The sequence below is a fragment of the Mchenga conophoros genome, linkage group LG16 (genome assembly GCF_057382185.1).
Source record: "Mchenga conophoros isolate Kocher_MC1m ecotype Shallow Benthic linkage group LG16, M_conophoros_male_GT1.1, whole genome shotgun sequence".
Taxonomy (NCBI): domain Eukaryota; kingdom Metazoa; phylum Chordata; class Actinopteri; order Cichliformes; family Cichlidae; genus Mchenga; species Mchenga conophoros.
Window position 1 is genome coordinate 35,693,885 of NC_140541.1, and position 70,618 is coordinate 35,764,502.

Genomic DNA, 70,618 nt, shown 5'->3' on the forward strand with positions numbered 1-70,618 from the left:
AACAAAAAAATAATGTTTGGCTTGTTTTACCTAACATCAGTGCAGACAGACCATTTGTAAGCTTCTACGTACAAATTATCACTTATCTGACGACCTCCTGCTAGGCCAGGTATACATTAGAACTGAAGAAGCTTCTCGGATGAGAGGTGAAACGTCTTCAAGCAACTTAAAGAAGTCCAGACGCTTTTCTTTGCAAGCTCCTTAGACTACGATGAGCTGGATGACTGAGAACCTTCACAGACATATTAAGTAATGTTCTGGATTTATTTTCCACGCTGCCTGTTACAGGTGGTGAGAACTTTCAGTTAGCTCGTTTAAAACCTATTTGAGTTCCACTCGATCTTAGGACAGAGACGTATTTTAGTTGGCTATCCTTTGTTTGAAAATTGATATTCAAAGAGTGTTTTAAGTTATATTTCAGTACTGCCAATACTTAATATTAGAAATAAAAATGTTTAAGCATTAAAAAAATACCACAAATCTCACTTGTCTCATGTGTCTAATTTCGATATAGAAGTTACACATTAGGTCAAACCTGACAAATTTCTTTCACGGAGGTGGATAGTGGTTACTGACAAACAGGGCTTACATTTTAACTGTTATGAGATGCATTTATTATGATGAGAAATTAATTTCTGAAAATGTTATTTTATTTGTAATTTGGGCTACTGACAACTTGACAAAATTAAAAATCTGTCAACCCAGCATATAAGCAATTCTATACTTAATTCATGTTATACTAAAAGATGTGGGGGGTTTTCATACCTAGAAAATACACAAAATTTGTTATACAATTACCAGAAAATGTTTGTGTTCCTCTAACAGAAAGTGTTATTGATGTTATTTGTTTGAAAAGAATCACAGAATATGATGAACACTGTTATTGTCTTCCACAAGGAGACAGTATAGGGTGAAATTTAACTGAATGAATTTTTAAGTGAAACTACACGTATAAGAGTGTGCTGATGCTGTCATCCCAACCCTTATTTCACTAAAAACAACTTTCATCATGGTAAGGAAATGGGAAATGTATTACACTATCCATAGTTTGCACTAGATTTAATTTTAAAGATTAGTTTAGTTTTAGCATATAAGGCCTTTCCATCTCCCCTGAGCAGAACAGTTCATCTCCTCTTGTAGGATGGGCAAGCATTCAAATGTTTGTCCAGAAGAAATGTTATGACTGACTGTGATCCTAATAAGCATTTTGGTACAGAGTTAAGGCAAGCAAGACCAAAAAAGTAAGTTTAAAGACAGATTTAGGACAGAGTGATAAACCTTTCCATGGATTCAGATGGATACACAGCTACACTCACAACATGTGACAAGTTAAAGCTGGATTAGTTTAATTCAATTCAGTTTTATTTATATAGCACCACATGGCAGCAGCAGTCACCTCAAGTTGCTTTGGAAGGTAAAGATCCTCCAGTGATACAATACTGAAGAGGTAAAGACAGAAACAGAAGGTGTAGAGTTTAAAATAGGATTTTATTTCTTTTTAGTCTTTCTTTGATAACCTTAAACTGTATGTTTAATCAACACATACAAACACATAAAAAACACAAATCTTCTGTACTTAAAATAGAAGACAAAAAAAACCTGTGTAGGGTTTGCCTAGGAGGCGAAAGGAGTAAAATAAAGTTGGACTTTGGGTGGAGTCCTCCATGCTTTTGAGTTTTTGTGTCTCAAGATCAGGGGCATCTATCTCCTCCTGTGACCATCTTATGTTTTATTGTTTTCTCTATTTTTCCTGTATTCCTGTAAAGCACCTCTCTGACAGCCAAACCCATCTGTTCTCTGGCTGGATTGTTAAATTTGTGATTGACATGACATTGACCAATCAGCTGAAAGGAAGAATAATCAGGTCAAAATTCGTAGTTGCAAGTTGAAACACACACAGCCAGGGAACTCAAGTGCAGAGTTTTACATGTAATTTTTTGCTTTGTCTGTAAACAGACCTTAACAAAAAAAAAGTGTAACGTGTAAATATTTTTTTACAAGCACACAAACTATCATCTATAGATGCACAAACACAAGATTTTCAGATATTTTGGTTTACAAGGTTACAAAACTCTGATGACCACAATTTGAGCCAATAAAAGGCTCAAATGATTTTGAACTGTGGACCATGCAGAGCTAGTCTAATAGAGTCAAAGAATAAATACATAGAGTTAAAAAGTAGCATAATGGGCTCACTTTTATGATGTAAGTTGATTATGTCTCATAATCTTGTTCACTGGCTCGCCTCTGTCAGTGCGCCTCAGGGCGGCTGTGGCTACACTGTAGCTTGCCATCACAAATGTGTGTGTGAATGGGTGGATGATTGTGTATAGTGTGAAGCGCTTTGGGGTCCTTAGGACCAAGTAAAGCGCTATACAAATACAGACCATTTACCATTACTTGAATGTAATCAAATACTCAGGACAAGCCTGGGTGTCATGGAAGACAACAAACATGGTGGGATTGGCAATGTTGTCCACAACACTGTCGTACAGGTCAGTGGATCCGAGTTTTTTTGCTGGTGGTGTAACCATGCCTTTCTGTCCAAGAGTGAAGTCACCAGTCAGAACTCGGCAGACGTACATAAACTTTTCCCCGTTCTGATTTGGCTTGGAGTAGGTGTCACTGGCAGAATAACTAGCATTGACAGCAAAGTATGTGCCATTGCCATATAATGCAGCTGAAAATGAAGAGCAGCAGAAAGTCAACGGAAAAACGCTTTGACACGCTTTCTGTTATTCCTAGTAGTTGCACCAGTCTGAAAATCAAACACTAAATCCTCTCAAACTTCCATAACCTCACATTGAGGTTAACCTCACATTAAACTCACACTAACAGAGAGAGTAGAAAATATTAACATCCAGTCTTTTATGTCTGATACAAAAACAGAGTTTATTTCTGTGTGCTTCTGCTAATAGTAAATCAAATTAACTTGTAGTCAAAGACATAGAAATATGTTGCCAACCAATCATTATACATGATTCTGAATAAGAGAAATGGTATGAAGTGCTGTTGAATACACAACTGAAAGTTCATATGCGGTGTATTTATTGAAAAATTTTGTTAAGTATAATATGGAAAAGAAGAAGATGTAAGGAAATGCTTTCAACGAAATAACCACCGCCTTAGTTAAAAGAGACTGAAAGGTTGAAGATGGAGAGGATGATAGAGTGTGGCTGGATGTATGTAAATGACAGACAGGAGGAGAGAGAGAGAGGCAAATGGACAAAAGAGTATAAAGAAGGCGGCTCGGAAAATGCGGTAGTTTTTTCTCTCTCTGTCTTGTGATGAGCAGAAGACATCATCTGAAGATTCAGTCCTCGGTTTCCACAGATAGAAATTACAGCAAGTACACCGGAGGGGCAGCCACAACCCAAACACTGTGGACCCATATATTCGATTTTTGACTTTACTTGGTGGCCACAGCCATTTTCATCCTTTTAGCAAAACCCCCTTCCATCTGTTCTTCCAAATTTGACCTCTGTTCCTTTCACCTAGATCTCCACTGAAGGCTGTTCCAGTCACCACTTTCTCCCCCTGAAGACAATATCAACCCTTTGATTTCCAGCCTGAAACCCATGATTCTGTCTGACACTCTCTTCCCCTCCACAACACTATTCACATTCTCTCCCTTCAAGATTATCCATACTCTGTTTCATTTCCTTTCAATATCATTGTAGCACAGCTTGAATCCACCTCCGGTGCTCCTGACCTTGCTTCCCTTCCGCCTGGTATCCTACACACAATATATATCTACCTTCCTTTTTGCCCATCATATCAGCCAGCTCTTTCCTTTTACCAGCCACAATCCCAGTACTTATAATCCCTATTCTGATCTCCGCATTCCCACCTTTTATTGTCTCTCACTGTCTTCTAAAATATTTATTTTCAGCATTGTTCCTTGTGCAAGTTTTCTCCACATTCTGTGTATTCCATTCTTTCTGTAGTCTAAAGCTGATTTTGAAAAAGTGTGTTTATGGCCAACTCTGTAACTCTCGGTAGCGTTAAGATCAAACTGAAAACAATTGGCACACTGACACATCCCCCACCCACAAATATCTCACCATTCTTTCCTGCATAGCTCCTGTTGAACCCACGGTCATTAATATTTGACACAGCTCTGTTGCAGGTACCATGGAAAAGACGTCTCTCGTTATTCTGATGACCATTTCTCAACTCCATCTCACGCTTCTTAATCTCTAGACTCTTCCACAATCCAGGGTTCTGGATCCGCTCAATCTGAGAGGAAGAAAAGTGCTTTTTTGTGTAGTCTGATGTAGATTTATGTTAACTGCTTTTATTGGCTTTCTTGTGAAACAAACTTTTTAAAAGATTTAAAAAAAAATGTTTAACACTAACTTCATAATGGTTTGACTGCACAAAGACTTGAACAGATGCATGAAAATACATTTTCAATTTAAATCTAGAAATGATTAGTCAGTATCAATTTGATGATCCATTCACCAAAAACCTTTTGCTCTAATGATCTGAGTGATAAATAACAAATGTTACCTTTGTAACAAATCCACTGCATGAGGCCTGAAAATGTTTCAGGATTTCATCATATTCTGATGTCTTGGCTTGTACTGCAAAAGCCTGACATGTGGCCTCAGCTGGCATGCGTTCCCACTGCTCAGGAATACCCTCTCTTTTCCTGGTTAGCATCATATTGATCTCAGAGGTAGCTTTAAGCACATCATTGCTCAGTCCTTCAATAGTGAGCTTGACTTTACTGTTTTCTATTTTTATGCTTATACCCATGGTCTTCTCCATGTCATCAATTTTCTGGTGGTCTGCATCACAGAGTTTACCAATGGCTTCGTCCTCAATTGTGGTTGTCTCAGGCTCTTGAAACAATAGTTTCTTGGCTATATCTACATCAGCCTGAGTGACACCACAAATATGGAAGCAAGTGGCATCAGCTTCCTGACCTTCAGCTGTGCAGTCTTTCTCTTTCTTTGGTTTTTCAGTATTTCCATCAGTAAACATTCCTGAAAAACCACATTTCAAAACCCATTAGAAGTTAAGGTTCAACATTGACCGGAGACAGCAGAACAGTGCTGGATTTTTCTTCTACATATTTTTACCTTGGACTTTGCCAATGCCTCCCCAGGTTCCCTGTCCTTTATCCTTAGGATTAGGATCAGTAGCTTCTCTCTGTTCCAGGCTGCTGTGGAAATCTTTTAGCATAGCTTTCTGGAAAATAACTATGCGGATTGTGGTCAGGGGACCGGAAGAGTTTTGGCTCATCACATCAATCACTGCATCCAACATGGCATCTGCTACTAGGCTTGCGTTTACATTACCTTGACCTAAAAATATTATAATACTATTATTATAATTTGAAGAACTGATTTGTACATGCTATTTATGTGTAGTCTCAGGTTTTGTTAGTAAACTTTCCAGAGCATCAGTCTTCTGTAAGTTGATTCAAGTTACACAGAAGGAGGTTTAGTAGTTATGCAGTCTGATAATCATGAGGTGTACAGGGAGTGCAGAATTATTAGGCAACTTCCTTTCCTTTGGCAAAATGGGTCAAAAGAAGGACTTGACAGGCTCAGAAAAGTCAAAAATAGTGAGATATCTTGCAGAGGGATGCAGCAGTCTCAAAATTGCAAAGCTTCTGAAGCGTGATCATCGACCAATCAAGCATTTCATTCAAAATAGTCAACAGGGTCGCAAGAAGCGTGTGGAAAAACCAAGGCGCAAAATAACTGCCCATGAACTGAGAAAAGTCAAGCGTGCAGCTGCCAAGATGCCACTTGCCACCAGTTTGGCCATATTTCAGAGCTGCAACATCACTGGAGTGCCCAAAAGCACAAGGTGTGCAAAACTCAGAGACATGGCCAAGGTAAGAAAGGCTGAAAGACGACCACCACTGAACAAGACACACAAGCTGAAGTGTCAAGACTGGGCCAAGAAATATCTCAAGACTGGTTTTTCTAAGGTTTTATGGACTGATGAAATGAGAGTGAGTCTTGATGGGCCAGATGGATGGGCCCGTGGCTGGATTGGTAAAGGGCAGAGAGCTCCAGTCCGACTCAGACGCCAGCAAGGTGGAGGTGGAGTACTGGTTTGGGCTGGTATCATCAAAGATGAGCTTGTGGGGCCTTTTCGGGTTGAGGATGGAGTCAAGCTCAACTCCCAGTCCTACTGCCAGTTTCTGGAAGACACCTTCTTCAAGCAGTGGTACAGGAAGAAGTCTGCATCCTTCAAGAAAAACATGATTTTCATGCAGGACAATGCTCCATCACACGCGTCCAAGTACTCCACAGCGTGGCTGGCAAGAAAGGGTATAAAAGAAGAAAAACTAATGACATGGCCTCCTTGTTCACCTGATCTGAACCCCATTGAGAACCTGTGGTCCATCATCAAATGTGAGATTTACAAGGAGGGAAAACAGTACACCTCTCTGAACAGTGTCTGGGAGGCTGTGGTTGCTGCTGCACGCAATGTTGATGGTGAACAGATCAAAACACTGACAGGATCCATGGATGGCAGGCTTTTGAGTGTCCTTGCAAAGAAAGGTGGCTATATTGGTCGCTGATTTGTTTTTGTTTTGTTTTTGAATGTCAGAAATGTCTATTTGTGAATGTGGAGATGTTATATTGGTTTCACTGGTAAAAATAAATAATTGAAATGGGTATATATTTGTTTTTTGTTAAGTTGCCTAATAATTATGCACAGTAATAGTCACCTGCACACACAGATATCCCCCTAAAATAGCTAAAACTAAAAACAAACTAAAAACTACTTCCAAAAACATTCAGCTTTGATATTAATGAGTTTTTTGGGTTCATTGAGAACATGGTTGTTGTTCAATAATAAAATTATTCCTCAAAAATACAACTTGCCTAATAATTCTGCACTCCCTGTATAGGCCAGCAAGTGTCTCTTCTAAGAAGATTAGATGTCAGAATATTATTTTTACAGTAGAAGTTATTAGAGTTTAATTTAGCTAATCGAGTATTTTATTGAAACATTAATTTTATGTACACTGTTTTTGTTTGTTTGTTTTGTTTTTTAATGGAATTTTCCATAAATGGTGATGTTCAACTTATAAATCCCAAAATTCACTATGTGGTTAATAATAATTAAAAAATCTATTTAAAAAAATCAACACAGAAAATTGCCTCATTTCAAAAATGATAAGTTGCACTTTATGTCCATACTTTGTTTGTCATTATGGACCTAAGGCACTTGCGTACATAATGAGTCTCATTGTTTACTGGATGAACCAGAGTGACAAGTTCAGCTCTGTCAGAATGCTTTAGCTATTCTTACGGAAGCATAAAACCTGCCTTTGGATGTTTTACTTATTTTGCCAATGCCCAGCCTCATGCTCTCTACCTTAAAAGATAAACAATTCAGTTTGTAGTGCATTTTTTGTAAATCTGAGCACACTGCAAAACCTTTTAACTGGCCAAGGGGAGTTTTACACTTTTTTGTTTCATCAGAAAGGTTAAGAGGTGTTATGGGGGGGGGGGTCATGACCCAGGTCACCCGTCATGGAGGTGCTGTGTTTCAGGCAGAGAGGACCCAAATGCATACACTAAAATAACTAAAATGTACAAAGCTTAAACTTAAAAAATCTTCTTAATGCAGGGGTGGGGAACTCAAGGCCTCAAGGGCTGTTGTCCTGCAAGTTTTAGATATCACCCTGGGCCACCACACCTGAATCAAATGATTAGTTCATAACTAGGCCACTGGACAACTTGACTAATGGACTAATTTAGCCATTTAAATCAGCCGTGTTGGATCAAGGACACATCTAAAACCTGCAGGACACCGGCCCTCGAGGCCTGGAGCTACCCCACCCCTGTCTTAATGCAAAGGAAAGAATAATAATTCCACACAAAACTCAAAACACTGTGACATCACCCAATTAAAGTTTGTATGGTTCTGAAAAAGAAAGTCTAACAAGAATACCCACCACCACGACTACTACTATTGTTATCCATCATGAGCATACATCTGAGAAGGTGTCGAAACCAGAGACTGAGGCTACGTCCATACATACACGGGTATTTTTGAAAATTGAATTTTTCCATTTTTGTTTTTTTTTAAAAACCTGTCCAGATGTAAACGCCAAAAACACAGTCAAACACTGTCAAGAACATGTGAAATCCTAGCCGTGCAGAAATTTTGGCCAATCGGAATTCTAGAAGCCTGGGAAGGAAAGAGTAAACACAGTTTATACAGTACTTAAAGTGTTTGTGTTTTTCTGTGAAGGCAGCTAACTTTCAAGTGCCTTCATCATTTCAAATGTTAATAATTAAAGACAGTATTTTGGCTGTTATGTAGACTCACAACTTAGGAATGAACAAAATGCATACAGCATACATAAATGTAATTAAAAAAAATAAATTTATTCAGAACTGACATCATGATTTAGGTTGTGAGAGCCTCTGTGTTGAATGGAGAAGTTCACTCTGATGCCTCCATCTTTCTAAATGGAGGGACATTAACTGTGTGTGTACATGTAAGCGTTTAAAAACAGTCACCATTCAAAGAAAGCAAATTTCCACCACCTTTATCCGTGATCTCGTTCTTTTGGTCACTACCCAGTGCTCATGACTGATCCAATGTTCTGCAAACAGGACGAAAAACCACATCCGAGGTTCGACTGATGGACAGCCTCCTTTCCAGCACCCTGTCATAGACTTACCCAGACTGAGAAGCGTGAGTCCCCTATAGTTGGAGCACATACTCCAGTCCCCCTTCTTGAAGATAGCCACTACCCCAATGTGCCAATCCAGAGGTATCGCTTCAGATTTCTATTCAACAATGTAGAGGCAAGTCAACCAAGGAAGCCCTAAAGCATCCTTCAGGAATTTGGGGTTAACCTCGTCGACCCCAGGGGCTGCTAGAAGGAGTTGTTTAACTGACTTGGTGACCTCACCCTCAGTGATGGATGACTCATTCCCTCATCCCCACACTCTGCTGAAAGATGTGTCAGTGGGATCCTGAGTTGCCAGAATTGCCTTGAGGCAGTCTTACAGTCTTTTTCACCTGCCTCACTGAACTCCTCAAACACCAGCGTTTTTCCAGCCACTGCCAAAGCCTCTAAAGTCCTTGTTAAATCCTGCACTTGACAATGACATGTGCAATTGTCTTGAAGTTAGCCTATACTGTTGTTCGCCACATCCCCATCAAACTCCTGATGAAGAGTGTTACGGTCCCATTGATCTTGTATTGTTCTAGGCATTCCAAGAGCCATGTGTGAGGCCATGAGCTGTAGTCTTTCTTTTAGTTAACACAGGCAGTGCACAGACTGGTCAGTCTGGTCTTACAGTTTTGAGTTGCTATCAGTGAAACGTTTGCTTCATGTGTAAACATACTATTTGTCCACAATTATACTTTCTGCTGACAATAGTTTTTCAGTTCAGAAGTTCCTTCAGCTGCATGTATGGTGTTGGTGTTTAAAGCTTTGACAGTAAGTAAAGATCCGGCTTAGACTGTGTGCAAATTTGACATAAAGTTAACTAGTGCAAATTCATGTCCAGTTTTAAGATCATGCATTAATACTTATAGAGTAATTGTTTTAATTGCTATTGTGCAGAGAATTGATTGGTCAGTAGGAGGTTATTTCATGTCTGTTGATCTCTAATCTGAAGCATAACCTCTTTCATAATACAAGTCTCTGGTTTGGGCTTAACGTATCTATGGTATGTAGATTTCCCATATCATGAACTTCTGACATACATGAACAAATCTCACCTGTGCCAATTGCAGGAAATGATACAGAGGTGTAGGAGCTTTTCACACACATCTGAAGTGCATCTTTCACAATCTTGTTGATTTTTACTGGGTCAGAATCTCCAACCACGTGAAGGATCTTCTTACACTTTAGGTTACCTGGCTGAGTCATTATCATGCCTGGATTGGACTTGGCACCTAAATGTGGAGATCGTGGATCTTTATGTCTTTTACCCTTAATGACCATGAGGATGCTTATTTAGGCCATATTTCCTTTATTGGCAATCTTAGAGTATGATTACAAAAATGGGCTTTATATTAAGTCAGCTTCATTTTTATTGTTGAAAAAAACCCAAACTGTTATACTGTAGGTTGAGTCTACTCTGAGTTACAGTGTCATAAAATCTAAAAGTTAAAGTGATTTCTTACCAAAGTTATGGCATTCCACTTCAACAGCCTTACCAGCTGCGTCTAGAATAGCTTTAGAGACTCCTGGATAAAGTGGAAAAATTATACACATAATAAAAATTTAAGATAATGATTACTGTATTCATCTTTTGTGTAATTTAATACTTAATTTAATAAGATGCTTAATTCTTCTGTTGACTGCTATGTCCACTGTGCAGTAGTGAGGAGAGAATTACATATAACTATAAATATTTTTCAGAACTTGAATATTCCACTTTTTTCTATGATTTACCTGACTTAAGTGAAAAGCTTTCATTGGACGAGTTGACAATGATATCAGTTGTCTCCTTGGTTATGTCTCTTGTGACTACCTGTATAGTCACATTTCCCATTTTTGTCTCATGCATATCTGAGGTCGAGGTGAGCTTAGAGAAGGGGCCTCCTGGCATCAACAATTGAAAAAAAACAACAACATTTGAAATGTTTGCAAAAGTTGTGATAAAAAAAATTAAAAACAAACAATATTATGTGCATTCACCTTTTGTTGAACGTGAATCGCCTGAGGCATTTGGAAACTTCTTAAATTCCTGACTGAAATCCTGCAAAAATAAAACCAAATTCTACAACTGAAAAAATTCACTAATATTTAAACCAAGATAGAAGTTAAACGATGCAATATACCAAGCACCAGCCTGCAGAGTTTAAAAACAAAGTTCACACAGAATTCAATTTCGTAAAAGGCCACTTGAGGCCCATCTCTGTGCTGGAGGTCAGAGAACACTTGCAAGACTACTCTGAGGTGGTATGAAGGCAACAATGACTCAACCACTCGTTGCAAACATGTATGCAGAAAAACATCTATGAAAGCACAACACATCTGAAGTAGATGAGGTACAGCAACAGAAGACCACAGTGGGGACCACACCTGCCAGCTAAGAACAGGAAACTGAGACTAAAATTCACACAGGCTCACCAACACTGGACAACAGAAGACTGGAAAAATACTTTGTACCAGTGGCCTCCACAGACCTCAATCCGGCAGAGCACTCTTGGTACGTACTTGAAAGGGAATTTGGGATAAGCAGCTAATAAATCTGCAGCAATGAAAATTAAATTAAATGGTAAATGGTAAATGGCCTGTATTTATATAGCGCTTTACTAGTCCCTAAGGACCCCAAAGCGCTTTACATTTCCAGTCATCCACCCATTCACACACTGGAGGAGTGTGATCCTCCTATAGTTGGAGCACATGTGTTTGGCGCATAGGCACAGACAACAGTCCCTGACCCGAAGGTGCAGAGAACAAACCCTGTCATCCACTGGGGAAAACTAATGTACAGACAGCAAACTTTGGGATACTAAGATACCCACCCCAGGCTACCGCCTCTCACCTTGGATAACTACAGCCAAACTATATCTAGCCGGTACTTCCTGACCTCACGCACTACCTCGGGCTCCTTTCCCATCAGAGAGGTGATGTTCCATGCCCCAAATGCTAATTTTGGTAGTTAGGGATGGGTTTGCTGGGGTCGCCACCCCTGGCTGCTGCTTAGCACACACTGCACCGCCTCTTGTGGGTGGTAGGCCTACAGCAGGCTAGTTCCATGTCGCATTTTTGGGCTGTGCACGGCTGGGATCCATACGCTAAGGCTCAGTCATCAGGCACTCGCCCTCAGGCACCCTCTCAAGCTCCAGGGTGGGGCTCCTGTAAACCTATCCCAGGCAGAGTAAACTGTTCCCTTGATTTTGTTCTCATTGTAGTTTTTAAATCGCTCTTTGTCTGGTCCCTCACCCAGGATCAGTTTGTCATGGGAGGACCTACTGACAAGATAGCCTCTGGGATACCTGGAACATACAAACTCCTCTACTATGATAAGATAGTGATTCAAGAGAGGGGGCATTAAATTATACATCTAAAACACAAGAAACACAAGAAAGAAACAAATATATAATTATATCATTTATATATGTTTATATATGTTATTACATCATTATTACATCTGCTGTTATATCAGTATGGAACAGAATCTCTGAGGAATCTTTCTAGCACCTTGTTGAATCTATGCCCAGAGGAAGATTCCCACCACTTCTTCCTTTCTCGTCCGCTTGTCCAATTTTCTCAGATTTTTTTAAGGACAAACTGCGCCCAATGCAAGTTTTCTGCTTGAATATCATTGTGAAAAATCCTTTTTTTTATGTCTGTCTAACTGTATTATCTGTGATATTTTATGTAGAGTCAGGCAAAGAAATGGGAACAAACATGCCTGACAGGCATGACATACTTAAAGAAAAATAATTGTATTCACATCTTTACTAATACGTGAATACAAAACTGGTTCAACCCATGAGTTTGTTATGCTTGCATGATTCATAGGTCAGTGCAAAGTGCCAAGAGAAACAAAACAAAACAAAAAATCCTCTGAAAATGGTCTGAAAATAAATTAAAAGGCAGCCAATGTCCAAAGAAAAACTTGACTTGCTGTTTATTTAAATATGATATATTAAGGTGCAAGCTTTCCTTACCTGAATACACTGTGTATCAACTGGGTAAAGTACAATCACAACCATCTTCAGGTGCTTGGGGCGTCTCATTTTGCTAAATTCTAAGATTGTATCCAACATCAAAGAAGCTACGACAGCTGTTGGGAAACACAGGTCTCCAGTGCTAATTGCAGGCAAGGATATGGAGGTTAGATTATTATTCTCTGCCATGTCTAAACAATCCAAAAAGAGTCCTTGCAAACACTGTAAGGCAACAAATAAATACTATTTAATAATATTAAAGATAATGACATTTAGTTTCAGGAATATGCATATGTCATCAATTTTAGACTGTGATGATTATTAAAAATGTATTATATATGATGAAATACATTACCTCTTCGGATGTGCCTTGTCCATTATCCCAGTAAGGTGCAATTAAGTGAAAAACTTTTTTGCTGTTTAGTTGGCAGCCCTCAGTAACAATGATCTCACCAACATTTCCAGCAGCACCCTGTGCATTTATTGACTGCTGAAGTTTGGGTCCAGCTGCACGCAAGATGGCTTTTGAAACTTCACCACTGTTCAGGTTGAGGTTTGGAGGCACACTGTTCACAATCACCTCTGTCTAAAAAGTTATGAAAGTGACCAGTCGTCAGTTCAGCAGTGCAAATAACTATTATAAACAAGAAAACAAAAAATAATAATAAAAGAAGACACAGTGAACCCCTTTACTAAAAAGATAATTTATAATAATAATTTATACAATTTAAATAATTATTATATAATAATTTATATAATAATTTAAAGCTTGATAGGGTGAGTAGTCAATGCTACATACATACTCTTGCAGTCTGTCATCTTGTGGTAAGAAAAGTTCTGTCTTAAGAGAACTATCTAATCTGAATTAAGTATAATAAAAATCCAAATTACCATGGCAGCCTCTATATTTCCCTTTGTAAGAACAATGTCCAGGCCTTCATTTGTCTGCACATGATACAAGTACAGGTCCAATCCAGTAGGCTGAAAAACTGGTGGCTTGTGAGCTTTGGGAGGAGGAGTTTGTTGAGAATGAGTGACACCGTGGTTTCCAAACTCCTGCCTGACAGCAGCCACTATATCCTGAACAGCAGTGTCATCATTGTCTTGTCCACCACCTGGCTTATTAACTAGTTGAACCAGGCAACCAGTTTTAGTTTTGATTGAGGAAACATACAGTGTTTCATTCTCCTGGAAGAGCTTCTTCACTCCAGACATGCAGACATTCAGACTGTCAAAGACTACAGCAGAGACGACACCTTCAACCACAGTCTTGCAATGTGTCACATTCACTCTGGATCCACTCAGACAGATGGCCTCATTTCTGTAGGACACTCTCACCTTGTCTTTCACTTTCTCCATCCAAGATGTGTTAAAACCTTCCAAGTATTCAACGACAGCATTAGCTTTGACCACAACAGTTTCTTCTATTTGAGCGTTCTGTGTTAAGAAGTCACCAAGCTGATGCTGAACCTTTATGGCACTATCCTTGTAGCCTGACACCACGACTTGTTGAGCAGTTGTGTTGATTCGAGTTCTGCATGGCTTACTGTTAGCCTGCTCTAAGTGACTGACCAGCTGCTGCCACTCTGGCTTCTTCAGGACATTACTGTCTTCAACATTAATGTACTGAGTTGTTAACAGCTGTCCTAGATGGTCCTGAGCATGAGACAGATCTGTGTCAGAAACAGCAAGGAGCTGCACCCTGTTCCCACTGATTTCAAACGCTGCGTTTATTCGATGAGATGTGAGGAGAGCATCTGTAAGCTCCTCTTGTTGCTCATCCTTCAACAGTTCAAGCACATCTTTATCTACTTCCAGATTCTGTCGTTTTACTGTAAGTACTGCATCTAATATAACATTGATTGCTGCATTAATCTCTTCCCCTAAACCAGTTATTTTCAGATTAGGACTCTCTGGTGACAACTTGACCTCTGGATACACAAGTAGAAGGTTGTCCAAAAGCCCATTTTGATGCAGGAGATGGAAAACTGATGGTGACACTTCGATCTCTACAGTTTTACTTGTTTTCTCCCTGTGGATTTTGTTTATAATTTCAGAAAGAGATTTGTCCCTGTGGATCGTTTTTGCAATCTTGTTAATAGTTTCAGAAAGAGATTTCTCCAGTCTGTCGACATCACTAACAGGACCAGCCACTGATAAAGCACCTCTGTCTTTATCAGGTACTACAATCACATTTTCATTCAGTAACATCTCTCTGATCTTTTCCTCAGACTCTTTCCATGCATCTGAATCTGGACAGAACTTCACAGATTTGAACTTTGACACAGATTTTTTAAACACTAACTTCACAGTATCAGTCCACTCTTTGATGATGGCTTTGGCATCCTTTTGCTTTAGTAAAGAAGATACAGGACTCAAGGTCACAGTGGTTTGGCCGAGGTTTACGATGCAGAAGTGTTTGTCCATTTCACTGCAAATGGTCTCTGCTGCTGATTTATTTTGAGCTAGGTATCTGAGGACAGCACTGTCAATGGGCTCTGAGATGGCAGCGGGAAGTTTTATTGACGCCTTGCCCTTAAATGACCTTCTTAAACTTTTTAAAACAGAAAACCGATTAACTCTGGCCTCGTCATTCTTTATGGAATTCTTCGTCTTTATGTTTTTAACAGCTGTAATGAAAAAAATACAAACATGTAAAACAATTTAGATATGTAAGACCTTTTGTTTCTATTTACCCAGCTCAACAGCATGCATCAGCTATCACTAACAATTGCAATGTCAAGCCACAATTTCTGTGAAACGATGACAACATACTCTAACCTGATAAAACAGAGGGGTTAGACAAATGAATAGAACTGACAAATTCATATTTTAGACAAAAGTTCGTATTTGAGTTGAGGAGTGATTCCTCGATTCAAAATTACAGCAGGAAAATGTTTCATGTACCCAGACATGCTTAATCAGAGAAAAAACACCTTAAATACCAGTTAGAGATTTGTAGAAGTTTTTGACAAACACATGGTTGTAAAAAAATATTATGTAGAAACTAAATACCTTCATTACATATATAGCATGCATGGCATAAGACTGAGGTGTTGTTTTTATTCAGTACTTACATTTCGTGTTGTCTTTATCCAATGGGAATTCCTGTGTGGAACAAAAAAAATATAAATGTATTCACCATTTTTTTATTATACTGAAATCTTGTGTGACCAGACTATAAATAGCTGTTGGTCTTTAAAGAAATATAATGGAAAAAATATTTAATTGTACTTAATTTGTGTAAAGCAGAATAAAACAAAAGACACAGTAATGGGTTTTTTTGTTTGCAATATTCCTATAGCAGAAAGAGAGAACAGCTTTGAGTTCACGGTAAGTCATGTGACCTTTAGAACCGGATAAACAGCTCAAAACCGAGACACAGATCATTGTTTACTATAAACTAATCTTAAGTTCGAAGTCTGGGGAGGAGGTTCAACAACTTCCACCCACAAATAGTGTAACATTACTATATTTTACTTTAGCATATTTATATTGGCAAGGGCATACAAAACTATTCTTGGTATGCAGATCTCCCTTGACTACACCGGCCTATCATAAATAATACCTGTGATGATTTCGCTTCAGTGGGTAAACGAACCGTCAGCTTCAAAACGCCCTTTTCCAAACTGATCTGATGAGACTCTTTCGCCAGAACATTCCTCTGATCTGTGACACAAGAGAGAGAGAAAATCTGCAGTAAAGAACTCCACTGATAATACGGCGTAGAAGCTATTATTAGTAGTAGTATTATTTTCAGTTTACTTCATGGAGCCAAACTTACCCTCCTCTCTCGTGAAGTGCAGTTTCGCTGTCCTGCTGCCATTTTCATACTCAATCTCACAGTCGCCACCGACAGTACGAAAGTACTGCAGTAACTTTGTTTCTAAATTGGGTATGTTGGTTTCTTCGAATCCAACAAGCAGAGGATACGAGTGTGCCTCGGCCATCGTTAGAGGCCGGGAAGACGCACAAAGAAGAATAAAGTCTTTCACTTTCTGCTTCACTTGGTAGACTGCATGTAGGACTGGTTCCTCCCATGGTGGAAACTAAAAAAAAACAAACTCTGCGAGTATCAGTGTTAGACAGGTTGAAATGCATTTAACAAACAAACAAACAAACAAACAAACAAACAAACAAAACGATTTTAATGTTTAACATACTGTTTATATTGGCGGTATTATTAGAAAAATTAACTTGCCCATTTATGAAAAAAAAAAAAAACAACAAACAAAACTTTGACTAGACAGACGAGCAAATTTCCCAAAATGTTGGGAAAAAACTGAAAAGAAAAGAAAAAACATTTGAGAAAAACACATTGCAGATTCAAGATGCAGCATGTTTACGAGGAAAAACTGAAATCATCAACAACGACTGCAAAAAATATGCAACAAATATGCTTCCACAACCTGAAGACAATGTGATTGGAGTGTTGCTGCTGCCTTCCGTTGTCTAGTATTGACATAATTTTAAAATTGGAAATTTAAAGCTTGTTTGTTTACTGTACATTTTATACATATCTCCGTACAATGTTTTTCAAATTTTCTATACATATATTGTACATTGTTACCTGGATATACCTGTATGTTTATAGGACCACCCACCTTTTATATTTTATTTTCCCTTGCTGTAAGAGCTCTGTAACACCGAAATTTCTCATCCGTGAGATAATAAAGGTTTATTCTATTCTAAATGTGCCCTTTTTATTAGCTATTCCACTAAAAGACAAACGTTTATTTTTTTTCCTTTTTCCAAGAGAAGTTCAAAATATGCACAGTTAACATAATCGGTTTAAATCCATTTGTCACTTCATGAGTCTTTCATACAACAAAGTTCATTAAAACAAAGCTGTCATTATAAAGGGTCGGATTTATTAACGAATGGGCTTCTTCTGGTGTCAAAAAGGAACTGTAGGCACCTGTAATATTTTGGATATTTATAATTAAACTATTTGTATATATTAGAGCTATTTCTTATATTTTTTGACTTTGTAACATATTGTATTATTTAATTTATTAGCAGAGATTAATTTAAATCTGATGATGCTTAGATTAATTCACTGAATTCCACCCTTATACCAGCTGTATACTGTCTGGTATAAACACAGTATATACTGTCAGTGTAGGGCATATGCCAACATCCTGTGGAACTGCTGACATCTTGTGGAATTCACTTGTATAAATAAATAAGTCAGCTGATCATAACCTGTACATTAAGAAAATCTACTGAAGCTCACATTAGAAGTTATTGTGAGCTGTGATTCTTTGTGCTGACACCCAGAAGGCAAATGCAACAGTGAAAATGAATTTACAACCCAATAAAGTTTGTGGCAACATTTTAACTGAATGTGGCCATTGGCAGGTAAGTTCCAATAAGTCAGTGTTTCTGTCTATACCGTAATTCATCCAGTTCATCCAGAATCTCAAATATTAACAAAATAAAACAAAGTAAATCAGCTCCTTGGCTGGCAGCTATTAATTAGGTTAAAATAAGCTATAATCTTATAAATATTATCTAGCCAACATTAGCTTTCATTTGTTATTTAGAGAACATAAACACATAACACTTTTTAATTCATGCTTGAAGTCACATTACTGACCATCGATTACCAGAAGAAAATTGCACTTTTGCTTGTTTAAGCCAAATTTCTAATCTGCACCACAGATTCACTTGTGCTGTGGAACCATGCAGATGCTCTTGTGTGAATGATCTGTAACACCATGACATCAAGAACACACAACATTTAAACCTGTTTTTACTCTAAAGTTTACCCTCTCTGATAGAAAAGTTGGCAAAATTTAACATTAGAAGACAAAGTCAGGAAACAATAATAAACAATAATAAAAATAACAGTTATTTTAGGGGAGCTATGAGGAAATTTAGGGGTGATTGAGCATCCAAAAAATGGTCTAAATTTATCAGTGACTCAAAAGAACAAAATTTAAAATTAAAACCTGAAAACAAAAAAGCAAATGAATTGACAAAATATAATTATTTTATAAATTAGTTTTGTTTTTATTCACTCCGTATTCACTGTTTCCCCTGCCCCCCACCCCCACATGTATTCTCATGTTTCTATCGACTTTCATTTCTCTTATCTCTAAAACATAGCTCGAGCCCTACAGGGTCACTTCCACCTGCTCACTATAGATAACAATGGCATTTGCGATGGAGCCATAGTCAACTTTCAGTCTGTCCTTCAGAAATTGCAAACAATAAGGAGCTCAGAGCCGAATGTAATCCCACCCCCACCTTAAACCTGTCACACCTACCACACCTCTCCACTATCTTGCTGTCCTCGTACATATCCTGCCTCATTCTCACATGCAGTACCTCAGTTACTCTCTAGGCACCCTATTGTTTGTTTTTTGTTTGTTTGTTTTTATGCTTTTTTTTCACATCCACATAGAGACAAAGGAACTCTTTCTGACTTTCTCAATATTTCTCCATCCGCACTTTCACAGTAAACATCACATCTGTAGTGCTTTTTGTCAGCATGAAGTCATACTGCTGCTAAAATAAACATAAAATCATTAAATGGCTGTTGACAATATCTCCAGTCACGTCTAAACATAGAATACAGTCTATCAGAGCAAGAAGGATGAGCCACAACCGAGGAGCTGGAGGTATCTGGGAGCTCCAAATTGTTTGCTTAATATATTAATCTCATGCACATCTTTCTGAATTTGGGCACAGAAGCCAAAGGAGAAAAGGGATGTTTCAGGAAGAGGGTGAAAACCAGTAAACCCTCTATTTAATAATGGATTGGATTTATATAGCGCTTTTCAAGGTACCCAAAGCGCTTTACAATGCCACTATTCATTCACTCTCACATTCATACACTGGTGGAGGCAGCTACAGTTGTAGCCACAGCTGCCCTGGGGCAGACTGACAGAAGCGAGGCTGCCATATCGCGCCATCAGCCCCTCTGGCCAACACCAGTAGGCGGTAGGGTAAAGTGTCTTGCCCAAGGACACAACGACCAGGACAGAGAGTCCAGGGATCGAACCGGCGACCTTCCGGTTACAGATGCGCTTCCCAAACTCCTGCGCCACAGTTGCCCCCAAAGGATTTTTTGAACTCTGAATTATGAAAAGCCACTCGAGTACAGTCCAGGAATAAAAATATGGAGCTATACGTAATATCAAGTTATGATTTATAATCTCCCTTGTTGGCTGCATCACTTAAATGTAATCAAATACTCAGGATAAGCCTGAGTGGCATGGAAGACAACAAACATGGTGGGATTGGGGGTTTTGTCCACAACACTGTCGTACAGATCAGTGGAGGTTGTCCAAGTAGGAGTCCCCAGCCAGAACTCGGCAGACGTACATAAACTTCTCTCCATTTGGATTTGGCTTGCAGTAGCTGTCACAAGCAGAGTAGCTAGCATTGACAGCAAAATATGTGCCATTGCCATAAAATTGACAACCATGTCAATAATTTTCTGGTGATCTGCATCAGAGAAACTTTTTTTGCAGTTATATATGTCCCCGCTAAGTTACCTGGTGAAACAGAAGAAAATAGCATATTTGGATGATTTTCAGCAGTGGCAAGAACATAATCATCCTTTATGGAAATATCCAGAATTAGTCTAGAAAAGATTGCAATTGCAAAATCAGAATCAGAATACTTTATTAATCCTGAAGGAAATACAGTTCTCTTAAATTTTAGACATAAACCAACAAATGAATTCTTGAGCCAATCCTTTTTTTCTCTTTACCTTCTTCCCTTGGGGGTGATTTTTTTTTTTAAAACACTTGCTGGTGTCACAATGTGCCTCAGTGGTCAACAACAGCACAACAGAATTCAATTCAATTCAATTCAATTTTATTTATATAGCGCCAAATCACAACAAAAGTCGCCTCAAGGCGCTTCATAGATACAGAGAAAAACCCAACAATCATATGACCCCCTATGAGCAAGCACTTTGGCGACAGTGGGAAGGAAAAACTCCCTTTTAACAGGAAGAAACCTCCGGCAGAACCAGGCTCAGGGAGGGGCGGCCATCTGCTGCGACCGGTTGGGGTGAGAGAAGGAAGACAGGATAAAGACATGCTGTGGAAGAGAGACAGAGGTTAATAACAGATATGATTCAATGCAGAGAGGTCTATTAATACATAGTGAGTGAGAAAGGTGACTGGAAAGGAAAAACTCAATGCATCATGGGAATCCCCCGGCAGCCTACATCTATTGCAGCATAACAAAGGGAGGATTCAGGGTCACCTGGTCCAGCCCTAACTATATGCTTTAGAAAAAAGGAAAGTTTTAAGCCTAATCTTAAAAGTAGAGATAGTGTCTGTCTCCTGAATCCAAACTGGAAGCTGGTTCCACAGAAGAGGGGCCTGAAAACTGAAGGCTCTCCCTCCCATTCTACTTTTAAATACTCTAGGAACAACAAGTAGGCCTGCAGAGCGAGAGCGGAGCGCTCTAATAGGGTGATATGGTACTACAAGGTCATTAAGATAAGATGGGGCCTGATTATTTAAGACCTTGTATGTGAGGAGCAGGACTCATGGTACAGCACACTCTCTACAAAACAACTGTCAGTGACTCTGCCCCACAGCGTAAACACAACATTCAAGATAACAGTTAAAAGTAACATAACCATAAACAATAAAACAAGAACATCTAAACAGCAGCACATGTCCCAAGGCATGATGGGAGAGAACTAGCTGCTCCCCCAACACGCCACAGTATGAATGGACTTATTAGTATTTTTTTTTTAATTCAATGAAAGCAAGACTGAGGTTATTGTTTTCAGAACTAGTGGTGCGTGTGCTGCTCTTCTCTTGGACCGGGGGACTCTACAGCCCTGCGTTAAACCAACAGTGACTAACCTCCGTGTCAGTTAATCCAAAATGCTGTGGCTAGTCTTTTAACCAGGGCCAGATCCCTCCACTGGTTCCCTGTTTGTTTTAGGATCCATTTTAAGATTTCATTTCTTTTATAAACATTTAATGGATCAAGAAAACCATAAATATCTGAGCTAAGGTCTATTGATCAGCTGCTTCTAGTGGTCCCTAAGCCCCAGCTGAAATCCAGGGGCCAAATGTGGAAAGATCTTCCTGCCCATGGTAGGATGGCCTCCTCACACCCGTTTTTAAACCACATCTTAATACTCATTTTTATTCCTTGGCTTTTAACTCAGAATGAGTGTGATACAATCTGATGTGATGTTATTATTGTTGTTGACATGTTTATATTGTTATATCTGTTGTGTGCTGCTGCTTTTTACAGTACTCTGTTAAAGTTGTTTTAAAAAAATGTATTGGATTGGACACTAAAAAAATGACACAATTTAAAAAACAAACCCAAAAGTCTTCCATGACCTCACTCTATGATAAGAAAGAATTTTGAGAAAATATCTGAATTTTTTTTTAAACACAAACTAACTGCAAGGAAATGCAATAAACTAGATTATAAATTGTATTTAGGTACACACACACTCTTCTAATGTGAGTATGTGAGTGTGTCAAGAAAGAGCACAACATGTCATAGATTTGAGAAAAACAACTGACCCCAAGATAACAAAATGATTTTATTTGGCTGAAAACTGTCAGGTTAGGGCTGTGTGCAGGCAGGAGTCGTGGTAAGGAGGACCCAAAGTGCAGACGCTCAGAGGCAAAAGTGTATTTCAAAACTCAGCTTTTATTGCTGGCAAATGTGACAAAAACCCAAAAAACACAAATAAATTTACATGCGCAAGCAGGCAGAACACACATCCTAAATGAGGGTAGACCACAACACAGAGAAACACAGGGCTTAAATACACAGAGGGAGCAATCAGGGAATGGGTAACAGGAGGGAAACACAGCTGGGGCAAATCAGGCCTAACGAGACAAAGGAAGCAAAACCAGACGCATATACATGAGACACGGACTTTCAAAGTAAAACAGGAAACATAACACAGACTGAACTAAAGACACAGACTCACATGCAGGCACTGCAACAGAGGGAACAGAGACGTGAGACCAGGGCAGACAGACACTGACTGGACACGGCGATATCCGGTTGTTCAGTCTGACGTCACTAGCCGTGTCTGGGTCTAAACTCCGCTGCAGGTCCATATATCAAACGATCACTATGGCATTACTGAGAGTTGAAAAACTGTCTAAAGTCTTTCATCTTTAATAAAATGATCAGCGTTCTGCTCTACCAGGTGTAACAATTGAGTTTAACATCCAGGCATCCATGAAAACGGAATTTATGACATTTAACGGAGTTAGAAGTTGCAGGGAGTTAGCTCGCTAGCTTCTATCTAAATACAATATAGCATGTCCTGACTGCGGGGTTTTGGAAACAAATTAAAACGTACAGCTCTGTTATCACTTCCAGCATAAATGAAGACAGAAAGCTAAACAGCAGTGACGTTTGTAGGGTTACTGAAGTTTGGCTAGCTGGTATATAATGATGTGCTACGTGACCGCTAGCGATACAGCTATGTTAGCATAACATAAACAAGCTAACTTTTTTTCCACTCGATAAAAGTTAACGTGAGTGTTCTCGGTGGTCAGGAACAAATGTAATCACATGGCAGGATGCTGTAAAAGGACCAAACTTCAGCCTTATCACTGAGATAATCCATACACAATACGAGGTTAGTCATTCATATACAGCTGCATGGGCTGGGCTGTAGTTACATCCTAAGGTTTTAAAAACTGAGCTTAAATAAATGATTAGTGGTAATAAAAGCTGAGGGAGGTCAACAGTGATCACTGACTGTTTTAGGAGCTTTTTGAGATCAAATAGAAGAAAATACATAACATTAAACATGTTAACAACACGAAAGCTATATTAAACGCAGACTACTTTAGGCCCGGAAGTAGGATTCGTCACGTCATCACTGAACAACCGGATAGCAACTAAGGATACACAGAGATGCGAACTTGACAAGGGGATACAGCTGACAGGGGAGACAGAGCAACTAGAGAAGACAGAGACATAAACCATAAGACAGAACTCAAAGAAACCAAAGACTAGAAATGATAAATAATATAATAAACTCAAAAACCCTGGGTCAATGACCCAGGCATCCTAACAAAAACATTAGAGGATTATTCATCACAGTGTGTTTAATCAGCTGTTGAAATGCTAAAGTCAGTTATCAGTTAGCACGCTACTTTAGTTAGCTTGGGCCCTTATAATCATCACGTTCCTCATAGCTTCCTGAATGACTGCATTCCAGTAGAGCACAAGTTGCACAACATGGTTCAGCATAACCGTCAAAAATCTGGTGGCCCAAAACTGACATTTGGATATGTGACAAAATGTTGAGGTTGAAATTCACAGATGCCAACAGACTCAGTGACAAAATGCTTTCTCAATCTCACCTGTGCCAACGGCAGAAAATGATAGATGAAAAAGCTTTTCACACAACTGGAGTGCATCTTTCACAGTCTTGTTGATTTTTTACTGGGTCTGTCTGTCCAGCCAGGTGGAGGATCTTTTTACACTTCAGGTTACCGGGGCTCGTCAATATCATGCTAATATCAGCACCCAAAAGTGAAGATAATCGAAGGTAATGAACCTAATGAACCATTAAAATTTTGAGTGTGTACAAGGTCATACTTGCTCTCCTGATAATCTTATGTTAACACTAAAGATTTTGATTAACTGCTAAACTTGTTTCCAATTTATTATTGAGAAGACCTGACTGTTATTGTCATGGATCGCTGTGTGGCAAGCAGGAGGAGGACCCAAATGCAAAACTCACAGACACGGTGACCTGTGTGGGAACATTTTGAGCTTATATCTCCCAACAAGGTATGTAAATTTCCACAGAAGATGTATTTTCATAATACTGATGGTGCAATAAAACCTATGTTAAGCTGTCTGTACTTTTGTACAAGGTGAGGTGTTTGCTATGTGCCAGGGAGCTGGGATATAACAACAACACCTCATCCATGCAGCAGCGCCTCTTCTTTCTCAGGAGACTGAAAAGATTCGGCATGAGCCCCCGCATCCTCAGGACCTTCTATCACTGTGCCATTGAGAGCATCCTCACTGGATGCATCACCACCTGGTATGGCAACAGCACCGCCTACAACTGCAAAGCTCTCCAGCGAGTAGTGCGGTGCTCTGAACGGATAATTGGAGGTGAGCTTCCCTCCCTCCAAGACATCTACAGGAAGCGGTGCCTGAGGAAAGCGGGGAGGATCATCAAGGACTCCAGTCACCCCAGCCATAAACTGTTCAGACTACTTCCATCAGGAAGGAGGTTCTGCAGCATCCGGTCCCGTACCAGCAGACTGAGAGACAGCTTTTTCCATCAGGCCATCAGACTGCTGAACACGTCATAGACACCTCAGCTTCACTACTGGAACTTCAACATTATGCACTCCATACTGTACAGTAACGCCACTGTTTTGCACATGTCTCAACTCTGTATATTTTATATATTTTATTTATTGTTTACTCTATTTAATTTGTAAAATATGTGTATACACACACACACACACACACACACACACAAAAAAATTTAGTATACACATCCAGAAATGCATATACTATTATATATTGTACATATATTTATTAGTTTCAGATGTAGCCATTCTCGTATTTTGCTTGTTTACATTATTGTATTTGCACAACTCTGTTGCTTGTGAAGCTCGCACACAAGAATTTCACTCACATGTGCTGTACCAATGTACCTGCACATGTGATGTGACAATAAAAGTGATTTGATTTGATTTGATTTGATTTGCTTAGGCACTATAGAGCTATGCATGAGAATAAGGGGAACACCGATTGTGGAGCAAGACCAGGTGAGCCATCAAATGCCATGATAATATAGCATGCAGTAATGTTACTAAATGATATAACAATATTATACAATGCAATAAGTTATGTGTGTGATATTTATATTTGTGCTTTATCTTTATTGTCTTTCCTCAGGAAAACAATCTCAAATAGATGAAGACCTGGTTAGCATGGTGATTGAGGACTCCCAGCCATTTAGCATTGTGCAGGACAAAGGATTTAAAAGATGTGTTAAATCATTAAATTCTAGCTATGTTCTCCCCACTAAAAGGTCATAAAAGCAGTGAAAATTTAGTTTTTACAGAATAAAATGTGAACAGGCAGGACTGAGGCTCAAAGCCTCAGTGTGTAGCTGTCCATACCTCAACGTTACAAAAGCACAGCCACTGTCCACACCCCAACCACACCTCACCTCACGGTAAATGATCATTTCCATTTTAAACATTTCCAAATGATCATTTTCCATACTGCCAGTATAAATATACACAGTATACTGCATCACTACAATATACATGTTTTACACACTCCTTTTGTTGTTGACATTTACAGGCTGTGTGCAAAAGGCCTCACTCTTCAAATTCATGCCAACTACTATTTTTACGTCCAGTAGGTGTCCTACTAGAGCAAATGAAGCTTCAAGAAGCTTTGCACTGGAGTGAACCACTTGGATGAAAAGCTTCAGTGCTTCATGAAGCTTCATCTGCCCATCACTACTCGCAGGTAGACACAGGAAGATCCACACAACATGAGGGAGAACGCGACACAGAACTGAGGGAGACGCAGACATAAATACACAGAGGGTTAACGAGGGAAGTGGGAGCACACGGGGAACACAGGTGACACTGATAATAATCACGGGACATGGCAGGAGTGAACACAACACTGACGGTAGAGGTGAAACAGGAAGTACAGAGGTTCAGACAGGAGGAGAGAGAGCACGGGGAGAACACCAACATAACGGGCAGGGGAGACACGGAATAAACACGAAAGGGGACGAGGGCTCATGAATACACAGAGGGGCACACAGGGGGTGAGAGTCACAAAGGGAAAGCACTCAGGGAACATCACAACAGGGCAACTCAGGAAACAGAGCCTAAACAGGGAACAAAATACAAACATACAAGAAAACTAAGAACACTGGGCCAACATGGCCCAGGACCATGACAGTTATACTGTAGCATAACAGGAGGAGAGCATCTGTAAGCTCCTCTTCTTGCTCATCCTTCAACAGTTCAAGCATATTTTTATCTATTTCCAGATTCTGTCATTTTACTGTAAGTACTGCATCTAATATAACATTGATTGCTGCATTAATCTCTTCCCCTAAACCAGTTATTTTCAGATTAGGACTCTCCGGTGATATTTTGAGCTCTGGAGACACACACACATATATACGTCTTGTGCTACTGCTGTTTTGTTAAAAGTAAAATGTTTTCTGAAGCGGCTAGTCTTTGGGAGTAAAAATTCATGCTTGATAATGACATTACATTCCTGTGTACTGTGGAAGAATTAATAAGATTCCGTACTGCTTACAGAAAATGTCTTCAAATTCAATTTTACTGCTCAAAAAAATCACATTGATCAATAGATCACACTATGTAATCAATTTACACAAACCTTTGGAATTGGATAAAAGAGAGAGATTGAATATTTATTACTTCTGATTGGAGGAAACAAAACTTTAATCAGCATCTCTGTTAGTAGTCACACTTCTGTTTTTCAGGTTCAAAACAAAAAACATACACATTGAAAAGATCAAATGTAGAAAGACATCTGGAACAGATGCTATTTGGAAAACTGAAAAAACTAAAAATTCAAAATCATAGCTTACCTTCAAGAGGAAAAAAATAGAGACAACATCAAGCAGACATAAGCCACTTTAAATTTGTTATACTTTAAACATTCAGAACAATTGTTGTGCTTGATCATTTCTGCAGGTTTGTTTATGTGAGCAGCAACTAATTTCTTTTAAACTTTTCCTTTCAAAGTGATTCTTAATCTGAGCTTTACCTGCATTAACATGTAAACCTTTGTTACAAAGTGCATTACAAATTTTGTTTTGTAATGCTTTCATATTTTTTTCCATTCACTGATTAATGCTTGTATAATAGTTGGTTAAATCAAGCTGATGCTGATGTTCTTACATGTTTTTTAATGTACTGGAAATTAAAATCTTTCATCTAATGTAATCATTTTGAACTGTGACTCGAGGAGAGTCCAAGAATAAAAATATGGAGTAACGTAATCACCTTATATGTAATGACGTAAGGTGATCTCTAGTTAAGATTTGCAATCTTGTTCACTAGCTGCATCACTTGAATTTAATTAAATATTCAGGATAAGCTTGGATATCATGGAAGACAACAAACATGCTGGGATTGGCCATGTTGTCCACAACACTGTCGTACAGGTCAGTGGAAATGGTGCTGGTGCCTTTTGCTGGTGGTACAATCATGCCTTGTTGTCCAAGAGCAAAGTCCCCAGTCAGAACTCGGCAGACGTACATGAACTTCTCCCCGTTCTGATTAGGCTTGGAGTAGGTATTGCTGGCAGAGTAACTTGCATTGACAGCAAAGTAAGTTCCATTGCCGTAGCATGCAGCTGAAAATAGAAGAGAAAGCCAATGAAAAACATGTTTTCTGTTATTATTATTATTTTATTATTATTATTGTTCTACCAGTAGCAGTAGTAGATATTCTCAAAGACTAAAATTTGAACATATGGCATTGGTATGAAGCATCAGAGAAACTTCTGTAAATCAAAGTTTCTTTTGAAAGTGTTTATAACCTGCAACTCTTAAGAGCATTATGACCAAACAGGCATGTAACATTAAATTCATGTTTCCAGTAGAGACCAAAAAAACAGTTATTTATTATTAATTAGTCTTCTGGGACCTCCTGGAGATAAATTCTTTTAGTAGTTGTTTTTGGGTTTTTTTTTAGCTTACTGCTATCTCCTTAATCTAAATATATCTTTATGGGCAGTATCTCCACCATTTCCCACCTTGTCTCTATTATGAGCTCTCTAACAAAATCAAAATAAATGCCCACAAACGTCTCACCATTCTTTCCAGCGAAGCTCCTGTTGAAGCCACGGTCATTAATGGTAGCCACAGTGTCCTCGGAGGTGCCATGGAAAAGACGTCTCTCGTTGTTCTGGTGACCATTTCTCACCTCCATGTCACGCTTCTTAACCTGTAGACCGCTCCACAATGTAGGGTTCTGGATCCTCTCAATCTAAGAGCAAGAAAAGAAACAATTTACATAACATCGTCACAATGTGTCAAATCTACTAACACTTTACTGGCAACTTTTACATTTTCAATGAACATTTTAATGTCGTTTATTGAGATATAAATTGTGTCACCTGCTGCATTGTAAATTTACTTAATCCTGAAAAAACACTTTAATCTCGTAATCTGACTTGGCTAATGCTAATGTGATAAAACAATAGACAATGTGATTGATGCTACCTTGATAATGGTTTGTTTGCACGAGGCCTGGAACAGCTTCTGGATTTCATCATACTCCTGTGTCCCAGCTTGTAATGGGAAAGCCTGATTGGTGGCGTTAGGTTTCATTTGTTCCCAGTTTTCAGGAACATCACCTAGTAACAAATTAATTAAAAAAACAAAACAAAATAAAATTGTATAGCTTTTGGGGAGATATTTCAGCTTTCAGTAGTGAAAACTCTGAGAGACCTACCAGTAGGCGAAATCATGCAAGATTTCAAATGCTAACACACTGCTGATCTCTTATTACTACTTTGACAGGGTTGAATCTCTTTCTATCATTAAAATACCTTTTAGCTTGTCAATTCTCTTTATCTCCAGGATATTTCCCTGGCTGTCAGTTGCAGGTCCTTTTGGCATGGTGACAGTGTAATCTTGACCCTTGACTGTAACTTTTACAGTTTGTAAATTTTGTTGCAGTGCTTCCTCGAGGTGGAAGTTGGTCATTTCATCAAAACTCTGAAACTGGAACCCAGACTGCTGATACTGCCAGTCTGCCGCAGCGCTGGCCAGCTCCACTTTCCTGTTTAGTTCCTCCTCGTCTCTCACCCTGCTCATCATTTTAATGATTTCAGTGTTAGCTTTGAGCACATCCCTGCTGAGTCCTTCAATAGTGATTGTGGCTTTTGGCTTGTTGCTTTCAGTCCTTATGCTGATGTCCATGGTCTTCTGCATGTCAACAATTTTCTGTCGATCTGCATCAGAGAAACAAAGGATGGCATTGTCTCCAATTTCCATGCTGTGATATTCTTGGGATATCTTGTCATTTATCCATTTCTTTGCAGAGTCAACTTTGGCTTGTGTGTCACCGCAAATGTGGAAACAAGTAGCCTCCACTTTCAGACTGTCAATGACAAAATCTTTGTCATTCTTTGGTTTGTCAGCACTTCCACCAGTAAAGATTGCTGAAATAACAAATTTCAAAAACAACATAAGAACTTAACATTTGAAACTGATTAGAGATATGTGATTTGAGAATGTGAAACCAAAAGCTCTTTGTTCTGTGTATTTACATTTGAATTTGCTCCATCCCCAGGTCCACCCTCCTTTATCCTTAGAATCGGGATCAGCAGCTTCCCTCTGTTGCATACTGCTGTGGAAGTCTTTAAGCATAGGTTTCTGGAAAATAACTATGCGAACTGTAGTCAGGGGGCTGGCAGTGTTTTGGCTCAACACATCAGTCACTGCATCCAACATGGCATCAGCCACCAGTCTTGCCTGTGCATTGCCTTGACCTAAAAAAAAAAAGGGACAACACACATTGAAGACTGCTGGGGCGAGCCACATCGACAGATGACACCATTAAAACACTATTATCACTGTTCCTGGCTCTAAAATTTCTCCATAAACCTTCTTTGAACTTGATGTTAAATTTGTTCTGTGATAAGGAAATTTGATGTATCTCTCAATGCACATCTTTCTAAATGCAAACTGACTGCAAATTAAATCCAAAGAATCTAATAAAAGTATTTTAAATTGTATTTAAATACACAACGCCTCCTTCTAATGCAAATATGTCAATAGAGAAAGAGCATAACATGTCATACATTTGAGGAAACAGTTCACCCCAAGATAACAAAATGCCTTTAGTTGGCTGAAAACAGAGGATTATTCATCAGCCTGTGTTTATCAGTTAGAAAGCTTCAGTAGGAAGTTAGGAGGCTTTTATAATCATAGCATTCATCACAACTTCCTGAATTACATCATTCCAGTACAGCACAAGCCTGTCAACATATTTTAGCTTAACCTACAAAAAATATCATGGCCTAAAACTGACATTTACATATGTGACCTGTCAGTGACAAAATGCTTTCTAAACCTCACCTGTGCCGATGGCAGGAAACGATACAGAGGTGAAAGAGCTTTTCACACATAACTGGAGTGCATCTTTCACAGTCTTGTTGATTTTTACTGGGTCTGTCTGTCCAGCCAGGTGGAGGATCTTTTTACACTTCAGGTTACCGGGGCTCGTCAATACCATGCCTGGGTTGGGCTCAGCACCTAAAGGTGAAGGTAACGTATGTTAATGAGCCTTATTAAAAATTTCAGTGTGTACAAGGCCATACTATCTGGTGCCAACTCTGAGTTACAGCGTTATAAAAAGTTGGTGTGATTTCTTACCAAGGTTGCGACATTCCACTTCAACAGCCGGACCAGCTGCTTCTAGAATAGCTTTAGACACTCCTGGAGAAGGCAAAGGTTACATCACCATTGAATACATACTGTACATATAATCTGAAAGATACAATTACTTTGTGACCTTCTTTCTTATTTGTGTATTATTATCTAAAAATACTTTAAAGATGTGGACTATATTTACATATTATCCTCTATATTGTACCTAAATATTAATATATAAATATATATTATGTCTAATATATAATATTAAATTAAATATTATTATAATATCTTTAATATTTATATGTCAAAATAAATATTTAGAGCAGGAAAAAAATAATAACAACCGCTGTTAACGGTTTGGCACAGCTCAAGCACTGTAGTTCTTACTATGATGACTTAAGAGTAAAGTTTTTTTACCTGACTTAAGAGTAAAGTTTTCATTGGAGGAGTTGACAATGACATCAGCGGTCTCCTTGGTTATGTCTCCTGTTACTACCTGTATAGTCACATTGCCCATTTTGGTCTCATGCATGTCTGAGGTTGAGGTGATTTTAGAGAAGGGGCCTCCTGGAAATGGACGAAAATAAAGAATTATCAGCAATAAATTATTACAAAACAGAACTTCATTAATTTTGACTACTAATTTAATTGTCCATTAGGATATGGACAAATAATACAGTTTATTATTACAGTTAGTACAAATGTTTGTACTAACTGTTTTGTTACATTTCTTTGAAAACAGGCAAAAATACATCTATTTTTTGTTTAGTTTGTATTGTTTTATTTGGTAGCATTATATAGCAACTGCATATCAAACAGTGTTGCCTGCCTTTACTTTGTGTAGAACTTGTTGAACCACTTGAGGCGCTGGGAAACTTCTTCTGAAATTCATCACTGAAAGCCTGCAGACAGAAAAAAAGAAGAGCGATTACTTCAACTGAATCTCACCAATTTGACACCAAACCTGAAACTAAATAACACAACAGAACAAGTTTAATTACTACTGGAGGCTGTCTCCAAAAGTAAGCCCCATGCCCATAGAAGAAATATGTGTGTTCATTTGTGTGCTGTACTTTATCTCTGCTAACTTGAGTCAACATGGTTAATATTACTAACAGCCTTCCAAGACGTTTTGATGAGTTAAATACTAGTATTTTATTAATTAATTAATTTTTTGTTACTTGTTGCCAATTATTTTTTTTAATTCAACCTTCAATTATACAAGTAGTCCCATTGAGATTTAACATGTACGATAAACATTAAAATTACAACAATAAAAAAAAACAATAGGGTAGCTAAAATTGTCTAATGACTACACAGTGATCAAAAAGTATAAAAATCTCTGAGATAAAATATCAGAGTATATGGATGCAGTATGCCAGGTTTTCTGGCATTAGATGATAATATTGTCCCCATATGGTCACTTCTACCCCCAGCAAAAGAAGATTACAATGGAAACAAAAGAAAAATAGATTTTACTGGTTAAAAATGCTGATGGTTAATTGACCTAAAAGATTTCTGGTTAGCACTGAGAATGTGTTGCTTCAAAGCTTGTTATTTTTTCTTACCTGGATAGTTTGTGTATCACTGGGGTAAAGTACAATCACGACCTTCTTCAGATGCTTGGGGTGTTTCTTTTTGCTAAACTCTAAGATTTTATCCAACAACAAAGAGGCTACAAGATCTTTTGGGAAACCCAGGTTTCCAGCACCAATGGCTGATAAGGATATGGAGGTTAGATTATTATCCTCTGCCATGTTCAAGCAGTCCTTAAAGATTCCTCTCAAAGTCTGTAAGACAGTTATATATAAAGACATTCATCATGAAAGTTGGATCAAACAGGCTTTTTAACCTCGAAGCTTAAACGTTTACCTTATAATGTCAGGTACTTCACCTTTTCAGATGTGGCTTGATCCTTATAGTGAGGTGCGACTGCATGAAAGACTTTTTTGCTTTTTAGTTGGCAGCCATCAGTAATAATGATCTCACCAACATTTCCAGTAGCACCCTGCGCATCTACTAACTGCTGAAGTTTGGGTCCGGCTGCGCGCAAGATGGCTTGTGAGACTGCACCTCTGTTGAGGTCAAGGTCTGAAGACACAGTGTTCACAATCACCTCCGTCTAAAAATGGTTAGCAGACTGTTAGTACATATTTATCATGTACTACCCCCCCTCCAGATTAACCCCTGAAATTTATTCAACATAAAGACACTTTATAGCAACATGTTAATAGTTAATGCATGCAGTCGTTGGTTCCTGTACTGGACAATTTGCCTCTTAATTTATTTATTATTCACTTTAATTAGATATAAACAGCCAAAATCTGAATTACCGTGGAAGCTTCTAGGTTTCCCTTTGTAAGAACGATGTCCACGCCTTCTTTGGTCTGCACACGATTCAGACACAGGTCAGATCCAGTAGACTGTGATACTGATTGTGTGGGAGCAGTGAGATGAGGAGTTTGTTGAAAATGAGAGTCACTGAGGTTTCCAAACTCCTGCCTGACAGCAGCCACCATATCCTGAACAGCAATGTCGTCATTGTTCACGAAATGGATCTTCTGCAAGGTAATGTCATCATAGTTCTCATAACAGTACTCCTTCACTGCTTTAACAATGGTGAGTTCACACTGCTTGAGGGGAAAGCAGCGCATTCCTCTGCCAATAGATGGAAGAGCTACTGAGACGCATCCGTGGTTTTCAGCGGCTTCTAAGCTTCCTTTAACAACTTTGTTCAACTGAGCTGAAGCTTGCTGTGGTTTTTCATACTTGGGTGCCACAGCATGGATGACCTTTTGGCAACAAAGTGTTCCTCCTGCATCAGTTATGACACAGTCTCCTGGCTTGAGTTGACCCTTTGTTTTTTTCATTTTGTAAAATTCATCTTGTAACTGAGGGCCGGCAGCCTTCAAAAGTGCTGCTGCAAGACCAGTACTGTGTTTCAAGTCTTGATTAAATGGACTCACAACTGCCTGCATTGGGTAACTGCACATATCTGCCTTGTAAACAGCAATTTCTACTCCTCCAGGCATCTTAAGTTGGTATAAAGGTGTTGGTACTTGTTTAACGTTGTCTTGTCCACCACCTGGCTTATTAACTAGTTGAACCAGGCAACCAGTTTTAGTTTTGATTGTGGAAAAATAAGCTTCATTTTCCTGGAAGAGCTTCTTCACTCCAGACTTGTAAACATTCAGACTGTCAAAGACTACAGCAGAGACGACACCTTCAACCACAGTCTTGCAATGTGTCACATTCACTCTGGATCCACTCAGACAGATGGCCTCATTTCTGTAAGACACTCTCACCTTGTCTTTCACTTTCTCCATCCAAGATGTGTTGAACTCTTCCAAGTATTTAACGACAGCATTAGCTTTGACCACAACAGTTTCTTCTATGTGAGCGTTCTGTGTTAAGAAGTCACCAAGCTGATGCTGAACCTTTATGGCACTATCCTTGTAGCCTGACACCACGACTTGTTGAGCAGTTGTGTTGATTCGAGTTCTGCATGGCTTACTGTTAGCCTGCTCTAAGAGACTGACCAGCTGCTGCCACTCTGGCTTCTTCAGGACATTACTGTCTTCAACATTAATGTACTGAGTTGTTAACATCTGTCCTAGATGGTCCTGAGCATGAGACAGATCTGTGTCAGAAACAGCAAGGAGCTGCACCCTGTTTCCACTGATTTCAAATGCTGCGTTTATTTGATGAGATGTGAGGAGAGCACCTGTAAGCTCCTCTTGTTGCTCATCCTTCAACAGTTCAAGCACATATTTATCTACTTCCAGATTCTGTCGTTTTAATGCAAGTACTGCATCAAATATAACTTTGCTTGCTGCATTAATCTCTTCCCCTAAGCCAGTTATTTTCAGATTAGGACTCTCTGGTGCCAATTTGAGTTCTGGATACACAAGTAGAAGTTTGTCCATGAGGCCATCCTGACACAGGAGATGAAAAACTGATGGTGACACTTTGATCTCTTCGGTTTTACTTGATTTGTCCCTGTGGATCGTTTTTGCAATCTTGTTAATAATTTCAGAAAGAGATTTCTCCAGTCTGTTGACATCACTAACAGGACCAGCCACTGATAAAGCACCTCTGTCTTTATCAGGTACTACAATCACATTTTCATTCAGTAACATCTCTCTGATCTTTTTCTCAGACTCTTTCCATGCATCTGAATCTGGACAGAACTTCACAGATTTGAACTTTGACACAGATTGTGCAAACGCTGACTTCACAGTATCAGTCCACTCTTTGAGGCTGGCTTTGGCATCCTTTTGCTTTAGTAAAGAAGACACAGGACTCAAGGTCACAGTAGTTTGGCCGAGGTTTACGATGCAGAAGTGTTTGTCCATTTCACTGCAAATGGTCTCTGCTGCTGATTTATTTTGAGCTAGGTATCTGAGGACAGCACTGTCAATGGGCTCTGAGATGGCAGCGGGAAGTTTTAGTGCAGGTTTGTCTTTGCCGTAGAGGGCCACTCCCAGACTTTTATAAAAAGGATAAACTCTGATTTCTTCCTTTTTTATGGAATGCTTCTTCTTGAAGATTTTTTGAACAGCTGGAAAAAAGAATGTAACATACTGTATATTATTATTCACACGTTATTACTGTAGGTTTGCAGGAACATACAGTGTAGTGTAAATAAATTACCTCGATGATCTTTAAATGTGATGACAGCAGACTGTTCCGCTTCATTAAGGAAGACCTCTTCCACATCCCCACCTTCATTTTCAAAATAAAGCTGAAGAACTTCTTCACTGAAGTGTAGAATGTCGTCAACTAGAACTTGCTTTGTGACTTCGAGAGGTTGAACAGAAAATCCCTTCTTGGTGAACATTTTGTTTTGGGGGCATTTTGCCACAAAATTAGCATTTTCTGTGAAATAGAGATTAAAAAACGGTTTAAGGCATTTTTAATAAAACAATTCTGCAGGATAAATCTTCTTTGTTGATTTAATAATGAGTACACCCATTTTTCAGAATGAAGTATCAGCACATTTATAATTAGCAAGGTACATTACACTACCAGTAGTCTGTGTTGCTTTGCTATCCTGTGCATTAGTGCGCTAGAAAACTTTGTCATTCTAACTCAGGAAAATAAAATGGCCACATTGTCCTGGAAAATTCCTTTATTACATTTGTGGCATATTTTTATGTTGTTTTATGTTAATGAGTGTTGGACCTGGTTATGCAATACAGATTTCAGCATCAAACGGCCGGTTAAACTTTATATTATCATATCATAAATAAGAACTTTTCATTCTGAAATGGGTACCTTCTCCACTCTGGAAAGTCACCACAGCAGAGGAGATGTCAGGAAAGAATTCCAAAGTGAAGTCATGAGACTTAGTGATGTTTTCCACCAGCATCTCCAAGAACTCCTGGTTGGTATTATCAAGAATATTCCCTAAAACGGCCGAGGTGGAACATGGCTCTTCATCTGCTGTATCATCGTCTCCGCCTTCTGTTTCTGTTTGAACTGTCGGGTTGCTTTTATCAGCACTCGCCTGTTTGTCTGCAGCAACATCTGCTGTTAAAGACAAATGTGGCCAAGTGTAACAAACATATACTTTTTAGATAGTGCAAGACTTAAAACACTTATATTTTAATTACTTATTTTGGTGTTTCACTCACAGCTATTGCTTCACACTAATCAATAAATTAATTAAAATAAGAATAATCATTAATATCGACTTAAAAAAATAATCCGACTTTGTATGGTCTTATTGACGTAATGTCTAGGAGACATCTAGTGTATCCTACCAGTCTTGAAGTGTAAAGCACACTATGTTAAAACAGCATGAAGCTTTGGATATTTTATTGAGAAAGAGGCAGTTTTATCACATAAAGCTTGTCAGCTTGTCTAATTTTTGATTCACAGATTCATTTTTTCTTTGTTTTGTTTTCTTCTTACTAATGCTAGCTAGACAGACAAATCACAAGCTATCTAGCAAATACAGTTCAGAAAGGGTCACAGAACCTGAGGTACTTTCCATGGTCTCACACGTATTGAATTCATCAGTTAAATACAAATATTTAACTTCAAATAATAACTCAACTAAAACAGTATAAATGAAAGGCAAGCCAAATAGGAAATGCTGGACGTGTAATACAGTACAAACACTGATTAGTTCCAAATTGTGTTTGGTGGTGGGGAGTTGCTACTCATCTGAAAAAAAAGTGAATGTCTGAGAAAACTACCTGAGACAACCTGCCTCAAGTGGATGAGATCACTTGATTAATCAGACGCCCAGGGCTGTTGTGTTAACTCAGCTTTTCCAGTGTCACAAAGTAGCACTGCTAGATTTGTGAAGTGTTAAGTTAACAACTAGCTGGAAAACAGAATGTTGTTTGTGAAAGTCATCAGTAGTAAAATCATAACAAAGTAGAAATGCTAGCTTGTGAAATTACTTTACCTACGATACTAAATGATTTCAAATGGCGTTAACTTTAGCCATCAGTAAAGCATGCAATGGCTCAAAGCAAAGATGTACAAAGTATTGCAGTAATAGCTAACATTGGCACAGTTAGCCTGCTGAGTGTAATCTAGAGATTTTCTAGTATATATTGTGGTTGTTGGTGTTTAGGTGGGCGGATCAGAATATTTCAGAAGCTCTGGGGCTTTCCCACACAGCCACCTCTAGGGTTTATAGAGAATGGTCAAAAAAGAGAAAATATGCAGTGAGCAGCAGTTCTGTGGGGCAGCAATGGCTCGGTGATCTCAGCCATCAGAGGATAATGGTTAGACGACTTGTTACAACTGAGGGATGCTGAAAAACACAACATGTCACAGACTGAAGCAGCTGGGCTGCAACAGCAGAAGACCAACACTGTTCTCCATTCCTGTCAGCTAAGAACAGAAAACTGAGGCCACAGTTCATACAGACTCACCAAAACTGGACAATAATGTCTGATTAATCTGATGATATTTGTATGTTAGGGTCAGAATTTGGGTCCAATAGGATACTAACAAGGTGTACCTAATAAAGTGGACAGTGGTGTATACTAAAAGTAGATAAACTATAGGGGTGGACAAGTGAAAGGACTTCCTGATCTTTTAGACTAGTGGTTATAAACACAGTTCTGCTCACTCAGTACTTACATTTCTTCTTATCTTTATCAGATGGAGTTTCCTGTATAAAGAAAATACAAAAAATACACGTTAGTCACATTTGTTTAGAATTATAGCGAGCGAGTGTGTGTGTGTGTGTGTGTGTGTGTGTGTGTGTGTGTGTGTGTGTGTGTGTCCAAAAAATAATTCATGCAAACAAATTCATTGTCAGCTTTGTCAGGAAAACCGCACCCAGTAATGCTTTCCGAGCAGTGAGTTTGACTTTTACAATATCCGCACGGCAGGAAGAGAAGCAGTGTGCAGCACAGCTTTGGCTTTATAAAGTCACATGACTTCCAGTAAAAGATCAACATGGTCAGATTTCAATGGAACTGAATGATAATTTGGAGTCTGTAGAGGGGCTCAAGGGTCACACAAAGCTGAGGAATAATTGAATATTCTCGCAGTTCCTTTTGAGAACAGGAGGGTCTGACAGAAATTAGAGGCGCGCAGGTTTCACGGCGCACTATCAACAGTGAAACCTTATCTCATAAATAGCATCGTCAATATAAGAACAGATTTGAGGTACACAGAAGAGAACAGTTGTTGATAAATGATTCATGACAAACTTTTCGCACCCGTGATGATTTCTCTTCCGTGGGTAAGCGGACCGTCAGCTTCAAAACGCCTTTTTCCAAACTGATCTGATGCGACTCTTTGGCCAGAACGTTTCTCTGATCTGTGACACAGCACAAACACATGTCACCACATAACTCCGTTGATAATAAGTAATATTGTAGCTGCTTAAATAAAGCAAACATGACTTTATTGTGACAAACTTACCCTCCTCTCTCCGGAAGCGCACCATCGCCGTACTGCTGCCATTTTCATACTCCACCTCACACTCGCCACCACCGTTAGATTTCTTACTTTGAAAGTATTTCACTAACTTGATTTTTAATCTGGGTATTTTGGTTTCTTCGAGCTCAACGAGCAGAGGATAGGAGTGTACGCCGGCCATCTTCACAGGCCGGCTGCTCTGAACTAGTTTCACTTTTGTTTCCTGTGAAACGAAACGCAGTTTTTATTGGCGTGTTGTGGCGTTTGGCCTTGAAGGGTTGGCTCAGACCGGGGTGCAGCTACAGAGAAAGGCCTGAAAAACACCTTTTTACACTTGGCTGCAGTCCACGGAGGCAGTTTGGAGACGTCCGCGCCCTCTTTTCATTCTTTCACTTTCTCCTTCACTTCGGTACTTTCCAGCTGAAATTGTGCGACGGTGAGTATCTGGCTTCTGCGCAATAAACCTCTTAATTCGTTTAAACTAAAACTACGTTTTATCAAAGCTACACAAATGTGTGTGTCGTTCATGGATTAGGTTTCGCCAGTCACCAGCACACAGCAACTTTTGTGGACTGGTTGGTGTTATGTTGCTCGTGATGTTTTTCACTGTATAAAAATGACGCAAAAACGTCAAATGTTTGACAGTTTCTTCAATTATACTGGCCTACTTGGTAATAGTAAGTTCTGAATAAGGTTAGAGTAGGAAGCTATGTAGCTATGTAGTAGGATGTTTATACTCTGTGGGGGTTGTAGACCGGATGCGATGCACTGCACAAGTAGTGAGTGAACTGCAAAAAATAAATAAATAAACAAAAACCTGATGCCTTACTGACTCAGTTTTGCTTTCTCTATGCAATTTTACAAATGTAATAGTAAAGTTCGTTTGTACGGAGAGTCAAACGGTATTCAAGCACACTGAAAATTCTCTTCACGTTTTTGTTTCTGGAGCAGGTAAATTATTTCTGATTGGCCTAATAGTGTCTGTTGTTTGTCTCTGTCTCCCTCTGCTGCAGTGACGATATAACAGCAATTTACCGTATTTTACTAGGTAGGTCACCTGCAACCATGTAGATGTATTGTTTACCTGTGTTGAAATAGGATATTTAAGACCCCACACCTGCATGTTTTAATTTCATGAAATGACACTGGTATCATGATTAACATGTTTATGTTTCAACCATACTCAACTTGTGGCCTACGCTTTAATTCTATAATGTTCTGATTTAATTGATAATTTCTCTGCAGTTACTGTTTGATTTGATGACAGTCCCGTTAATGTTCCTTTTGGTTTGATATGAGACTGACTGATAATTTTGGGACTGATGGTGATGCCAGTACTGATATTTAGGAACTAAAAACTATTATGTCTTGATATTAGATGATATTCTTTAAATAAACACTGCCACTAAACAGTGGGTCTCACTTGTAAATATCACTGTTTTTTCAAATAAAAACATTTTTTAAACCTAATATAACATGAAAAATTACCAAATTAGAGTTAATGATGAGTATAATAATAATAATCATGAATTTCTTGATATTTACTAGAATATTTACATAACCTTTCAGAGGTCCATAGATGAGAAATGTTTAGCTAATTAAAATGTACTAGTTAGTCATTATTAATGACTCCATTGATCATTTAGTTATTTTTTTCTGTAGATCTCTTCAGGAACCATGGCTCTTAAATCACATATTCCTCTTCATGGATTTAACCTCAACATTGTGAAACAATGTGGACCTGCTCTGAGTGATATCATTGATATCAAATATCAATGTGTGGCCACCTTCGAAGGTGTGGATTTTGACAGTGATATAAGTTTTGGACAGCAGAAAAAACAGACCGTTGCACCAGAGAAGAGGTTTTCTGTCAAGCTGCCTTCAGGTGTTACAGTGTCTGTGTGGAAGGCTGATCTCACCAATTTCAAAGTGGATGCTGTTGTCAATGCTGCCAACTCTTTTCTTCAGCATGGTGCTGGCCTTGCTCAAGCCCTATGTGAAGCTGGTGGTCCTCAAATCCAAATGGAGAGTGACAATTACACTAAAAAATATGGTTCCTTACCAACAGGAGAAACAATTGTCACTAATGCTGGGTCGCTGCCATGCAAGAAGATTATTCATGCTGTAGGTCCACAACTGCCATATAACCCTGGTGGTTTTGAAGTTTCACGTGCTGAACCTCTGTTGGAGAGAGCTATCATGAACATTCTTCACAGGCTTCAGGAACATCATCTGCACACTGTTGCCATTCCTGCTATAAGCTCTGGGTTGTTTAACTACCCCTTGCCAAAATGTGCAAACACCATTGTATTAACTGTTAAAAGATACTGCGAATACCTTTCTCGAGGAAGCTCTCTTGAGGAGATCATTTTTGTGAACCACGATGAGCCAACAGTCAGAGAAATGGAGAGAGCCTGCTGTCAGTTCCTAGCTCCGAAGCAATACAACCAATATAACCAGCACATGTCAAACAGCCAGGCAACAGGAAGCAACAGCAGAAGTGCTGCCAAAACGTCGAGTGTTACCATCCTGATTGGAAATGTCAATCTGACATTGAAGAAGGATAACATTGAGGATCAGAGGGTAATAATCTGTTTTGTTACTTCCTTAATATATTATGAACTTTTACTTTTAGCTGTTTATTGTGTTCTTAATTAAATTTTTGATTTTGATGTGTATGGAGCTCCAGTGAGACATCATGTAGTAATAACATATTATGTATTCTTGTTTAAATAAATTCTTTAAAATTTGATTATTTTGTCTCCTTTTAGACTGATGTCATTGTAAATACAACATCACCAGAACGAGATTTAAGTGTGGGTAAAATCTCTTCTGCTTTGCTGAAGAAAGCCGGATTTGGAATTCAAGACGAAATCAAAAAGGCCTTTCCAACAAATCATATCTTCATCACAAAACCCTACAAGCTGGCTTGTAAAGAGGTGTTTCACACTTTTTGCAAGGAAAAGGGGAAAAGAGGATCAAGCCAGGTATATATAAGTAGAAGTGTTATGGGGGAAATGTTTACCCATTTTTGCCTTCATACAGAATACATTTGATTCTAACATGTTGGTTGGTTTTCTCAAATGAAATAGTCACTTTAGGGTTTTCCAAATCAAGACATTGTCTTTATTCTACTTTGATCATTCTATATTGGAGACCTTTTGTGTGCTGAGGGACAGTGATTTTCTCCACAAGTTACTTTCTGATACCTTCCTTGACAATTTGATTTGTAAATAAATTTAGCAAGTCCAGACCACCACACTACCACCATAATGTGAAATAAATAGGTTAAGGTTCTTATGTTGAAATACATTTTTTCCCAAAACAAACTCTAGGCTATATAAACTGGAAACATTCTTCCAACAGACTTAGTGCTCATTCACATGATTTTTGTTAAGGTGCAGGCTGCAGTGTCCTTTTAGTGGAGCAGTGGCTTTTTCCTTGTAGCCCTCTGGATACTGGATTCACTAAGATTTGACTCAAATTTGTCCTTCACAGTCAATGCTAGTCCTCAAGGTTAAAATATTTTGCCTTTCACATTTAAGTAACACTGGGTCATTGCCTTTAAAAAATAAATGACCAACACTAATATTTTTAAATATTTTTTTTACTGGTTTTCTTGATCCAACACTTCTATTAAAATTATTATCATAGGTCATGTTTATCCCCAAATACAGAAAATTCTTCAGGGTAAAAATTAACAGAAGAAGAGAAGAAACACAATGTAATACACCAAACATGTTATTATTAAAAGATTTTCCAGCTATCTCTTTTCTGTCCACTTACTAATAGGTCCTTTCCGACTCGGTATTGGGCTGCTTATGGATGGCAGCTTCAAGAAAGCACAAGTCAATTGCCTTTCCTGCAATTGGCACAGGAGCCCTCGGGTTCACTAAAGAAGAAGCAGCACAGCTCATGTGCGACGCAGTGGCAAACTTCGCCCAAAACTTTCCAGAGAAGATGGAAGTTTACTTTGTCATATTTCCTGCTGACAATGACACATTTCAGGTTGTATTTTTTTTTAATCTGTCAAGATTTTAACATATCATTATCTGTAATGTTTTCAAATAAGCATGTTTGAAATATTGATATATCTGCAAGGTGTAATGTGGTGGTGCATTTACAGTAGTCTGAAACTCTACTTGCAGGGGTTTGTTAGGCACAAGCTGAATTCATGTTTTGTGAATCGTCTCATACAAAGAAATATCTTTTTATGATCTCTTTCCAGGTTTTTAAGGACAAAATTAATTATCTCCAGCACAATGCCTCTCAATCCAACTTTACACAAGGTGAAGCACTGCAGGCCCTAAATAGAGAGTGAATAATCTGATACTGTATGTATATGCGCACATGTTGTTTAGCACTGTGTTAGCCCTGGGGCAGTTGGTAACCTATCCCTATGTATGGATAGTTGGATGTGTAGTAATAGTGATCTTGAAGTGTTTTCCTCTTTTTGTCTTCTCCATCAGAATATGACAACAAAGAAGACGCTCATTTCAAAAGAGCATCTTCTCCACAGATCAGCCTGTGTGGCCCATCTGAAGAATCAATACATGAGGCTAAAAAATGGCTCACTGACCTCTTTACATCTTCTGGCACCATTGATATTTGCAACAACTTCATCCAGCACCTCAGTGAGAAGCAATACCTGCAGCTCTCTCGTCTAACCAGAAAGGGTGTTAAGTTCGAAGAGTTTCTGACGAATGGTCACGCCTGCCTAACACTAAATGGGGATTTAGTTGAGGATGTTGTAGTTGCTGCATTACAGGTGGAGGCCATGCTCTGCACTGTCCAGATGGAGTTTGTCAAAGAGGAGGAGACAGAAATGTGCCTGTTAGCTAATGAAGCATCTCTTGAAAAAGAAAGAAAGACAAGAACAGTTGATGACTCAAGTCCAGAGTTCACAGACAGATTCTCTGCCTTCAAACATGAGGGGCTGATAATATTAAAGGTACAGTGTAAATAAGCCTGCTTTGTCATTTAGTAAATTTAATTACATTTTAAACATGACTTGTAAATGGAACTTTTATATTTTTATTCATATGTATACTATAATGATTGATGCTCAGTAAACGCAGTTATAGTTTCACACTATGAGGTCAGTGTATCTCATAGTATTCCTCAGGATTCAGGCTATGCTAACCACTCATTTTTTTTCTTGCTTTTGGCTGTATGATGTCAGTGAGTGGATATCAGGCATACATTCAATTTTTGTGGGGGCAGCCAATCAGAAGAAAGCTTTAAACTTTAAATAACAGGGGGAAGGGTTATTTCAGATATTAGATAAACTGAAGGGCTGCACCAAGATCCAGGATAAGATAAATAAGGATTATTTTGAACTAAAGTTACTCTAGTAGATTCCAAGAGTGAAAATATGGAACTGAAAATGGCAGAACAGATCCCTATACTGGCTTCCCAGAAACAGTTTCAAAATAGGGGTGGCTGTGGCTCAGGCGGTAGAGCAGGTCATCTACTGATTAGAAGGTTGGTGGTTTGATTCCTGGCTTCTCAGGCATGCCAAATATCCTTGGGCAAGATACTAACCCCAAATTGCTCTCCATTGGAGAATGTGAATAGGTGAATGCACAAGTTGTATAACTTTGAGTGCTCAGAAGAGTAGAAAAAGAACTATTCCAGTCCAATAGATGTTCTATTTCCACAAGCTGATGTGGTTTACCGTATTTTCCGCACTATAAGGCGCACTCTCAAAAATCGACAGTGCGCCTTATAATCCGGTGCGCCTTATGTATGAATTCTGGTTGTGCTTACTGACCTTGAACCAATTTTATGTGGTACACGGCGCTCAGAAATCTGTCAAAAATGTTTTAGTACAACTTTGGTAAGCCAAGAACCCGCACCGCTTAATGGATTTTCGGAGTATTACGGCTACCATAGTCAGGAGCCTTGCGGAGTAAAATGTACTGTTCTTCAACATAATATTACTGTATTGTGTGTGTAAGAGGACCCATAAATGGCACTTTTTAAGAGACATGCTTACGAAGCGGATTTCAAACTCAAGGCTGTCAGTCACGCTGTTTTGCTGGCTTGCCTTAGTTAAAACCCTAGCTTTTATTTTGTGTGCTGCCAGCTTGCCTTAGTTACCCTTTAACTTTTACTCGTGACTGTTCTTTCTTTATGTAATAATTGTCTGCCCAGTGGTCTGTTGAACAGCCCTGTCGGTTTTCTGTTTAAAGTTTGTAATTAAAACCTTTTGCTTTACTCAGTTTTGTGTTGGGGGGCTCGTGTATGTTACTCCTTCCCTGACGCCTAGCAGAGGGGGTCGTAACACACGCAGTAGAACATGGGAAGCTGCCAGAGAATTCAACATTAACAACTGAACAGTGTTGAGAGTTATTGGGAATGAGTTGGATAAAGTTTGACTTATCTGACTGCTTTGTTTCACTTAATGTGCCTTATAATCTGAGAAATACAGTATACTAATTTATTTTGTTTGTTCCAGTTTGTTTAAGTAACCTCTGAAACATTTCCTTTTTTAGGTGGACAAAGTGGAGAACCAAATATTGAAGGTGCTGTTTGACCTCAAGAAAAAACAGTTGGGGTGCTCCTCGTCTCAGAAAATGTTTCAGCGCATACCTGCACAGTTCTGTCAGATGGTTAGCCAAATTGGTTTCCATGCAGAGTGTGCACCACCTGAAGGTATGACAATGTTTCTTCTAACTGTATTAATGATAATTCTCTAGGATACATAATACCAAGCTTACCGAGATATCATAAAGGCATGTGAAAACAGCACTTAATTGTCTCTCTCTGGATCTAGACCCAGAATATGGACAAGGTATCTACTTTGCTAGGACAGTGAAGAAGGCCATGGACATTTGGATGTGGAAAAATGATCAGTATCTGTACTTTGTGGAGGCTGATGTGCTGACAGGAGAGTCCACCAAGGGTCAGCGAGGTCTCATTCTGCCACCTGCTAAAGGAACAGATCCGAAAGTTAGGTATGACAGTGTGAGTGGAGTGTCTGACATCTCTGTCATATTTAGCAGTTATCAAGCCCTGCCCAGGTACATCATCACCTGTAAGAAAAAGTATACCGAAATGGTCTAAAGGGTATCTTTAATGAGCATATTTACTATTAGAAAGAAATAACTGTTTGTATCAGTCATAGATTCAATATAATGGATATTAGTAGCAAAACATGAAGGAATGACTGGGCTTATTTTTCTCATAATGTATTGCTGAATAATAGTAGCAGCAAGTTATCGAAATCTATTTTATCACCGCACTGCTGCAAGGAGTAGAACCAATCACATGTTTATCAATCAAGATTGTAGTTTTTAGATTGAAAGGGTTCATTTGTTTAGTGGCATCTTGTGACTTCATAAATTTAGACATGATTATAACAGCAAATGCCACAATAAATATGAAAAGACTTTATTCTAGCTTTGCTTGTCCATAAAATAATGGTGGTGGGGAACTCCATGATGAATGGGAGAATGAGTCATAATGGACATGAGTAGTTACAGTTTTCCTGTGTTGATGTCAGAATAAAATTAAAAATAAAATTTATTGTTTGTTTGAGGAATCTGGACTTATTTTATGTTTTGTTTTTATATTTTTGTTGTAACAACATTTACTGAAATATGGAAAAACAACTATTAAACACAGCAAAGCTTCAAGTGTGTCCAGATTTTTTTTTTTACTTAAAGCTCAACAACAAAACCTGATCAACTACACAAATTTAATAAAATAAAATACAATTTAAACAACTTACAAAATGAAATACATGTATAAACATTATTCCTGTATACACGACACATGAAAAACAGAGTGAGAAGGTAATCATAACTATACAATGTCACAGTCTACTGAGCATGAAACATTTTCACCTTTGACCCTTGAAACAGTTTGACAGGAAAAACAAATAGTGTGTCCGTTTCACGAAGCTTTCAGCTGCATTTCAGTTCAGTTTCACAGACATCCGCAGATGAAGTTTGCTAAGTTGGCCAGATTTACTACATGGGGCAAAACGGCATGTGAGCTCAAAGGTGTGGTTAACTTTACCAATGATTTACAAAACGTATTATGTTTCCAACACACACACACACAGTCAGCTCATTTTAATATCAAGCACAAAAATAACAATTGGAAACATTTTCATGTTTTATTCTGGATTAAATATTATCAGGATTAGCAATAAATTGTGTTGCAAACATTAGTAAATCAATTTGTGAGCTTTAAGAATTCTCTGTATATTTTGCACCTAGAAAAAGGAACTCATAGAAATATATGCAGCAGGGTCAAAAATCTCAGTTCAAAATCTCCTACATGCCATCTTGTCACTGCGCTCTCTTTCTAGATACCAACAGTACTTTCTTTAATGCCTAAACCCAGTTTGGATTGGCTCAGTGTTTGAGTAAATCTGGGTTCCAATTTCAGTGAGGATGTACTCACACACATCATGGCTGTCACCACTCCACTGATCGCCTGCACTCACCCTTAACAGTGTGGGCTCAGAGTGTGCATCAGTGTGTGTCTACAGTGACGTTCATGATTTTATGCATCCAGTTTCATTTTAAAGTGCTGACACTTCATCCTCTCATATGCCTTATAGATTTGTGAAGTGCTGAACACAGTGATTTTCACACAGGCAGCTGTCATTGAACAACTGCTGGAGTTACATGTAAGTACTTGTGCACGATTAGTGGTCACATAACATGCACATGTTGAGTCCAACTGAACCTGGACTGGAGCAGTTCATGTAACCCTGCCGGGGTGGAGCATGCAGCAGTCTGGTCAAACAAACTGGAAAATGGGAAACAAACATACTTGGGCATGGCACAGCTTTCTTAGTGTGAGTACAGCCTTAGTGAACGTCTCTTACCAAACATTTGCTTCACATACACTGGAGAAATCCTTAATATTTAATAACCATGATTTTATTAAAATATTTTTAGCTCAAATTCTGTATTATCCATAGACTGCATGTATAAGATGGACATAGCTTCCATACTGGTAAAATGAAGCAAATGCCTTAACCTGCATCCTTTCTAATAGCCAGCAGGGGGCGACTTCTGTACTTGTAGTTAGCAGGAAAAAAAACTCAACAGATTTCAGTGGAAAAGGAGCCGTCTGTCATTTGAGCTGTGACCTCGGTAAACACTTCATTAATTAATCAGTGGTATCAATCACTACATTTACATCATATCTAATACATGATGTTCAGAAAGACGATAATGGGGGCAATGACCGATCTACCCCGCTTCTGTGACATCTGGTTTAAAAACCCTAAGAGGGTCACAGTGGACAGCTGAAGGGTCCAAAAATGTGGCTTTGACAAATGTGGGTGACATCACAGTGGCTTTGTCCATCATACACTCTATGATACTACCTCATGAATTGACAGCACAACACAGTCACAGATCTTTCTAAAGAGAACAGAACGTCTTTAAAGTGTGTTTGGACATCAGTGAGTGATTGCAGCTGTGTAAATGATTTATGCCTAAGTGAAAACTGAGAACAACGCACCCTGTAAATATTCTGACACATCAACAGCAGGCCGTTGGAAGCTAATCACTTCATATCAACAGAATTAACCAATGGAAACACAAAGCATGTAACAGGCCAACACCAGAACAGGAACCAGTCCACTGCTACATTCAAGGAATAAAGTTACCCCGTTGTTGAACCTCCCACTCCACAACATTTGAAAATACAAGAAAGCTAGCACAAAGGTAAGAGAGAATGAGGTGAGGGTTTACTGGGACAGCTCACTGGTAACATTTGGCTGTGTGATACAGTACTTCTTCAAAAGCAGCTGCTCGTGTTAAAACCCTGGCTGAGAGAGAATAATGTGGCACATCTGGACTCCCGTGTTGATGATATTACTGAGATTAATAGTGTTAATATGATTATAAAGACCAGTGCACACATCAAATATCCAGTGTGAACATTTGGAGACAGTAAATGCTTGTTTCTGGCATTAGTAGCTGCCCTCGGTCTTCTAAAACTGCTCAAACTTAGCTTTTGTCTTCAGCTATGCTATTTACAGGACAGCTTTCACCAGTATATATATGGCTAATATACTCCGCACACTACAGCAGCAATGCATTGTTTCTCTCAGTTGGTCCCTGACTTTATCAGCTTTAAATCACCTCGCGCCCTCACTCGGCGTCACAGATACAAAACCAGATCTCTGCTGTCATCCAGGCGCAGTCACGCTCACTCTGTGCATTCAGCGATCTCCGTGCCGTCCACGAGCAGCGTGTGAATGATCCCGTCTCGTCTCTTCCCGCTGCTCACAGCTTTCACGCAGCAGTTGTGGTCTCCGAGTGTGAAGTGCGTCTCTGTGCCGTCGTCCACAAACTCACCCTGCAGGCGCAAATCGCAAAAGCGTGAACTAAGAAAGGAAGCGTCCTGTTCCAAACGAAAATAATGATCCAATATGATATCCCAAAAGAAAACAATGCACCGCACCACACAAGCAACCAATCAATTTATATTCAAAGGCAATGAGCAGATAAAACAACAACCAGGAATACACAAACAATCATCAGTAAACAACTTATGGTTTTACAATTGTAGTTAACAATTCAATTCAATTCAATATAATAAGACCAACACCCCAGATAAAATGACATATCCGAACACAAAGACAATATCCAAACCAAATTTTAATACACAAAACAAGTACACACAGCCTAATCCTTAATGTGAATGCCTCCCATCAACATAAGCACTCTTTAATGAATCTATGATTTATACCATCTCTCTTGCAGGGTCCCCGGGTCACAGACCCCTAGTGGTCTGTTACTAAGGGAACTGCTGCTCTAATAACAACCTGTATTATGTCACTCGTGTTTTACTTACTGCAGTCTCAATATTTTGTCCGTTACACCAAACATCCATGGTGTCTTTCTCTGAAAGTAAAAAGACAGATTTTTTTAAATTAATATTTACCAGATAAGCATTTAAAAAAAATGTAAGTAAACTGGCCCAGACACAGCTGCTGAGCCAGTGAGAGCAGGTTAGTGACTAGCTTTAACTTTAGGTGTAATGTTGCTGGGTGCTGGAATGAGAAAGTTTATCTGTCTTGTGGTTTCCAGTCCTAGTCTGACTCATATCTATTCTGCGTATTTAATCACTTGTAGGTGGTTTCTGCAAACTAAGAGCCAGATTTATGGTCTGCACCAGCACAGGATTCTCCGCTTGACATTATAAAACCACAGCTGACATTTGTTAAAGAGCCACAGCATTAACTTTGTGACTGAAAGGCGATGCAACGTCTGATCTGAGCAACGCCCTTGTTTGCCTTAATCTTTATCTGCATTCATCTGCTCTCTGCAGTGAAACACTAAACAGAACTAATAAAGTTACTTTCACTGAAGGCAGGGAAGAGAAAAGACTTCAGACCTGCAGGACCACATGAGTCTATGCACAGACTGAGTTATAAAGACAAGAAAAATGGAAAATGCCTCCAATGGCAGAACACTGGCTGCTGCATACTGAGTAAATGAGTAATTACACACAATTACAGCCTATTAGAGTTCATTTCACAGAGATATTATCTTTGTGCTAATCTAATATACTGTTCATGCTGTATATTATTCCAAAGAGTTGCTGAGCTCTGTTTGACTACTATAAATCAAGTCTTTGTTTGTTTCTGTTTCTCAACAAGAACCAAATTCAGGCTGCTCAGTTACAGCAAAAATCACAACCAGTTATCTTGATCAACATCAGGGTAATGAATATTTAACATGATAACCTGACTTTTAATAAAAGTTGTATTTACTGTGTCTTGCCAGAATCCTTTGAACAAAGTGTTTCTGGATTAATTTACATTTTCCTGTCTGTCTCAGTCTACATGCCAAAGCATTCTTAGGCATGATACTTAACCCCAAGTTGTTTTTCAATGTGCTCATCAGAGTGTGACTGTTAGATGGAAAGCGCTTAGGTGTAGAAGTGCTTGTATGAATGTGTGTGAATAGTTGAACAAGACATGCTGGATAAAGCATAGTACAAAATGTACTACATACAGTGAAAGACAAACCACAGAGATTGTTTTTAATATAAAGTTTAGTTTAATATTTCCATTCTTTCCCAGCTGGGATATCTCTGTTACAAATGCAGACAATGCACAGTGGTTATTTGCGACATGTGCTTTCAAGGCAGTTTGCCACTTGATCCACTGTAAGCAGTACAATTATATGAAGGATTAACTCGCCCAGATCACAGACACGGCTGTATATGGTCCAAGCTTAGAGTAGTTAAGGAGCTTAGGCTCAGCTACTGCATAATATTAGAGGGTGGCTGTGAAGTGGCATAAATCACACTGTGCTAAATATCAGGTCTATATCTATCCTGACTGACTATGTAGATGAATTAAAGCTTTATGTATCTTAGATATTTAAACATTTGTATTTTATAACCTATTAAAGCTATAAAATAAGTTGCATCTTTTTTCCTATGAGATCATGTTTTGGGTTGTTGGGAGGGGTTTTTTTGCATAATTTTTGCAGAATCTTGAATATAGAGCTTTTCTGTATGAATAAAAAAAATCATAATTATAAGCTGTCACAGTAACAGAAGTAAAAGGACAAGAGCTGAATGATACAAACACTGAGAGGAGCTCACCCAGGACCACTCTGCAGTCAATGCCGTCTAAGTTGAGCAACCAGGTGCTGGTGACCTTTGACCTGTTCTCCATGTACTTCTTCAGGCTCTTCCCGTTGATCTCCAGGGTGTACTCATAGGCAAAGCCACTGACTGCATCTATATTGATAGTGGCTTTGGTGTCTGAACTGCCCACGCTGAAAGTTTCCTTCCCCACCAGTTTGAACATCCAGTCCCGCCTCAGGACCTCCTGGAGCATAAATCAGAAAATCACAGGAGCTGATGAGGCTGACCTCAGAAACACTCAAATAAAATCAAATAAATTAATAAATAAGATTAGTCCAGCAAAACACGTCCAGTGTTTCCCCGGCTAACAGTATGACTGCACACCTTTCCATCCACGTAGATGACCCTCTTTCCGGTGGTGGTCCCGTGTTCAAACTCGATTCTGTGAACTCCATCACTCAGCGCCACCTCCCACACTCCAGCGAGATCATTAGACATCGTGAGTCCTTCAGAACCTGCTGGAGAACCAAACTACAGCGTGAATCGAAACCAAGGGCAGCTAATACCCTGTGCTAACCTCAGCTGCTATTAAAGAAATGAAAGCTAACAATGCTCGTATCTCTGCGGCTCTTAGCCCGCCGGCACGAATCCCCCCCGGCTACTTCATTACAGCAACTACAGCTACGGCGTTAGAGTATTAATAGCGAGTTATAACTGTGACAGAAACACGGCTAAAGAGCGCAGCTACAATGTTACTCTTTGTGGCATCTAAACTTCCGGTTTCGGGAGTGTTCTTTCAAAGTAAAAGTGGAAAAACGGGTGTCAAACCTCAAAGAGAATCAGAATCAGAATACTTTATTAAACCTTGAGGAAATTGTGTGGTTATAGTTGCTCGAAGAAGGAAGAACAGTAACTGTCTAAACTAAATTAAATAATTGAATATATTATAAAGTTATAAAATAGAATAACTCCCAGTATATAACACAAATTAAATATATATGCTTGAAATTGTACTGTAAACTGTGTTGTTCACACTGCACAGGTTGTGCAGATATTAAGGATGTGCAGCTACTGCAGTGTGTACTGAGGATTAGATCGAAGAGCCAACTTCTAGGCCTTTTCAGAGTGTGATTACAGCTGTGAATTACAGATAAGCTATTAATAAGTCATTAATTACTTTCTTCTTATAATAATTATTATTGTGACTAGTATTATAAAATAAAAAAATGAAATTCCTGGAAAATAACACTATAACTCTATCTAGACACATTATATAACTTATTACATTAAGGTTATTTCTCGTAAGAGACTTTTTCTACCTCAGGCTCGTCATCAACTGTTCTCTAAAAGGAGTGCTTATTAAATAAGAAACACAATTCAACAAATAATGTACACTTTTGTTCTGTCTGGACAGCTATTTAAAGGGGAGTGATATAAGAGATATCACTGAGATGTTTTTCACACCTGAAGCTCTGGTCGCGTCTACCGTGTTCAGTGTGTACGCACCGTTACAGTTTCAGCTTTTTTTTTTAAATTTCTTTTAATGGTGGTTTTGGTTAATGTTTAACACAGTGAAAAATCTTTCCTTGAAATGTTTCTTTAATATAAGTTATTATGCTATGATGTTAACAGTGTTGGGGAGTAACGGAATACATGTACCACCGTTACGTATTTAAAATACAAAATATGAGTAACTGTATTTACAGTTACCGTTTAAAATGGTGGTATTTAGAATACAGTTACTTTGTTGAAATAAATGGATTACACGGCGGTATTTTCCTGTTTCATATTGTGGCGGGTCAGGACTGTTTGGGTTTTGTTTGACAGCTACGCGCGCTCTCTGCGACTGTGTGTTTCCTGGGTGAGAGAGCTCTTTTTGTTGTTGTTGTTGTTGTTGTTGTGCTAAGCTATGCCGAGCAGTTTGGTTTCTGTTGGAAAATAAACGGCTGTGATTTAATATGAATGCAATAGGCAGAGTGTTACAGGCATAGCGCTAAAGAATGTAGCCTCATGAGCAGTGTAGTCCGCGCTGCAGGGAGAATGAACTACCATACCCGTTATGTGTCTGTGAGCGATGGAGGGAGAAAAAGGAGAAAAGTACGAGTTGTCATCGAGCAGAAACGGGAGCTGGAAGCATGTAAATATAATAATAACCACTGCAGCCAAAAGCCCAGTTGTAAGCACGCTATTAAGACTCGACTGTACACTGTGTTTGTGTTTTCCCCCGAAACAATAAGTTCGTTGGAGCAGTCTTTCAACGCCTCTCTCTGTCTCTCGTCTCTCTCGCAATCAAAGTTGACCCAGACAACAAAGAAAAGCTATTTTTCTGCTACGAGCCCAACACGAACCCGAAGTATTAGCCAGAGGTCCTTTACTACGGTTCGGAGCCGCGGACCTTCAGTAATGGTAATAAATCACACAGCAATAGTACATTCATGTAGTTGTAAAAAGCACGATAATATGTTAAGTAATCTAAAGTATTCAGAATACGTTACTGTCATTGAGTAACGTAACGGAATACGTTACAAAATACATTTTGGGGCATGTATTCTGTATTCTGTAGTGGAATACATTTTAAAAGTAACCTTCCCAACACTGGATGTTAATAGCCTCGCCCATCTGATGTCACATGCACAAGGAGCAGAAAATATTATAATGAATATTTAAACTATTAAACTGGTTGCTAAGAGAAAAAATTAAAAATAAAATTGGGGAAAACTGTGTTAAACTGCCTTCACATTGAAACACTTACTAACGCTGTTGTTTTTAAGTATTTAAAGACCCTTAACTGCGATTGTTAACCACTTTAACCAGCACACATAAAAAAAATCAGCATTCACGCACTTATATTTTTTAATTTACAGCTTGACACAATTTCTGATTTCACAGTAATATGAGAAAATTTTATCATATGGGTCATATGATTGTTGGATTTTTCTCTGTATCTATTATTATAGGATATACTGTACAATATAAAGCGCCTTGGGGCGACTGTTGTTGTGATTTGGCGCTATATAAATAAAATTGAATTGAACGTAGTTTTATTTTGAAAATAAAGCGGAAGTCTTACTCCAATAGTAACGCACTCTGCTGCAGGCTTGATCACAATTTGTGGGTCTGACCGCTAACGTTATCTTCTGCGCTGTGAAAGCATGACCTCAAAGGCTATCTGGTGGAATACGATCCACCATTACAGCTCCATGTTACCTGCCCGGTCCTGAGATGCTCCCTGCAGCTCCGCGGCGCGTAAAAATGGCCCAGCAACCACTTTAACGCAGTTTTTCCACAGCTCCTGCGGACAACCAACAGATGAGCTGCGGCTATGCTGTTACTATGGTAACATGGAATCGGCCTACGCGCAGGCTTCTCCCCGCCCACTCCGGAAATAGCAGTGCAGGTACCAGATGTGTTTAGATTGTAGGATTGTAGGAGCAAAAGTTAACGACATATTATATATCGTTCAAGACTTTATTTCCACGTAAACAGACCTGGAAATAAAGTCTGTCATGCAAAAATAGAGTTTGTACAATTATAGCAAACATAAAATTCAAGAGTCCGAACTTTTGTAATTTCTTTAAGTATCTTCAGCAGTAGTTCTCCAGGGTTCTTCTGAAGGACATTCAGAGCTCTTTCTTTGTCTCTGCCTTTGGTTCTGTTCTCTGTAATGATGATCTTTTCTGCTTCAATAACGTAGAGGCCCAGGCTCTGGTTAAGCCCATCCATGAAAACACTACTGAATTGGCAGTGTGTTTTCTTTATTTAAGATCATTGGCTTCACTTACTGCACCTAACTGAGACACACTGCACACCATGCTGAGGTATGCCAAAGATTCAGCTAATAGCTCTTTAGGACTTTATTGGTGCAAAAATGCTATTTTATGTCTGTTGAACTGTGATATCTTTGGCATTTTTTTATAGATTCAGATAAAGAAATGGGCAAAGTATGTATTTTTCTGACAACCTGCTAGTAACAATGAACCTAAATGTTTTTTAAAATCTCCAATCTCCAGCAAATAACTTTGAAAGACCAACATCAACTACTGAGCACTGTAAAAAAAATGATAAGAAAGTCTGGCTTCTTGGGAATAAAATATAAAGAAACAACTGGTGGCTCAAGATTTTTGCACAATACTTGGTATAACACATGAAAAGAAGGTTGGATTTTATAGTCGGACAAAAGTTCTGTTGTTTGTTTTTTCATGCAAATCGTTAATCACCAGATACAATTATTATTTTTATTTATTTGTTTATTTATTTTTATTTATTTATTAAAAACACTGCATTGCAACAACTCTCACAGTGAACACATACCTCCATCTTCCTTTTATCTTCTTTTTCTTGTATATCTCATTATTTTGTTTGTTTTGTATTCCTGACATTATTTGCATTTTTCAGCTTTTCTTTTTAGTTAAAATATAGATATATAATTATATATATAGCACATCAAAAATATATAAGACAAAGCACATCAGCGTGTCCTGGAAACAAGGCCACCCGTGAAGGACAGCTCACATATCAATACACTAGAAATAGCCCAGTAGTTAATAGTTAATAGTTAATATTTTAGCACAACATTCTGGGGATCTGGTACTCCTCCCCTCAGACATTTGACCTGCAGGGGGGCAAAACGCTGATGAGCTTTTGTGTGTTGATTTGTGCAGCAAATGTTTTTATTTATAGTATTAACATAGTGGAATAAAATGCAATGATGTTTTGTTTGTATTTTGTTTTGCTTTCAAACAAGTTGTGTGGGATTCAGAGCATCAGTGTGTTTTCTGTGATTAGCGTACACCTGTGTACACCTGTGAAGTGACTGTTTTCATGGTGTTTTTGACTATGTTGCAGAGGCTGACTAAAAACAAAAATGTCACACAATATCGATTTAAAATTATTACGCAGATAAGCAAAAATAAATTCCTCTGAAAATGGAAACGATGCCTCACCACTGGCATGAAAAATGTCCTAATATGGGACATCCTCCTTCTCCTTTTTCATTCTGCTTCTCTGTGACTAAGGTCACAACTGTGCAGCCTGTGTGTGTGTGTGTGTGCGTGGGTGTGTTCTTGTGGTAATTCCTTTTACCACAAAGTATATTCAGCTCCAGCTCCAGAAATATGCTTTTTGTGCAGTCTTGCCTCTGTGCATCACCACAGGGTGTTTTAAGTCTAACAAAAAATCAAGATATGATTGAAGTTAATTTAATAGTTTTACTAAAATGATTGTATTAAGTATTGTGCTATTTTTACCCCCCACAGACACACACAAACACACACGTCATCTTTAGAGGCTCAAACAACTTTATTTTTTTAATCCTTGGATTAAAACCCTTTGCTAACAATGAGGGCCTGAAGTCTAGAACATGCTGTATTAATTGTCTTGAGATTAAAATATGCAACTTCCTCCCATTCTGCCTTTTACTGCAGCCACTTTCAGTTCCTGCTTATCTGCGTTAACCTCTAGTGTCATGATGATCCACAAATTTGTTATTAGGAAGTGTTTTTTCTGTGTAAGTCCAGGGGCAAATGCATCTGTTCTGTTAACTAAAGGAAGCGTTGATTACATCTAAGAGCTCTGAAAGTGAGGAAGCACCTGTAAGAGCTGGTTGAACTCTTGAACCTAAGCTTTGTTCATTTTTTTCTGTTTTTATTTCTTAACCTTCATGTGCAAGTCTTCTGTCAAAATATTCCCAGTAATTTAATTCCAGCAGAATATTTGATGCACTGCTGCCCTCACATGCATTTTAGTTACTTTTAGTTAATTATTAGGCTGTTCAGGGGTTAAAGTTGGCAGTGCTGAATGCTGTTGATTATCTCAAAATACAGCTCCATCTCCCAGAAGAAAAGCCTTACAGCTGGTGGGCCTGCTCCACATGTTTTTGGAAAAGGTGCTTTGAAACCATCACATGTGTGTTTACATGTGATTGATTCTGTTACAAAACTCCAACAGAGTGGAGACTGTAGTGGGGGCGTTAAATCTGAGATCTGCAATAAAGTTTCATTTTGAAGTCTGCCTCTTCAAGGAAGATCTCTATCTGTAGGAATTTTCAAAAAGATTTTCTGCCACAGTGCTGAACTTTCCTTTGTAATATACTCAAATGTCGATTTAGTCACTTTATTAGGTTGTGCAAAAGATGATTGTTCGGGTAAAAATACCTCTTAGACAGCTTGTTCATTCATCAAGACGCAGAACCGGAAACAGGGAAATGGCCAGACTACCACAAAGTGTGAGACGACGTTTATTTGAGTTTAGCTGCAGACGGAATTTGACAAATATGCTTGAATAGAAACAAATCTGGATATACCACATTTTCCTAAACACATATTTAGTAGTAACACAAGAATAAGCTTGCATAATGGAGACATTTAATTTTGAAGCACAGTGCGGTGCACATATATCATGCAGTTTTAATTTTGAAGCAACACTTTGCAGACTCATTCGCACATCACTTCACACCTTCAAGTAAAAAACAGAGTCAAAAAAACACACATTGGTTTGATCATGCAAGAAACAGCTTCTTGGACAAAACAGTATCTTAGCACTGATTACAACACAAACTATCAGTTTCTACAGAGTTTCTGTTACTTAAATGAAACCTTTTCATCAAAGAAACAAACACAACTTGTTTTTGAAACAGACGGCAGATTTCACCACTGCTTCTTCCTGTGTGAAAGATAATATCAGACTGAGACTTTTTTTCTTCACTACTGCGTAGAATAAGGTAACAATATTTACTGGACAGCCTCAGAATAATGTGCACAATATCACATCAACACTGGATTTTTAAATGTTTTTTATTCTTAATGAACAAACACACTAAAGCGTCATTAGAACATGTACAGCAACAATATTTTTGTGAATGCTTAAAGCACAAAACCTGTCAAACTAAAATTTCTATACCACTTTTATGGTTTTATTAAACACTTAAAGTGATTTACAGCACAAGTTAACATGAATATCTGTGGGAGAAAGCCAGTGTGTCCAGAGGAAACCCTGGCAGACAAGGCAAGCTCCACACAGGAAGGCCCCGACTTTCTTTCTCAGAACTCTCTTGCTATATGACAGTGCTAACCATGTTATCTGATTCTCTTTTTAACTTGAACACCTGCGTTCTTTTTCTCTGAATTCTCACTGCTTAGATTCAGTAATCAATATTCGTGCTGAAATAATACTTCAAAAGTTACACCATACATTACACCACGAGAGATCCAGGTGAGGCACTGAACTCACTATTTTATTTCAAATCTGGTAGCAACATTGTTACTAATGAACCAAGTTCATTTTGGGTATTGTTTGGAAATTCTAGTAATAGAATGGAATGAGTTAAACTGAGAAATACTGACCAGTTATTTAGAAAACAAAATCCTCCTGTTAACCAAAGGAAACAGCTGAACTGGCTGTGTGAAATGCTAACACCCAGACACATCTGCATATTACTATTTTTACTACCAGATTTCGTTCTACACAGATGTTTTCTCCTGTTTTCTATTTTATCTTAAGCCAAGCGATGCTGCTTTCTGCTACCTTTTCAATCTCAGCAAAAGAAAGAAAAAGACAATTCGCTCCCCCGATATCTGTTCCTGGAAATTCACACGACTTGCAAAAGCAGTTATGGAGTAAAAAAACGTGACATGTCTAGTTATTACTTTCTCTGAATTTGCTATTTAGGGCTGATGGTGTATATGTGGTTTGCATCAATGTACTTTCTGGATCTTTAGTACATTGCACTTTGAGGACATTTGACCAGTTGAAGATGCATTTTAAAAAATGACCACCACCTGAGCCTGTAAATAATCATCCATCAGGGCTTTTTTACATTGTGACTGAGGTGTTTCTGGATCTTAAGCTGCCTACACTGCCAGCAGAGCCCTTCCTGTAAGCCATCTGGAGCCTCTTGCTGATGAGGCCGTGTCTGTAAAGAGCTGAGAGCAGCTGGTTACGGAACTTCTGCCCAACAAAGGCGTACAGCACCGGATTCACTGCACAGTGCATGAAGGCCAGAATTTCGGTGACACTCAGCATGGCAATCACTGTGTAATGAGTTTCACATGTAGTCAGTTCCAGAGATCCTCCCTGTATGAGTGTGTCAATCAGTACAGTGACATTATAAGGCAGCCAGCACAGAATGAATGCTAGCACAATGGCCAAGATGACACGCATAGCTTTGTGCTTTTGTTGGTTGCGTGTGTGAAACAAAGTCACCACAGTCCAGCCATAGCAGACAGCCATGACCACCAGAGGCAGGAAGAAGCCCAGTGTATGCCGCAGAACGCGTAGAGTCACTCGCCAGCGATCGCTGCTTTCACCAGTAACGTTTTCAAAGCAAATGGACACTCCAAATTCAGTATCTATGCTCTCCCTCTTAATCACCACAGGTAAGGACAACATTACAGCCACCAGCCACACAATACTGCAAATAACTTTGACCAACAGGTGATGGGAGGACAGGACCCGCGTAGCTCTGACAATGGCAAAGTATCTGTCCACACTGATGCATGCCAGCAGGAATACGCCACTGTATGCAGATGCCTCCTGAAAGCCTGAGAGGAGTTTGCACAGGAAGTTTCCAAAGATCCAGCCAGCATTACATTTCACAGCCCAGAACGGCAGGGTAAGACAGAAGAGCAGGTCTGCAATCGCCAGGTGCATCAGGTAGATGTCAGTGCTGGTTTTACTTTTCTTCATATTGAAAACGACAAAGACAACAACACTGTTACCTACGATGGCGAAAACAAACACGATAATGTAGACTACGGTCATCCCCATGTTGTTAAATCCAGGCACTGTTTTATTGCAAGGAGAAGATTCTGAAATCATTTCTTCATCCTCGTCATAGCTGTAATTTAAATTGAGATTGCCCAAATTGGAGAAGACCTGCAGGCGGGCAAAACATAACAATGTGTTAATACTAGGATACAGGTAGAAATAGTACAGTACAAAGTAGATGGTGCTTATTGCAACTATTTTAGTCGGTAGTACTAAGATGAAGACAAGTTAACAATAAAGCAGCAAGTTGCAGTCATCATTGTGTCATAATATTTAGAAATAAAATTTGCAAGAAAACCATTTCTTAGTCTAGCACACATCCATAGTCCCCTTTTCTTTTGCTCACATTCACAACAAGTGCACCAATGTCAAAGATATCCACTGATTACCTCTGATCCTTTCACAGCTTGATTGGTGAGAACAAAACACTTCAAAACAAAAAGTATGAAAAGTTGTTGCTCCATCGTTTCTTTGTGATGTGCACAAGTTGAACACCTTGTCAGGAGTGTTGTTTTTGCTCAGAGATGTGGTTAAAGTCCTTGTGAAATGGTTGTGCAGAGCTGTGTTGCTGGTGCTTTATTAGCAAATTGTTCAGCTCAAGGGAAGTGGGCAAACCCACACACACTATCTGCCTGTGGCGATCTACATGAATAAGATGACAGCAGGTTGTCTTCTAAACCATTTTGACAGATCTCTCAGGTAAATGTCAGACAGGAAACATTATACCAGTGAGGCACTTTATGTAAAAGTCACTTTGTCTAATTTGATCCTTTGGCAGAAAATGTAGATAATTTAAACTATAAACTGTTTTTTTTTTCTTCTTCTTATTTATTTATTTATTTATTTATAATTTGCACGTGCAAAATACATTGTCTACATTAATACAGTCACCAGAGCCCCATCAGATAAGGAGCTCAGTTTCCATTTTAGTGCTGCCTTTCACTCCATGTTGCATTTAACCATCGAAGTTCAAAATTGTTCATTTGGGGGTTTTTCCCACAAAATGGAAACTTATCATTGCCTCTGTTTTATTGTGTAACGTGTTTTTATCAGAGAAAATGCCTTGTTTGGAATTCCTTGTTAGAAGTTTCAAGCAAGGGCAAAAAAAAAAACCCTCTAAACTTAGTATTTCCTGTTTGATGCTTAGTTACCGTGTGCATGTCTGCGGCCTTGGGAATCGTCTTATTTTGCACATCTTTCACCTTTACTTCACTAGAAATTTAAGTTTTCTTCTTTCTTCTTTTCCCACACATTGGTACATGAGTATACATGTAATACTGTGAATAAGCAAAAGCTGTGTAAATGTAGAACTTCTGCAATATTGCTTTATATAGATTTGCCAATTTACTAAGAATTCAGGGGGATGTCAAATGACACACAAGTTTTGCATTTGCGTGGTTGAATTTATTGAATTTTCACGTAATATGCAATCCAACCCCAGAAATAAAACCTTTAACCCCAGACTTCCTGTCTTCACTTTTAGTATCCAATATGGGCAACAAAAAACAAGTTGAGCGCCTGATATAGTCCAATGAGAGTCTGTGAAGTTTTCAAATGTTTTACATCCAGAAACTCCTCCATAGATTCTGGAGCTTTGTTCATCTTCATCATCATCATCATCTAAAACTTAACATTTGGAGTATGTTTGGAGTATGTTTTTGATAAGTTGTCATTATACAGTATTTTTGAACTGGTGCGCTTTTTAAAATTTTGACATTTTCATCAGTAGGGGGCAGCACTTATCTGTGTTCAGAGAATAGATCATGTGCTTTCAAACTCTTAGGATAGATAGTTTATTTATCCCCAAGTCGAAATTCAAACATCCGGCTGCTCCATCCATGCACAAACATCTCTCCAGTCATAACCATAAATAAATAAACGAAAAAAATAATGTTTAAAAGGACTTAAATCTGACATTGTCCATTATAGATTTCAGTTTGTTCAGTGGCTTTTTTCACCAGCTTGCCCAGTTGCTTAGTGTTTTTGACCATTAAGCTGGGCCCCAACACACAGCAGCATTAAAACAGAGCACTGGCCACCACAGTATGATCAAATGCATATTCAGTATCTCATCACACACCAAAAAACCTCAGCAGCTGCAAGAAGACGAGGTGGCACTGCCCCTTCTTGTAAAGAGAATCAGTACTCTTGGGCCTCTTGTCTTTCAATAGGACCCTCAGATATTTATAAGAGTACACCACCTCAGTGTCCTGCCCATGTATGGAGACTGATGATTGGAATGGCCTAGATCTTCTAAAAGCCATCACTATCTCCTTGGTTTTAGCTGTATTGAGGTGGAGGCAGCTCCTACTGCATCAGTCCCTGAAGGTTTCTACAAAGTTCCCTGTTTTAAGAAAATGTGATTCTGTTCCTTTTTTGACCTTTGAATGGAACATCAAGCTGATCCACAGATACATGACTAATGAGAGACCTCTAGCCACTCAGGAGTATCACTGTTAAACAATGCTTTTGTGGTTCTTACACAAAGTGACCACATGAAACGAAAGTCGAATGAGAGTTTGAATAATAGCACTGTTATCTAGGAGGCCCATCCCACCACAGATGTTCCTCGAGTGTTCTGACATCACCACCATAGAGCTCATTCACTTGTGAATCCTCGTGACCCTTGACCACCCTTCTACCTACTCAGCACATACTAAATGTAAACGCTTCCCATAATAACCCTGCTGTGTCAATTTAAAGACTTTCTCCACCTGTAGGACCACATGCTGGTCTAATCAGCAGATTCTAGCCTGAAACACTGACCACAAAACCCAACAGATGCCCAGAGAAGATAGTTAAACAATCTTGCATTTACAGTGGTTAACCTTCCTGCCTTCTTGGGACCTTTTTGTGCCACTGCTATGTGTTAAATGGCTGCCATTTCCACTGTGTTCAGTGGAATATAACCAAACTTGCCACAGGATAGTTTTTACCTGTCAATGTTAATATTCCAGTGTGAATTCCTTAAATCAGCCTAAAATGGCTGAGCAGCAGAAATCCCCACACCCATCACCCTGGGGACCATTTTCTGCCCATTGACTTCCATTATAAATGCTATTTTTCAACCCCAAATTATCATCATATGATTTTATTTTTTCTTCTTTTCTTGGATGTCAATGAAGACTCAGGGCCTTGAAGTTTTAATTTTTAAATTGCAAAAAAAATGCAAAAAAATAATGGCAGGTCAAAATGTATGTTGGTGCCAATCTTTGGTCCATCTAAAGGCCTACTTATAATGACAATCACATATTACTTCAACTGGTTTTTTGTGGAAATATTTAGTTTCGTTTTTTGGTTTTTGGGGCTTATAACACAGGGCGCTCATGTAATAACACTGGGATTTGAAGGGTTAAAACAACGAAAATATAATTAAAACTTTACATGAATATTTCAGGGAGAAGTAGTTTTACAAGGTTGGCTAATTTAAAGTGGAATAAGATATGGATATATGGTCTTTTTATGGCGTGGCTGAGAATGGTCCCTAGGGTGATGGGTGTGAGTTTTTTAAAGGATGGCAGGAGGGTTAAAACTGTAAAACCTTTCAGTACATCCTTTGGCAATAGGGATATATTTTTCTGCCGTGCTCTATAGAACTTCATCTGCAAGAACTTGACATGACAACGTAGAAAACAAGGCCTCTCTTAGTTACATCAAACACTTCCAGGCATATAAACACTGAGACTGAACACAGAGAGGAGGTACAACACCAGGTGGACTGGTGTCAGAATAACAACCTGCCTGTAAATGTTCAGAAGACTAAAGAGATGGCTGTTAACTTCAGGAAGAGCTTAATGGCCCACACTCCACTGCACATCAACAGTCTGCTGTTGAGATGGTCCACAGTGTGAAGTTCCTGGGTGTGCACATATCAGATGACTCCTCCTGAAACCTGAACACCACCATCACGAAGAAAGCCCAACAACGTCTCTACTTTCTTAGGAAACTGAAGAAGGCAAGTCTTCCTCCTCCCATCCTCCCATCATTTTACCATGGAACCACTGAGAACATCTTCTCCTGCTACATCACCTTCTGGTACAGGAAATGCATTTTTGCTGAAATGAAGTTTCTGCAGCAGATAGTGAGGACAGCAGAGAGGATCATTGGAGGCCCTCTCCCATCCATCTCCCAACTCTACGACAGACACATCATCCGACGTTTGAACAGCTTAGTGAAGGACACTTTCCACCCCTCACACGCACTGTTCTCCCTCCTTCCATCTGGCAGACGGTTTTGCAGGATCAGAACCGTAATGGCCAGACACTGCAAAAGCTTCTTCCCCCAAGCAGTCAGAGCTCTCAACTAACTACCACCGAAGGACTGATATACACAAAGACTTTCACAAACACCTTACAATACTCACCAAAAGACTTAAAAACAACAAAAACTTCCACAAACCCACTACAGACTGGACCTGGGAACAATATGCTTATTTGCACTCGGTCACATAGTTACAGAACACACATCTAAATTATACTATATTTGCACATTTTCCATCTTGCACATGTCTTGTCTACAATATCCTGACCATAACTTGAACCTAGTATTCAATACCTACTGCACAATCCACTTCGTAGTGTCTTTGTCGTGTCTTTTTTGTATAGTTAGTATTGTATAGTTATTATTATAGTATTGTATAGTTAGTAATTGTACCTATTTATCTCCTAATTTTACCCAAATTTAGCAAGTTATTATTTATTTTTAATTCCTAGATTTAGATCTCTTTCAGATTATATTCTTATAAATGCACCAGGGGGGCATTTCGCTATATATATATATATATATATATATATATTAAAAAAAAAAAAAAAAAACACCCAGCACGCCCCTGCGGGCGGTTTATCCTTCAAGCTCGGGTCCTCTACCAGAGGCCTGGGAGCTTGAGGGTCCTGCGCAGTATCTTAGCTGTTCCCAGGACTGCGATCTTCTGGACAGAGATTTCCGATGTTGTTCCCGGGATCTGCTGGAGCCACTCGCCTAGCTTGGGAGTCACCGCACCTAGTGCTCCGATTACCACGGGGACCACCGTTACCTTCACCCTCCACATCCTCTCGAGCTCTTCTCTGAGCCCTTGGTATTTCTCCAGCTTCTCGTGTTCCTTCTTCCTGATATTGCTGTCATTCGGAACCGCTACATCGATCACTACGGCCGTCTTCTTCTGTTTGTCTACCACCACTATGTCCGGTTGGTTAGCCACCACCATTTTGTCCGTCTGTATCTGGAAGTCCCACAGGATCTTAGCTCGGTCATTCTCCACCACCCTTGGGGGCATCTCCCATTTTGACCTCGGGACTTCCAGGTTATACTCGGCACAGATGTTCCTGTACACTATGCCGGCCACTTGGTTATGGCGTTCCATGTATGCCTTGCCTGCTAGCATCTTGCACCCTGCTGTTATGTGCTGGATTGTCTCTGGGGCATCTTTACACAGCCTGCACCTGGGGTCTTGCCTGGTGTGATAGACCCCAGCCTCTATGGATCTTGTGCTCAGAGCTTGTTCTTGTGCTGCCATGATTAGTGCCTCTGTGCTGTCTTTCAGTCCAGCTTTGTCCAGCCACTGGTAGGATTTCTGGATATCAGCCACCTCCTCTATCTGCCGGTGGTACATACCGTGCAGGGGCCTGTCCTTCCATGATGGTTCCTCGTCTCCATCCTCTTTCTTGGGTTTCTGCTGCCTGAGGTATTCACTGAGCACTCGGTCAGTTGGGGCCATCTTCCCAATGTATTCTTGGATGTTCGTTGTCTCATCCTGGACTGTGTTGCTGACACTCACCAGTCCCCGGCCCCCTTCCTTCCGCTTAGCGTACAGCCTCAGGGTGCTGGATTTGGGGTGAAACCCTCCATGCATGGTAAGGAGCTTTCTTGTCTTTATGTCAGTGGCTTCTATCTCCTCCTTTGGCCAGCCTATTACCCCAGCAGGGTACCTGATCACGGGCAGGGCGTACGTGTTGATGGCCCGGATCTTGTTCTTACCATTCAGCTGACTCCTCAGGACTTGCCTGACCCTCTGCAGGTACTTGGTGGTTGCAGCTTTTCTAGCGGCCTCTTCATGGTTCCCATTCGCCTGTGGGATCCCCAAGTACTTGTAACTGTCCTCTATGTCTGCAATGTTGCCTTCTGGTAGTTCAATCCCCTCAGTTCTGACTACCTTCCCTCTCTTTGTTACCATCCGACTACACTTCTCCAGTCCGAACGACATTCCAATGTCATTGCTGTATAGCCTGGTAGTGTGGATCAGTGAATCGATGTCTCGTTCACTCTTGGCATACAGCTTGATGTCATCCATGTACAGGAGGTGGCTGACAACTGCTCCGTTCCGTAGTCGGTATCCGTAGCCAGTCTTGTTAATGATCTCACTGAGGGGGTTCAGGCCTATGCAGAACAGCAGTGGGGACAGAGCATCTCCTTGGTAGATCCCGCACTTGATGGTGACTTGTGCTATGGGCTTGGAGTTGGCCTCTAGTGTTGTACGCCACATCCCCATTGAGTTCCTGATGAAGGCTCTTAGGGTCCCATTGATCTTGTACAGTTCTAGGCATTCCAGTATCCAGCTGTGGGGCATTGAGTCATAGGCCTTCTTGTAATCAATCCAGGCAGTGCACAGGTTGGTCAGTCTGGTCTTGCAGTCTCGGCTGATTGTTCTGTCTACCAGTAGCTGGTGTTTTGCGCCTCTGGTATTCTTGCCAATTCCTTTCTGTGTCCCGCTCATGTATTGACCCATGTGCCTGTTCATCTTAGCCGATATGATGCCTGACAGGAGCTTCCATGTAGTACTGAGGCAGGTTATTGGTCGGTAGTTGGAGGGGACCGGTCCCTTCTTGGGGTCCTTGGGGATCAGGACCGTCCGGCCTTCAGTTAGCCATTCCGGGTGTCTCTCGTTAACTAGCAGCTGGTTCATTTGTGCTGCCAGACGCTCGTGGAGTGCAGTCAGCTTCTTCAGCCAGTAGGCGTGAACCATGTCGGGCCCTGGTGCTGTCCAACTCTTCATACTGGAGACCCTTTCTTGGATATCTGCCACTGTGATGGTTACTGGACCCTGTTCAGGGAGGTCGCTGTGGTCTGCCCTCAGATCCTCTAGCCACTGAGCATTGCTGGTATGGGTTGCGTCCTTCTCCCATATGCTCTTCCAGTATTGCTCTGTCTCCAGCCTTGGTGGTGCTGTTCTCTTATTGTTCCCTTGCCACTGAGAGTACACCTTTGCTGGTTCTGTGGAGAACAGCTGGTTTATTCTCCTGCCTTCTATCTCTCTGGTGTACCTCCTCAAGCGGCTGGCCAAGGCTGTGAGTCTTTGCTTGGCAGTTTCCAAGGCCTCAGGTATGGACAGCTTGCTGTATTTCTTAGGCACCTTATTTGTCGCACCTTTCTGCAACTCCGTTAGTTGGCTAACCTCCCTCCGTGCTACTTTGATCTTGCCCTCTAGCCTCCTTCTCCATGGAGGGTACTGCCCCTTGTCGCTGTTCAACTTGTAGCCAAGCATCTCACTGATCACTGTTGCCGTATTGTAGATCAGCTTGTTAGTGTCGGTAACATATACATATATATATATATATATATATATATATATATATATATATATATATATATATATATATATATAGCTGGACTGAAAGACAGCACAGAGGCACTAATCATGGCAGCACAAGAACAAGCTCTGAGCACAAGATCCATAGCACCTAGTGCTCCATAATCGGAGCACTAGGTGCGGTGACTCCCAAGCTAGGCGAGTGGCTCCAGCAGATCCCGGGAACAACATCGGAAATCTCTGTCCAGAAGAGCGCAATCCTGGGAACAGCTAAGATACTGCGCAGGACCCTCAAGCTCCCAGGCCTCTGGTAGAGGACCCGAGCTTGTAGGATAAACCGCCCGCAGGGGCGTGCTGGGTGTTTTTTTGTTTTTTTTTATATATATATATATATACACACATACACACACACAGAGCCTCAGTTCAGAAACAGTGACTATGCTGATGATCACCAGTAAGTTTTCTTTATGAGAAAACACCATCTCCGAGAAACTTATACAACGCTCACACAAAACATGTTTTTTGGTACATGAGGATAAAAGTAATGAAGGCTCATAAAATGTCTGTGTAGGTTCTCAGTCATCCACAGCATGGTAGTGTAAGGAGCTTGGAAAAAATGTGACTGGAGTTTAAGTTTTGTAAAGACACTACACCTCTCATCAAGAGGCTTCTTCAGTTCTACAACCAGAAGTTGGAGAATCACAGGTATTTAGACCCTAATGGGTGTTGACCTACCCTTAATCATGCGCCTTGTCACATAAGCCAATGCTTGGGGAACGTTCGGGTCATTATCGCCACAGATCTGGGGTGAAACCACTGTGAGATTTTGCCTCATCCTATCAGGTCACCTGACGTAAGGTGTGAATGGCAGACAAATATACAATGGTATTCCACTAATCCACTAACACTAATACTCCACCTCCACTGCACCAGTTGCTACTACAATTAAAACCCTGCAACACAAGAACTCACAAACTTGGCGCAAATACAAACATAGACAGACGAGGAGAGCATCACAGGGAGATGGACTATGTAGCAAGTTATTTTTCTTAAGAGCCAGGGTTTTGTGTGTTATCAGATTAAACAAAACTTGAAACCTCAGTCAGATAAAAGCGTTGACTGAGGCTGTTGTGACTATGTGAATGAGGCACTCACAGAAAGGGAGAGTTTCTACACGTCATTTGACTCTTCTTCCACACATAAGCTAAGTCGGTCACAACTGCAGTCGTTTCATCTTTGCTATTTGCACATGATGTGGTTCTGTTGGCTTCATCAGGTGGAAATTTCCAGCTTGCACCTCCAAAACCATGACTATGGTTCTCAGCCAGAAAAGGGTAAATGGCCCACCTTGGGGTCTTGTTCTAAAGCTGGTACGAGTGCAGCATGAGACTGACAGACAGATTGGTGCAGACTGACTGACTGGGCAACTGGGATGTATTGATCTGTTGTGGGAGAGAGAGAGCTGAGCATAAAAATGGAGCTGTCAATTTAACCACCTGTGAGATTATGAATTTAGACTGATATGAGCTCTGAGTAGTGACTGAAAGAATCTGAAGGTTGGCTCTACTTTCCCTTAGAGTGAGGTCATTTGAAAGGGACTCAGAGTAGAACCGTTGCTTCTGCACATCAAAAGGAGCCAGTTGACCTGGTTTGGGTATTTGTTCCTGTACTATATTGGCACATTTGCACATATCCTTCTTGCACATGTCTTGTCTATAATAGCCTGACCATAACTTTTGACTTCGATGCCTCCTGGACGCCTCCTAGATGAGGTTTTTAAGGAATGTCTTATTGGATGGAGGCAAGCCCAGGGCTCGCAGGAGAGATTATATCTCTCAGCTGGTTTGGGAATGACGTGGATGGGCTGGAAGAGGTGGCTGGGGTGAAGGAAGTCTGGGCGTCTCTGCTCAGACACTGCCCCTATGAGCTGGTCCAAGATAAGAAGTAAAAAATGTGTGTATGTATGAATGTATGATGAGAGGAATTCGTGTTGACGGATTTTTCCTGAAATTTCTTTCTTTTTTATATGTTAAGATATTCCAGGGATTTTGAATGTACAGTTAAACTTGTTTGCACTGACTGAACAAAAGTCTTTCATTTCTTTACTTTAAACCATTAAAATCACTGTTTTCTTTTGGAGTAACCAAACCTGTCAACCAATTTGCATTTTTCCCAGGACGGGCCCACACAAGTAAACATGTTGGAGGCTGCCAACAGGAAAACACACCTCAAATACAAACAAATAAGTATGTCTGGATGAGTTTATCCCTTTACCGTTACATTTCTTACAAGTTACTAACTCTGTTTCTAGATGTGTTTGAAAAGGGGTCATTTGTCACCATAATTGTATTTAAAGATACTGAAGACCAGATTGATGTTATTTGCTTACCATACTTGATCTCTGAGGGGCTCTAGCCTGATAGCTGTGACATTAGGGAGCTGTCACAAAACACCCTTCTGTTCAGGATCCATACAAGGGCATACGGAGACCTTTGCTATTTTAATACCTCAATCTAGGATACGTCACAAAAGAGAAATCCAGCACACAAAGCGGCCTGTGTGCCTAATGAGCTGTCAGTTTGTAATAAGACCATCCATACAGAACTCCTGTTTACACATCCTGCTCTGTTTGCTTATGTTTTTGTGTGCGTGATGGTTGGAGATTAGCTTGTGACCACACTGCCGAAAGGTTGTGTCTATTTAAACTCGGGTTAAGCTGGATTTTAAAACAGTAGCACGAGTACACTCCCCCTCATCGGTAAAACCTTTGTTGTGACAGTGACGGCTCACTTTTTGGTTCCTACTGACTACCACGTGTGATACGGCAGTGTCCTGTA

The 70,618-nt window shown here is 39.4% G+C and overlaps 5 protein-coding genes across 11 annotated transcripts; 1 reads left to right on the plus strand and 4 right to left on the minus strand.

The window, feature by feature from the left end:
• Nucleotides 1-1,496: 1,496 nt before the first annotated feature.
• Nucleotides 1,497-16,580, minus strand: LOC146557228 (protein mono-ADP-ribosyltransferase PARP14-like). Its single transcript, XM_085250551.1, has 14 exons — nt 16,415-16,580; nt 16,199-16,299; nt 15,708-15,738; nt 13,522-15,260; nt 12,986-13,216; nt 12,631-12,852; nt 10,646-10,706; nt 10,400-10,549; nt 10,129-10,191; nt 9,721-9,897; nt 5,088-5,312; nt 4,513-4,991; nt 4,065-4,239; nt 1,497-2,680 (listed from the first exon to the last, which is right to left on the minus strand). Exons 1-14 carry the CDS (start codon nt 16,578-16,580, stop codon nt 2,397-2,399), a joined length of 4,104 nt encoding a protein of 1,367 aa, XP_085106677.1. The 3' UTR covers nt 1,497-2,396.
• Nucleotides 16,581-26,931: 10,351 nt separating this feature from the next.
• Nucleotides 26,932-39,193, minus strand: parp14rs1 (poly(ADP-ribose) polymerase family member 14-related sequence 1). Of its 3 annotated transcripts, none has more exons than XM_085248424.1 (17): nt 38,921-39,193; nt 38,716-38,816; nt 38,129-38,159; nt 36,302-36,553; nt 35,678-35,902; nt 33,358-35,585; nt 32,919-33,146; nt 32,593-32,814; nt 31,854-31,926; nt 31,442-31,591; nt 31,025-31,087; nt 30,728-30,904; nt 29,917-30,138; nt 29,194-29,808; nt 28,865-28,998; nt 28,454-28,628; nt 26,932-27,993 (listed from the first exon to the last, which is right to left on the minus strand). In XM_085248424.1, the coding sequence occupies exons 1-17, from the start codon at nt 39,096-39,098 to the stop codon at nt 27,704-27,706; spliced, it is 5,364 nt and encodes a 1,787-aa protein (XP_085104550.1). In that variant the 5' UTR covers nt 39,099-39,193; the 3' UTR covers nt 26,932-27,703. The 3 variants fall into 3 exon arrangements, with proteins under 3 accessions (XP_085104550.1, XP_085104551.1, XP_085104549.1); XM_085248425.1 differs by having other exon boundaries at nt 31,860-31,926; nt 36,302-36,556; XM_085248423.1 differs by having other exon boundaries at nt 36,302-36,556.
• Nucleotides 38,971-46,557, plus strand: LOC146557230 (protein mono-ADP-ribosyltransferase PARP9-like). 2 transcript variants are annotated; one of them, XM_085248426.1, is made up of 9 exons: nt 38,971-39,353; nt 39,931-39,965; nt 40,580-41,500; nt 41,689-41,904; nt 42,710-42,925; nt 43,146-43,206; nt 43,387-43,868; nt 45,415-45,574; nt 45,696-46,557. In XM_085248426.1, the coding sequence occupies exons 3-9, from the start codon at nt 40,595-40,597 to the stop codon at nt 45,983-45,985; spliced, it is 2,331 nt and encodes a 776-aa protein (XP_085104552.1). In that variant the 5' UTR covers nt 38,971-39,353; nt 39,931-39,965; nt 40,580-40,594; the 3' UTR covers nt 45,986-46,557. The 2 variants fall into 2 exon arrangements, with proteins under 2 accessions (XP_085104552.1, XP_085104553.1); XM_085248427.1 differs by lacking the exon at nt 39,931-39,965.
• Nucleotides 46,558-46,562: 5 nt separating this feature from the next.
• Nucleotides 46,563-54,834, minus strand: LOC146557231 (fas apoptotic inhibitory molecule 1-like). Of its 4 annotated transcripts, none has more exons than XM_085248428.1 (5): nt 54,704-54,834; nt 51,881-52,014; nt 51,512-51,740; nt 49,748-49,797; nt 46,563-49,249 (listed from the first exon to the last, which is right to left on the minus strand). In XM_085248428.1, the coding sequence occupies exons 2-5, from the start codon at nt 51,992-51,994 to the stop codon at nt 49,100-49,102; spliced, it is 543 nt and encodes a 180-aa protein (XP_085104554.1). In that variant the 5' UTR covers nt 51,995-52,014; nt 54,704-54,834; the 3' UTR covers nt 46,563-49,099. The 4 variants fall into 4 exon arrangements, with proteins under 4 accessions (XP_085104554.1, XP_085104555.1, XP_085104557.1 ...); XM_085248429.1 differs by having other exon boundaries at nt 51,881-52,011; nt 54,704-54,816; XM_085248431.1 differs by lacking the exon at nt 54,704-54,834 and adding an exon at nt 54,567-54,685 and having other exon boundaries at nt 51,881-52,011.
• A 2,967-nt stretch (nt 54,835-57,801) lies between these two features.
• cxcr2 (chemokine (C-X-C motif) receptor 2) lies at nt 57,802-60,793 on the minus strand. Its single transcript, XM_085249170.1, has 2 exons — nt 60,649-60,793; nt 57,802-60,367 (listed from the first exon to the last, which is right to left on the minus strand). Exons 1-2 carry the CDS (start codon nt 60,721-60,723, stop codon nt 59,306-59,308), a joined length of 1,137 nt encoding a protein of 378 aa, XP_085105296.1. The 5' UTR covers nt 60,724-60,793; the 3' UTR covers nt 57,802-59,305.
• Between the last annotated feature and the right edge of the window lie 9,825 nt (nt 60,794-70,618).

Excerpts from the sequence above, each read along its gene's own strand:
- LOC146557228 (XM_085250551.1), bottom strand. The coding sequence starts at position 16,580 with ATGGCCGAGGCACACTCGTATCCTCTGCTTGTTGGATTCGAAGAAACC. Across the intron at positions 15,739-16,198 it reads CTGAAGCGAAATCATCACAG|GAATTCCCATTGGATAAAGA; the intron begins GTATTATTTATG and ends TGTTCCACACAG. Across the intron at positions 5,313-9,720 it reads ATTTCCTGCAATTGGCACAG|GTCAAGGTAATGTAAACGCA; the intron begins GTGAGATTTGTT and ends TAATATTTTTAG.
- parp14rs1 (XM_085248423.1), bottom strand. The coding sequence starts at position 39,098 with ATGGCCGGCGTACACTCCTATCCTCTGCTCGTTGAGCTCGAAGAAACC. Across the intron at positions 36,557-38,128 it reads TGATAAAGATAAGAAGAAAT|CAGATGTTGCTGCAGACAAA; the intron begins GTAAGTACTGAG and ends TGTCTTTAACAG. Across the intron at positions 27,994-28,453 it reads GAGCTTCGCTGGAAAGAATG|CTGCATGCTACGGCAATGGA; the intron begins GTGAGACGTTTG and ends TTCTATTTTCAG.
- LOC146557230 (XM_085248426.1), top strand. The coding sequence starts at position 40,595 with ATGGCTCTTAAATCACATATTCCTCTTCATGGATTTAACCTCAACATT. Across the intron at positions 42,926-43,145 it reads CTGACAATGACACATTTCAG|GTTTTTAAGGACAAAATTAA; the intron begins GTTGTATTTTTT and ends ATCTCTTTCCAG. Across the intron at positions 45,575-45,695 it reads AGAGTGTGCACCACCTGAAG|ACCCAGAATATGGACAAGGT; the intron begins GTATGACAATGT and ends CTCTGGATCTAG.
- LOC146557231 (XM_085248428.1), bottom strand. The coding sequence starts at position 51,994 with ATGTCTAATGATCTCGCTGGAGTGTGGGAGGTGGCGCTGAGTGATGGA. Across the intron at positions 51,741-51,880 it reads TCATCTACGTGGATGGAAAG|GAGGTCCTGAGGCGGGACTG; the intron begins GTGTGCAGTCAT and ends TTTATGCTCCAG. Across the intron at positions 49,798-51,511 it reads TGACTGCAGAGTGGTCCTGG|AGAAAGACACCATGGATGTT; the intron begins GTGAGCTCCTCT and ends TTTTACTTTCAG.
- cxcr2 (XM_085249170.1), bottom strand. The coding sequence starts at position 60,723 with ATGGAGCAACAACTTTTCATACTTTTTGTTTTGAAGTGTTTTGTTCTC. Across the intron at positions 60,368-60,648 it reads AAGCTGTGAAAGGATCAGAG|GTCTTCTCCAATTTGGGCAA; the intron begins GTAATCAGTGGA and ends GCCCGCCTGCAG.